Raw genomic sequence first — 72,089 nt, forward strand, 5'->3', positions numbered from 1 at the left:
CATTCTCAACAACAGTACAGGAGGGTCCCCTTCTCTCTCTCTCTCTCTTTTTTTTTTCTTTTTAGGGCCACATCTGCAGCATATGGAAGTTCCCAGGCTAGGGGTCAAATCAGAGCTGCAGCTGCTGGCCTACACCACAGCCACAGCAATGCTAGATCCAAGCCGCATGTGCGACTTACACCACAGTTCACAGCAACACCAGATCCTTAACCCACTAAGCAAGGCCAGGTATTGAACTTGCATCCTTATAGATACTAGTCAGCTTCATTTCTGACAAGCCACAATGGGAACTCTCCCCTTTTCTACTTTTAAGAGAATAAGGCTCAGGAGGTTAAGGACACAGTATAGTCTTTGTGAGGATGTGGATTCGATCCCCCGTCTCACTCAGTGGGTTAAAGATCTCAAATTGCAGCAAGCTGAGGCATAGGTTGCAGATGTGGCTTGGCTCCACTGTTGCTCTGGATGTGGCACAGGCCTCAGCTGCATCTCCAATTCAACCCCTAGCCTGGGAAGTTCCATATACTGCAGGTGGGCCATAAAAAAGAAAGAAAGAGAGAAAGAGAGAGAGAGAAAGAAAGAGAAAAAAAAGAAAGAGAAAGAAAGGAAGGAGAGAGAGAGGGAGGGAGGGAGGGGGAGAGAGAAAGGCAGGCAGGCAGGCAGGAGGGAGGGAAGAAGAGAGGAAAATACAAGGAAAAAAAAGAAAAGAAATGAATTAAAAAAAAAAGATGGTTCTTCTTCTCAGGCGAAATGGATACTCACAAATTGTTTTTCCAGGGAATAATAAAACAAGGTTCTACACTACGAGTAAATGGTCAGGACAGGGCTGCTAGTTCAAAGAAAAGGGAAATGGGAAATAGTACTGACAAGGTAAATATGGCTGAAGGTCAAGGGAATTGAAGACAGGAGTGAGAGTACAGCTAAAATGGTTGATAAAAGGGTTCTCAGAGTTTAGGAAGATAAGAGAAGGTGGGAAATAATGGATAAACTATGAGAACAAAGACTGGAGGACACACTGAGGACAAACTACAGACTCAGTAGGAGTGAGTGAGAGAGGTAGAAGGGTAGGAGGCTGTGGGTAGAGAGAGAAACTCACAATCCAAAATTTTGCAGGTGGAGTAATTTCATCTGATGACTGGCTTCAAGGTGTGGCTCCATCTATGGGTTCCTGATACAGAGTAAAGTTGAAGATGACTGAAAAAGAGAAGGATGAGAAATTGTGAGGTCAGGGTGCTAACTGAGTCATTATCATGGCTGCTGATATCATTAGGTTGATGCAGGCCATGGCTGACAGAGTTCCAGAAACACAACTGGGCACAGGCAAGGAAGTAAATGGCTATCTGGGAGTTCCCGTCCTGGCTCAGTGGTTAACGAATCCGACTAGGAACCACGAGGTTGTGGGTTTGATCCCTGGCCTTGCTCAGTGGGTTAAGGATCCGGTGTTGCTGTGAGCTGTGGTGTGGGTCTCAGACAGCTCAGATCTGGCGTTGCTATGGCTCTGGTGTAGGCCGGCAGCTACAGCTCCAATTAGACCCCTAGCCTGGGAATCTCCACATGCCCACATGCCATGGGAGTGGCCCTAGAAAAGGCAAAAAGACCAAAAAAAAAGTAAATGGCCATCCTGGTCAGGGCCAGATTTATATAAATAGCAAGGCAGGCAAAGTTTGTCTTCAACCTTTATAACCTTTGCTCTGTAGCATTTTCTCCTAGTTTTGTTCATGTACTCTCAAGTAATCTGTATCCTCATGTAGGTCTCTCACTGTACAGGTTCCCTACTCTCTGCTTCTGACATATCTAAAATCCCAAATAAGTATCAAAACACAAACGGAAATTTCCCAATTGATAGTCACTTTTCTTTCTTATCCTTGCATTTTGACAGGGCATTCTAATGATAAATCCTTATCCTGAAAGTGATTGTTTCATGGATCAGTAGTATCTGCAAAGTAAAGTAATTCCAGCCAAAGGGAGACACGCTCTTGCTGTCCTGAAAAAAATCTTTCTCCAACATCGATTCATTCTTTTAGCCTAAGACTCTAACCATCCCCACAAAATGAGAGTTTCTTATGGGTTAGTGTTAGCAAACACAAAGATATTCACAAAAGAACTAACTCAGTCCTTTGCATCCCTCACCAGTGTACAAGGCAGGCTAGTGTGCTGTGAGATATGATCCCCTGTAGCTACTCCCTATGCCAGAGAAGTGCCATCATTTTCAATATATACTGCGATAAAAGAGATTGGGAAAGCATTGACATAGTAGATATTCAATAATGATAACAGCTGTCATTTATTGAGTACCTACTGCTATATGCCAAGCACTTCATGTATTTTAGCTCATTTAATATTTGCAGTAGTCCTGTTAGGTTGGTACCATTATTCTCATTTGATTGATGAAGAATCTTGAGAAGACCTGCCCAAGGTCACAGACATGGGAAGTACCAGTACCAGGATTCAAATCAGGCAGCTTGAAACCAGAAGCTACACTTAACCACATGGCCCCTACATAAATGTCTGCTAGATCTAAATAAAAATTTAATGTATCAACATTTTATAAGAGTTTGTTTTAAAATAAACACCCCCATCAACAGCAGAACTAGAATACAATCCAGTCAGTTCCTGCAGGTTAGGTATAGGATGATAGGGAGCTAAACCAGCTGAACACAATGGAGTGTTCTCTCTCCTGGACTGCCATCCCCAAGCCTGCCTGGGACTCCCTTAGCCCTAGACACATAGCAGGCCCACTTTCCTGTCTTATAAAATTATCTGATCAACTAAGAAATCATAATTCCGTCTATGTTTTACCCTATCTGAATTGTCAGTATAATGAAGAACCTTATAATTGTCTGTTAATTTATGGGTATAATTTGTTCAAGTCCATTAAAACATTATTGTCCTCGTATAGCCTGCCATTCTTCCACAAAAGGCCCTGGCCTTGGGTGTGTTTCTACACACACACACACACACACACACACACACACACACCCGCTTATCTTTGAGGCTTCTCATCTAGTTCTCGAAAAAAAAAATATCAAAGTGAGCCTGAAGGTCCCTTTTCCAGACCGGAGGAGGGGAAGAGGGGGATTGTTAATGGAACTGATTTTTACTCTGTAGTTCTGTAAGAGATTGGGAGGTACAAACCGCAAGAAAAACTAGTTTCTTGGCGTGTCACCAAACCTGGGGTTCACCGATCAATCACATCCAAACTCATTTACTGACTTAGAAATATACATCGTGGAAAGGTTGGTTTACGTAAGGACTTGTACCGAAGCCGCCGCTACTATCTGCGGTAATCTCCTGTGGAGTCATGGCCACCTTCCCTGAGGAGCTCCCACGCCTCCCCGATCCCCAAAGACACCCGGCGGTCCCTCCCGGCTCTGAGTCCCTTGGGGAAGGCCTCGAAGGGAGTCCGAAGGGAAGCCGCGAGAAGGGAGGGCGGCAGGGGCGGGCAGCACCCGGGCTTCAGTTCACGACCCCGTTATTCCACGGAAAAATGGAACATTCCGCTCCTTCCGCCTGCAGAGGGGAGGTGGGGGGAACCCTTCGATCTCGCCTGGGAGAGGCGACGCGGGCGCAGTCACCGGAATCCGGGACGCCGGGAACCGCGTTACGGGAATTGCAGCCTCTCGGAGTGCCGCCCCATCGTCTTCGGGCGGCCGCTGAGCCAATGCCGCGGCGCGCCGGGTCTCGCGGGGGCCAATCAACGTACAGATCCCAAATCCGGGGGCGGGGCGTGACAGAGCGCCGCGGGGCGGGGTCAGGGGGCGCTTAGCCCCGCCACGGGAGGAGGGCCGCGTGCCGCGTCTGCGGGAAGGAGCGGAGATCTAGCAGGCGTCCGGGCAGAGCGCCGACAGGCCCGCGGAGCCGCGCGGGGAACGCCCGGTCGCAGCTGAGCTGGGCCGCGGCTGCTGGCCAAAGGGCCCGGCCGGGCCTGGGGCGGAGGGAACCTACGCTACCGGGGACCTGGAGGAGCGAGGCACCGCGGCCTGAGAGGTGAGGAGAGGCCGTGGCCAGTTGAAGGGCCGTGTAGCGGGAGGGTGAGGGCCGAGTAGGGGCGGACAGGCCAGAGGACTGGCACCCGAGGAGGCCACCCTTTCCCGAGAAAGAGGGGCGCCCCGACAACGAGCTCCCCAAACTTCTTGTTACCCCAGCCTGGAAATCCCCACATTCCTTCCTCTCCCTGTTTCCACACCTCCGAATTTGATCTCCACGACTTTGTCACCTAGATTTTTCATCCCTAAGTACAAAACTCACCTCCGGCGCGTGTGCACGCACACACACCCCACACCCTTCTTAAGCCCCCGCCCCCAAACGGCCTTCTGGACCTTACTCCTTTTTGGTTACCAAATCCTCACTTTTCCCCAGTTGCCTTTCCATCTTCCCTTATTCCACTGGCCCCGCACTTGACTCTTCATTTTCTACTCGGAAGTTAATTTTCTTTCCAAAGCCATCTTTTCATCCTTAAATTGTAATGTTTAAACGTTACTGAAAGTTCCTACCATACTCATAAAAATTCCGAACTAACATCTCTTTTTCTTCTTTTGATCGATTACATGTCCCGACCCTAATGAACCCCACAAACCGCTGTATCCTAAAGGCGCCGAATACGGTCTTTAAAAATTGCACCCTTCCCCCAAGCTTAAAGGTTATTCCAAGCAGGGTTCTGTTTTTAAGTATTTTTTCAAAGTGGAAAAAAACCCACAGTTTAAAAATAAGATCTGCCACCTTTGTTCTTTTTTTTTTTTTTCCTTCAGAAGGAAACCCATTTCGGTTTAATTTGTGTAGTATTTGAGTGATTATACTGCTTTAAAATAATTGTTAGAACGCCAGGATGAATATTCTAAAAGATTGGAGTGTTTGGTTTAGTCAGTGCTGTAAACAAACCCTTTAGACTGTGTGACTGCCAGCTTCAAGTTGGAGCAACTCTTAATTTGAAATTACTGACTCAGAACATCATTTGAGCTGTTCGCCATTATCATGGTTTCTTAAATTCATATTCATTCCTATTTGGAAGTAGTTTAAAACTATAAACTGCAATACTACATTTATAGAACCAACTTGCTATTAAATTATGTTTTCCAAATGTTTCTCTTTGGGGATAATTTTGAACACTTGTTTTTAATTACAAATGGAAGGAAAAAAATTACAGGATGGAGAAAGTGTCAGAAAAGGATAGATTTTGTAGTAGAATTTTTCCTCCATCCCAGTTCGGAATATTGACAATACTATACATTTTTACTTTTCTCATAGGTAATTTAGAATATTACAAATACACAACTAATTAAAAAATTTTTTTTCTTGGTTTTTTATTGCCATATAGTTGATATACAGTGTTGTGTTAATATATTTTCTTATGTAATGAAAAATCTGTTCAGTTTTTTATGAACTGCTGTGTTTTCAGTTTATTTAAAATTTTTCCAAAGGAATTTGCATTTCAGCTAAATGTTAGGGTGGATGTTGACTATCATATACCTGTGAAGTAGGTGTTACAGTAGCTGCCTTATAGAGAACGAAACTGAAGCTCAGGGTTCCTGTGAAAACTAGTTCTGTGTAATTCCAAATCCTGTACTTTCAGTCAGTCATGTAGTCATGCTGACATATTTCTCATAGAGGATCCAGTGCTACAATTTGGTTTGGAAACTTAAGAACGCCCCATAACTTCTGCAGGAAGGGTTTTTTTTTTTTCTCTCAGAAGCTATTTCATAGCAGCTTATTTTAATGGGAGTCAGAATTCCCTGGCGCTAATACATTTGCCGCTTGGCTCTTAGAGAAGGATGGAATGTTCTCACAGTCTTCTCTATTTCTTTGATTGCAAAGACATTTTGATCAGAGCTGAAGTTTCTACTGAACTTTATTTTTCATAACAAATGCTAAGCATTTAGTACTGACTATAGGAACTCACAAAGATATGTGGTTTACAGAAATTGAGTGGACAAGCATTTTGCAAAAAATGACAATGATGTAGGACAGTTTTAATTAAATGTGGTGTGATACAGAAGATGCTATGTATGTTTAAATCAGGGAGTTATTATATAAGGGTTGAATTGATCAAAGTATTTACCAGAGGTCAGCCTTGAAACCTGGGTAAGATTTGGATAAAGGGACAATTGAAGGGAGACCATTCCAAGTGGAAAGGGTCAGAAATGATCAAAATATAGTAACTATAATAGCCAATACATGTGTAATGCTTATTTTGTGTCACTGTTTTGAACACTTTGCTTGTATTTATTTAATCCTTGTAACCTTATGAGTAGAGCTTACCCTCTTTTAATAAAGGACACCAAGGCATAGAGAGGTTAATTAACTTGCCTAGTGCCACATGGCTATTAAGTGGTAGATCCAAAATCTATACCCAGACGACATGGTGTGGAATCTGAGCTCCTAATCATGATAAATACACTGCCTCTTCATATAGTGTACTTGAGTCAACAGTAACTAGAATAATATGGCCATACCATAAGGTCTTTAAAAACCCATTCTTAATTGTCTGCTATGTGCCTCAAAGTACGTTAGAGTCTCAGGCTACCAAGATGTGTAAGCAGCTAATTTACAATATAGTGTTGTATATCCTATTAGGGAACTATATACAAGGGCATTGGGAGCAAAGATGATTGTGGGAGTGGATGGAAATTCCACAGAAGAGATGATGTTTCATCTCAATTACAAATAGTACAAAGCAGAGTCTGGCAGAAGGAAGACATTCTAGAGGAAAGGAATAGCATATAAAGAAGCACAAATCCTGAAATAACAAAGTGTGTTAGAGAAAGTCTAATAGTTTGCTGTACCTTGAGCTTAAAGTCTGTAGGAGTGACTTATTAGTGTGATAAAAGGTAAGATCAAATTGTGTGTGGCATGGTGAAGTCAAGTAAAATGACGAGTTTAAATATTTGCTTTGCATTTGGGAAACTACAAAAATAGTTTCAATATAATCAGTACAAACGAGATTGCTTGCTAGTTTCTCTAGAGCTTGAGGGTAGAATCTGTAAGGGTTGTGATTTGGGGATATTTTTGGTTCTGTTTTGTATTTTTTTTAGAAAAGATTTAAATATTGAAGAAGATAGATTGGACAGGCACACTGAAACCAAATTTATAAGTTCTTAAATAGCCAAAATATTTGGCATTATTATTCACCCTTTAAAAAGCTTTTGAGAACAAGAGTGGCAAATTTGAAGTAGTGTTTAGAGAGACAAGCCAAGTGAGAAAAGACAGGTGGGAAAGATTATGAAGGAGGACCGAATAAGATTTGTAACTGAAAGCTAGAATGTAATGGATAGGTAAGAGGCAATGATGGGACCCTGTTGTAATAGGCAGTTAAAGAACGGCGAATGATTTAGATAGAGAAAGGTAAGTACCGCGATTTTTTTTAGTGTATGCATTTATGTATTTATGTGTGCATGTCATTTTTAAACCTGTTAAATTTGAGAAAGAAGCAGAATATCCAAGATGATATATAATTGACATTAGAAGAAAGAATTCAGTCAGAATATTTGAAATTATTTTGTTTGATGGTAATAGTTGAAGTCATACATTTTCGAAGAAGTTGTTATTTTAAAAGAATAGTAGATGCCAAATACTTTTGGGTACATTCAGAGGGAGGAGATAAAACCTAGCAGAGACTTCGGTAAAGGAGATAGTAAAGTGGGTAAAGGAAAGAATTAAACCTCAGGATATGGTTACATAGAAACCAAGAGATATGAGAAATTCAGGAAGCAGACATGTTCAACAATATGAAATGCTTCAGAAACACTTGTGATTTTGTCACAATGGGTACAGTCTCTTCTATCTAGTGTATCTTGGTGAGATTTAATGAGAACTGTTAGCCAATTGACATGAATCGTGGCTATAGTATAGGTTATTGTTTTATCCATTGTTTTATCCATAGCAGGAGCTTCATTCCTTTCAGCATAATAGATCTGCTTCCCTGTTAAAATTTGAATATTCTGCCTCCAAGTTTTCATTTGTTCTTGACCCAAATTAATCGCTTTCATCCTTTGCACTAAGGTAGATTGGTTTTATCATTGCTTTTGAATAATACATTTCCTATTGATCTTCTGCACAATCTGTTTTTGTTTGGCTATTCTGTATGTGTTTCCCTATCCTTTCCCCTTAAAACAGATGTTTCAGATAGCACAGCTCTGGTTTGTAGACTGGTATGCTCTGGGATTTTGCCACTGGTAATCTACAGTTAGAGGTCATAGATGATGTTTGGTTCATGTGCATGCTACTTTCTTTCTCCAGAAAACCTTTGCTCTTATTTCGTGACAGGCTCTCCTGAGCCCTGTTTGAACTGAGTATTTTCTATGCTCCTGTAGCACTTTGTGCATATTCCACTTCTCTAAACTGAACTTCGTAAGGGCAAGAACCGTTTATTTGGCTTCCACTATATTTTTAATGTTTTGTATCTTTAGCTATGTTGAGAACATGAATGGTCATCAAAGTACTCTGTAAACATTTGCCTGTCTCTAAAACAGTCAATGATAATTTGTTAAAGGCCTCCTCTAGCTCTAGGGTCATAAGCATATTCTGTATTTTCTTCCAGTAGTCCTACAATTTTGCTTCCACATTTAGGTCCTTAATCAATCTGGAGTGTATGTATGTATCTGTGATGAAGTAGGGCTCTTTATTTTTTGCTTGTGGAGCCAGTTGTCTCAATACTATTAATTGAACTGTTCTCTATTTCCTAAGTGATAACAGATGCTTTTTTCCCCCATAAGATATTAAATTCTTAATATACTTGGGTGTGTTTCTAGACTTTGTTTTGTACTTGATTTAATTGTCCCGTCCTATGCCACTGCCGTGTTATAACTTATTATGTCTTAATAGATGGTACATTAAGTATTCTGTTTATTCTTTTTGAAAATTGGCTTTTGGTTATTCTCTAGTATTTTATTTGAAATTTTAAATTGGTTTGTAATGTTTCGTAGTAAACTACTTTGCAATTTGGATTAAAATTATGTTGAATTAATATATTAATTTATGAAGAACCGATGTGTCTATATGTGTATATTTTTTGTCCCATGATATTTAGGTCTGAATCTTTTTATTATTATTATTATTTTTGTTTGTTTTGTCTTTTGCTGCTGTTGTTGTTGCTATTTCTCGGGCCGCTCCCGCGGCATACGGAGGTTCCCAGGCTAGGGGTTGAATCGGAGCTGTAGCCACCGGCCCACGCCAGAGCCACAGCAACGCAGGATCCGAGCCGCGTCTGCAACCTACACCACAGCTCACGGCAACGCTGGATCGTTAACCCACTGAGCAAGTGCAGGGACCGAACCCGCAACCTCATGGTTCCTAGTCGGATTCGTTAACCACTGCGCCACGACGGGAACTCCAGGTCTGAATCTTTTAATAAAGTTTTAATAACTTTATTAACTTAATAGCTTTTAATTCCCTATAAATTTCTTGCATGGTACTGATTTTTTCCCCTAGGTATAATTTAGTTATTGGTGCTATTGTCAATAGGATTTTATTCTATTACATTTTCTTTTTTGTCTTTTGTCTTTTGTTGTTGTTGTTGTTGCTATTTCTTGGGCCGCTCCCTCGGCATATGGAGGTTCCCAGGCTAGGGGTTGAATCGGAGCTGTAGCCACCGGCCCACACCAGAGCCACATCAATGCCGGATCCGAGCCGCGTCTGCAACCTACACCACAGCTCACGGCAACGCCGGATCGTTAACCCACTGAGCAGGGGCAGGGACCGAACCCGCAACCTCATGGTTCCTAGTCGGATTCGTTAACCACTGCACCACGACGGGAACTCCTCTATTACATTTTCTAATTGGTCATTGCTAATGTGTGGGAGAGAGGTTTTTTGGTGATCTTCTTTTCAACTATAATGTTAACATCTCTGTGGTCCTAATAATTTATTGGATTCTCTTTGTTTTCATGTCGTCTACAAGTTTTTCTATTTTTATATCTTAGTTATTTGTTTACTATATTTTTAAGTCCTCTAGAAAAATGTTGAATAAGTGACGACTCCAAGCATCTTGTTTGAATCCTGACTTTAGCAGAAATGCTTCTAATTTTTAATCTTTAAATACGATGTTTACTATAGTTTTCTGATAAGTACGGTGGCAGCAACAGCAAGAGCTGTGCTGATAACAGCTCTTACCATTTATTGGTAATGTAGTATGATGCAGATAGATTTTAAGCACTCTGTGTACTGACTTCATTAATCTTACAGAGGTCCTACATAAGTAGGTGGTAGTGTTATCCTCGTTTTTACAGGTAAGGCAAATGAAAGTTAGGGATTTTAAACAATTTGCCCAAGATGTTTTACAAAAAATTGAGGAGCTGGGATTTGAACATAGTCTGATTACAGAGTCCATTCTTTTTGTTACACTTTATCAAGATAAAGATGGTCCTTTTCAGACTTAGTTTTCCCATACTTTCTTGTTATAAAATTTTAAGTGAACAGTTGTTAAATATTATCAGATGCCTTTCAGACATCTAGTGGAATGATTTTGTAGTTCTCTTTTGTGGTATCTTGTGTTGAACAATACTTGTGTTTTTAGGCAAAATACTTGTTAGTATTTATGGAGGGGATTGTTTTCAAATACAATGTTGGAACAAATTTGCAAATGCTTTAATTAGGCTTTTTCACAATAATTCATAATAGTTTGACTGTAGTTTTATTGTGTAATACTTGTTTGATTTGGTATCCAAATGACAATACAACTTCTGGCCAAAACAGGGTAATAAGGATAAGATTTACCCTCCTATCTAAAATAACCATAAAACAGAAAAAGTACATAAAATAGTGATAATCAAGGCAGTGATCTCAAGAGATGGGAAACACATGAGGTGGACACTGTGACTGAACTAGCCCACTACCTCAAGAGAGTTTCCATGGCACAGGTAGAGGAAATCTAGGCTAAGTCTTGTGGACACTCTGTGTGTTAGAGAGATGATCGGGGACACCAAGATGACTAGAGTTCACAGAAAAGAATACTGGAAAACTCCCAACAAGAGAATTTTGGAAACATCAGAGTCCCCTTCAACTGTTTAGCTGAGTACTGACCAATGCATGAAAGAAACTATTGAAGGCCAGAGAAAGAAGTTCGTGAAGGGATTAGAGGTTACAGTGCTTAGTGAGTCCACAGGGCCAGGAATAATGCCTGGTCTCACCAGCCAGATTGGAAACCATCTCGATTTATGGGATGTTGGGAAGGATACACAGAAGGGTCTTGTGTCAGTAGTAGGGAATAATTAGCCCTAGAATAAGCACTGCTCCAGTCCCACCTAATTTATCTTTTAAAAGCAGGACCTGAAAGGACCAGACTGTGTTCAAGTAACTTAACTGTGTCTTGCAACAAAGTTAAAGAATCATTCTAGGAATACAGAAGTATCCAACACACAAGGTAAAATTCACAAAAAATACCAGATATGCAGAGAAGCGTGAAAACACATATATAATTGTATTATAAAAAATTCAGTTAATCAAAACTAACTCAAAGCAGACACACTTTGATTATCAAAAACAGTAAACAGTTGTTTTAACTGTGTTCTGTATGTTCAAAAAGTTAAGTACAGTTATAGAAGATAAGAAAAAGAATCAAGATAAAAATACAGTGTGGTGAAAAATACACTTGTTAGGATTAATGACATTATTAGACATGGCAGAGGAAAAAGTTAATAAACAACACAATAAACACAGCAGTAGAAATTATCATAAACAAAACTGAAGTTAAAGAAAAAAAGGAACTGATCATCAACAAGCTATGGGACTACTTACAGCATCTTCATATACATGTTATTGGAGTCCCTCAAAGAAAAATGGGAACAGGAAGGGGAAACAAATAGATACAAAGAAATAATGGCTAGAATTTTTCCAGATGTGATTAAAAACAAAAACTATAAACCAGTAGATCCAGGAAGCGCAACAAACTCTTAAGCACAGGAAACATGATAAAAATGACACCACGATGCACAATCAGATTTCTTAAAACTAGTTATTAAAAAATTGTATGTATCCAGAGGAAAAAAACAGACCTTTTGTACAAAAGAAAAAAAAAGGGGGGATAATGTCAGCCTTCTCATTAGGAACAATGCAAGTGAGAAGTTAATGGAGCTACCTTTTTTTGGTCTTCTTAGGACCACTCCTGTGGCATATGTTAGTTCCCAGGCTATGGATGAATTGGAGCTGCAGCTGCCGGCCTATATCACAGCCACAGCAACCTGGGTCAGAGCCACGTTTGTGACCTACACTGCAGCTCATGGTAGCAATGCCAGATCCTTAACCCACTGAACAAGGCCAGGGATTGAACCCATGTCCTCATGGATTCCAGTCAGATTCGTAACTGCTGAGCCACAATGGAACTCCTGGAGCTATGTTTTTAAAGTACTGAGAAAGCAATTAAAAATTTATACCCAGTGAAATATCTATAAAAAATGGTAATGAAAGGAGTCTGCTGTGACAACAGAATCGGTGGTGCCTCTACAGTGCCAGGACACAGGTTCAGTCCCCAGCCCAGCGCAGTAGGTTAAAGGATCTGTGGTTGCTGTAGCTGTGGCATGGGTCGCGACTGTGGCCCACATCTGATCCCTGACCCAGGGACTCCATATGCAATGGGGAAGCCATAAAGAAAAAAAAAAAGATGATGAAATTTTAGATATTCAAAAATTTAAAGAATTTATCACCAGCAGACCCATACTCCAAAAAAGAATGTTTAAAGAAGTCTTCAAGCAGAAAAGGAAAGTATCATATGGAAATATGGAAGTTCCCGTCGTGGCACAGTGGTTAACGAATCCGACTAGGAACCATGAGGTTGCGGGTTCGGTCCCTGCCCCTGCTCAGTGGGTTAACGATCCGGCGTTGCCGTGAGCTGTGGTGTAGGTTGCAGACGCGGCTCGGATCCGGCATTGATGTGGCTCTGGCGTGGGCCGGTGGCTACAGCTCCGATTCAACCCCTAGCCTGGGAACCCTCCGTATGCCGCGGGAGCGGCCCAAGAAATAGCAACAATAACAACAACAACAACAACAAAAAGACAAAAAAAAAACACATTTAAGAGAATGAAAAGACAAGCCACAGATTGGGAGAAAATACTTAAAAATCAATTTTCTAATAAATATGCTATATCCAGAATATATTTTTAAGGCCTTCCCTTGTGGCTCACAACAGAATATGTTTCTAAAACTTTCAAACCACAATGAGAAAACAGTAAACCCAGTTAAAAAGTAAGCAAAATACTTGAACAGACACATCACTGAAGAAGAGTATGGCTAAATATACACCTGCCGTACTCCACTATTTTACTCCTAGGTAATTTCTCAAGAGAAATGAAAGTTTCTGTCCATGCAAAGATTTGGAACTGGTTAAATTATAGTATATGTATTCACTAATACGTTATGCACCTCCTCACAATAAAAGAAGTCACTTTATTCATCCAACAAAGTGTTTACTATACTAGGCATGATTCTAGATACTAGGAATATAGCATGGAGCAAAAACATAAAATTTCCTGCCTCATTTGCTTATATTCTGTTTTGGAGACACAAACATTATATTTGTTTCCTAGGGCTGCTGTAACAAAGTATCACAAGCTTAAAACAAATTTATTCTCTGCAGACCAAAAGTCCTGCGACCTGGCTAGAATTGTTCTTTGTTTCTTCATAACTTCTGATGGTAGCTGATAGTCTTTGACATTCCTTAGCTTATAGCAGCCTCGCTCTAATTTCTGCCTTTGTTATCACATGGCATTCTTCCTGTGTATCTCTGTCTCATAACAGAGACCAGTCATTATATAGTAAGGGCCTACCCTACTCTAGTGTGACATCTTAACTAATTAACATCTGTTAACAGCTTTATTTCCAAACAGGGTCACATTTTGAGGTACTGAGGGTTAAGACTTTGACATCTTTTATGGGAACACAACTCAGCCCATAACAGACTCTGAGCAAAATAAGTTAAATGGTATCTTAGAGCAGGTGTTAGCAAACTATGGTTTGCAGACCAAATCTAACATGAATTCTATTTTTATAAATAAAGTTTCACTAGAACTCAGGTCAGTCATGCCAGTTTTATTACATATTGTCACTGACTGCTTTTGCACTCCAAAAGACATAGTTGAGTAGTTGTCACAGAGACCTGAAGGCCCACAAACCCTAAAATGTTATCTGGTTCTTTATAAGAAATGTTTGCCAACCTAATTTTAGAAGGTTAAGTGCTAGTGGGGGGGAAAAAAAAAAACCAGAAAAGGGAGGAAAAGCAAAACAGGGTAGTCAGAGAAGACTTTGTGAGACGATAACTTTGAGCAAAGCTTACAAGGAATTTACACCATGGGAATACCAAATCCGAGCTGCACCTGCAACCTGTGCTGCAGCTTGCAGTAACACTGGATCCTTTAAATCACTGAGTGAGGCCAGGGATCAAACCTGCATCCTCATGGATACTGGTTGGGTTCTTAACCCATTGAGCCACAACTGGAACTCCTATGTATTTTCTTTGCATTTGAAAATAATATCATAGGAGTTCCCATTGTGGCGTAGCAGAAATAAATCTGACTAGGAACCATGAGGTTGCGGGTTCGATCCCTGGCCTCACTCAGTGGGTTAAGGATCTGGCATTGCCATGAGCTGTGGTGTAGGTCGCAGACGTGGCTTGGATCCTGCATAGCTGTGGCTGTGGTGTAGGTCAGTAGCTGTAGCTCTGATTCAACCCCTAGCCTGGGAACCTCCATATGCTGCAGGTTTGGCCCTAAAAATCAAAATAAATAAATAAAATAATATTATAAGTTTAATCTTTTATGTTATTAAATCATATCAAAGGTTTAATGTGTATGAAGCAGTAATGGAGGATTCAACTCCTTACCTGAGTTTGAAATTATCTTATTACATTTCAAAGAGGAATTACCACTGCTAATGCTAGAATTTAACCTAATATTGAGCCAATTTTAAAATGAATTTTTACATCTGTGTGCATATACTAGTTTGGCAATTGAGTCAGTAGCCTATTGCTAATGGAAGACAAAAGGAATGATTTTGTATAAGATTTTCTCTAACTTCTTTTGTCAGATTCAACTAACTTTACCATTCACATTTCTATGACATTAAATGGATATTAAGGAGGTTTGAATTAGGAAAGAGAGAGCCAATGTTTCCAAGTATGTATCAAAACACATTAGAATATATGAATACTTGTATGCAAGTATTTATGGGATTGTTTTATGCTGAAGCTCAGAAGATAGCTAAAATGAGATACTTTTTCAAAACCTGAAAGTGTAATGGGGGCAGGAATTTAAGAAGTACACATATAATGAATATTATCAAAATCATCCTTCTAAACAAGACTCTCCTCACTCTACAGTGAGACCCAATAAAAAGAGCATGACATTTGGATGAAGACTTAGTTTCAAATCCCCGCTCTTTCACTTACTAATTTTGCAATTTGGGTAAGTAACTGACCCTGTTTGAATTTTTGCTTTTCCTTTTGTAAAGTTCCAATAATTAATCCCTGTCTTTCAAACCCATGGAATGTATAATACCAAGAGTGAACCCTAAACTAAGCTAGAGACTTGGGGTGACCGTAGTGTGTCCTTATAGGTTCATTCTTGGTGAAATGTGCCATTCTGGTGAGTGATGTTAATAAGGTAAGAGGCTCTGCATGTGTGGGGGCAGCAGGTCTGTGGGAAATCTCTTTATCTTCTTCTCAGTTTTGTTGTAAACTTAAAACTACAGTTAAAAAAAATCCACCTTTAAAAAATAAAATAATAATCCCTGCCCTATCCACCTGCTTCCCTAGGATGATAGAAGAATCAAATGAAATAATATACATGAAAACAGTTTGTATATGTGAAATAGCATACAAGTGCTATTATGAGTTCATAATTAGTACTAATAGAATAGAACAGTTTGATAATGTTTTAAATAATTTAATAATCAGTTAATATATGCATAACTGACTTTTTGCACATTTCTTCATAACAACACAGCTGTGTATGACATGATGTAAAAGATGCTATATTGAAATTTTCCCCATCCTGATTCCTACTCAGCTTATGTATTCAATAGATGTTACTTGACCTTCTATTTGGCAGTTGTAGTTCACCTCCTATTCTATAGTTATAGTAGTAATGTTTCTATAGTAACAGTTTATACTGACAGTCTTCCTTACATGCACCGAGAATCTAAATTTATTATTCATGCTTTTTCATTCTATCCTGATTTTTAACAAAGCAAAAAGAAAAAAGAAACTCAAAAATCACAATCCATAAGAATAAAAATAATCTACAAAGGGCTAAAGTATTAAATATTTCTCAATGACTACCCTACTGCCTTTTTTTCTTTTTTTGGGGGGGGGGTCTTTTTAGGGCCGCACCCACCGCATATGGAGGTTCCCAGGCTAGGGGTCTAATCAGAGGTACCGCTGCCGGCCTATGCCAGAGCAACAGCAATGCCAGATCCCCACAGCTCACGGCAACACCGGATCCCCAACCCACATTGAACCTGCAACCTCATGTCTCCTAGTTGGATTCGTTTCCGCTATGCCATAATGGGAACTCCCATCTACTGCCTTTTCTTAAAAAATCCATGGGAATTAAAGTGAATGAGAACAAATAGATTATAAGGATAATCTTAGATTTTTTTCTAATTTTTTAACTAAATTATTCATAAACTTTGTTAATTTAACATTAATAGTTACTTATTATGCATCCTATAGCTCCTTCCAGTATATTACTGTAGCATAGTTGAGGAATTGCTGCAGTAGAACAACCACTTAGTTCTTAGAATAATCCTTTCCTGTATCTGTGATTAGTATCATGTTTTGATTTCATAGGAACTTCCAAGATAATAAAGAGATTCAAGGAAAATCAATATATATGTGCTTGTAGAAAATTCTGCAAGAGATGAGAAAGGATAGTGTTAATAAGAAAATTTTAAATTGAATATTTACTGTCAACAGAATGAAAGGAGGGGAAAAGCAGAGTACTATCAATTCTGTCAATTTTATTTTTTTTTATATTTATTTATTTTGCTTTTTAGGGCTGCACCCTCAGCTTATGGAGATTCCCAGGCTAGGGATCTAATCAGAGGTACATACAGCTTCTGGCCTACACCACAGCCACAGCAATGCCAGATCCGAGCCGTGTCTGCAACCTACACTATAGCTCACGGCAACACCGGATCCTTAACCCACTGAGTGAGGCCAGGGATCGAACCCGCAACCTCATGGTTCCTAGTTGGATTTGTTTCCCCTGCACCATGATGGGAATTCCAATTCTGTCAATTTTAAAACAAGATAAGCTCCCAAATGAAGTGAATTATATTGCATATAATATTTTAGATAGTACCGTTGTAGCTCTATCCCTTAGGTTTGGACTGTGAAATCAGATTCCTTAATATCTGTTCCTTTAGCACATCTATCTCAGTGACAATCCTGTAAAAATTAGGAAACATTACTTTCTGTGAAAATATGAAACCTTCCTTTGCCTATTTTCCTTTTACTTGTGTTTCATGGCACTGCTCAGATAAATCTAATTGCCTTAAAGTAATTGTAAACACTTTCATGGGACCTCTTGTTTCAGAATTTCGTTATAAGACTGTAGTACATAAATAGAAAGATTGCCAATTTTCAGAACTATAAAGAAACCTCTCTGTAGTGTGAACAAGGTACTTGGTCGGGGGAGGTGATCAGGATGACAAGACCACATACTACTCTACCTAGACTTTTGTTGTTGTTTTGATGAACAGTTTAATCATGTAGTGGGTTTTTCTACTCTGGGACTATTAAAAGTGGGAAGTAAGGAAAAATAGGTGGAGGAAAGTGGTACCTGTAACTTAGTTCTTTTAAACCTTTACCTGAGACAGTCTAAACAATTCATCAAGTAATTTTGTTGTAGGGTGACTGTTAGGTAGTTAGGGAGTATAAAAGTGAAGTTAGTATTTCTTTCTTTTTTTCGGGGGGGGCATCCTAATTTATTTATTTTTCGTTTTTGGCTGCCCCATGAAGTTAGTATTTCTATTTAGTAAAATGACACTGTGTTTCAAATGTACTGCTATGAAGCCTTCATCAAGAAATCAGTTTTATCTGGAAAAGATCCACATCGGGTATTTTATTGATTGATTGATTGTCTTTTGTCTTTTTAGGGCTACACCCGCTTATAGAGGTTTCCAGGCTAGGGGTCTAAATGGAGCTACAGCTGCCGGCCTACACCACAGCCACAGCAATGCCAGATATGAGCCGCATTTGCAACGTACACCACAGCTCACAGCAACGCTGGATCCTTAACCCACTGAGCAAGGCCAGGGATTGAACCCGCAACCTCATGGTTCCCAGTCGGACTTGTTTCCACTGTGCCATGACAGGAACTCCCACATCAAGTATTTTAAAATTTATATTTATGACCACATGTATGCTATGTTTGGATATGCCATAATTTACCTAGTCCCCTTTCATGAACATTTAGGTTGCTTCAGCTTTTCACTATTAAAAAGAATCTTAAGTGAATAACCTTGTACATGTATTGTTTTGCTCATATCTATGGGATAACATACTGGAAGTTGAATCATTAAATTTAAACCTGTGTATACTTTAATTTTGATTGGTAATGCAAAACTGGCCATACACCTTTTCTGGGTAGGGTTTTTGTTTTTAACTGACGTATAATTTACAAACAATAAAATTGACAGGTGTACAGTTTTTTGGGAAGGTTATGCCAGTTGACACTGTAACTGGTATTGTACGAAAATGCCTTTATGTCACACTCTCACAACACTTGATAACTTTTTAGTGTTTGTGTTTTTGTCAGTACTCAAAGTGAGAACAGGAGTACAAAGGTTTTAATAGTTTTGTTCGTTTACTATTTGTACTAAATACAACTTACATACAATGAAGTTCACAAATCATAAGTGTGCAACTCATGTTTAATATCCCAGAATGTTCCCCTTCTTTCTTCCCACCACTCTCTCCCCAAAATGATAACCACTGTTCTGACCTATCCTCTAGATTAAGTTAGTTTTTGAACTTAATTTAAAAGGAATCATATAGACTATACTTTTTGTGTGTTTGGTTTCTTCTGTATTATATATGAGATTCAGTCATGTTGTGAGTACCTATAATTTATTATTTTTCATTGCTATGATTCAGTTACTTGAATATATCACAATTTATTCTACATTTATGGATTTTTTTGTTTGTTATTTTGCCATTTCTTGGGCCGCTCTTGCGGCATATGGAGGTTCCCAGGCTAGGGGTCGAATCGGAGCTGTAGCCACCGGCCTATGCCAGAGCCACAGCAATGTGAGATCTGAGCCGCGTCTGCAACCTACGCCACAGCTCACGGCAACGCCGGATCGTTAACCCACTGAGCAAGGGCAGGGACCGAACCTGCAACCTCATGGTTCCTAGTCGGATTCGTTAACCACTGCGCCATGACGGGAACTCCCATTTATGGATTTTTAGTTGCTTTCAACTTTCAGCTTTTATGAATAAAACTTACATGAACATTCTATTACATGTCTTGAAAGAGTTTGGTTCTCATTTGTTTTGGCTGTACACTTTACCTGGGTAGGTTTGGTTTGTTTGTTTTTAATTGATGTCTGATTTATAAACAAATTCCAGCAACTTTTAGTGTAGTTTGTTACAAAAGTTTCCCATGGGTCTCTCAGATTTCTGCATGTCACATGAACAAAAACCCTGCCTTTTTTCCAGACTATCTTTTAAAGGGCATTGGAAGGTAGAAATGGTGGCTTTCCATAGAGCAAAAGGCAGGTTGCTTATAGCTCTGGAAAATAGAAGTATTGTCTTCCTTCCAAAGTAAAGGGCAGGTGTGCTTACTGCTGTTTTAAAAGGTTCAGGTTTCCAATAAACTTAGTCTTCCTCTTCTGTAACACAACCCACTGCATGTACAGGTGTTACATGACTCTTTTTCACAATGCTCTGTGAATTGGGGCTCAGGCAACTGGCACAAGAAAATGCTGATAACTGACTACTGCTCCTGGTATGACTAGTAAAGTTGTTTGTCTCTGACTCAAAAATCTTAGGTCTTCTGCCAATACCCATGAAACTGACAGGCTAACTTGTTAGCTTGGAAGTAGGGTCAAATCTCAAAGCCTTCACAGTTCTTTACACAATTTGGTGAATTTTGACAAATATACAGAATCTTGTCACCACCACAATCAAGTCATAGTAGGTTTCTGTCATCCCAGAAAGTTCCTTTGTACCATTTTACATCTGTTGCCCTTCCCCACCTCAGCCCTAGCCAACTTCTATTCTGCTTTCTGTCACTCTAGTTTTGCCATTTGTTGAATTTCCCATGCATAGAACTTTACATTATTTAGCCTGTTGTGTCTGGCTTCTTTCATTTAGAATGATGCTTTTGACATTCATTCATACTATATTGCATGTATCACTCGTTTATTCCCTTTTTCTGCTGAGTGGTATTCAATTGTATGGATATACCATTGTTTGGATATTTGTCTATCCACTCACCAGTTGATGGACATTTGGTTTATTTCTAGTTTAGGACTACTATGAATAAAACTACTGACTGAGTATATGTCTTCATGTGGACACATTTTTATTTCTCTTGGGTACATTCTTAGGAGTGGAAATGCTGAGTCTTACGATGGGCTTTTAACTTGGTAAAGAACTGCCAAATTGTTTTCTAGAGTGTCTTTATCATCTTGCATTACTCTCTGGATTGTTTTAATTTGTATCTCATTATGGGTGAGGTTGAAAGTATCATTTTATGTGTTTGAGTTACTTATATTTCCTTCTCTATAAAATTGCCTATTCAACTCATCCATGACTTTTAGAAAAAATAGCTAAGATGAAGTGTTGGGATTTTTTTAGTGATTTGTAGGCATTCTTCATATGTCGGGATATTTTTGGTCATGCTTTGAATTATAAGCTTTTTTTCCATTTTGCAAATTATCTTTTGAAGTTGCTAATGGTGGGGTTTGCCATGTAGAGATTTGTCTCTTAAGCTCTCAGTCTCGTACGGTATTTATTAATCATGCAAGTCTTCATTATAGAAACAAGATTGCCCTTTTAATTAACCTTAAAGTATAAATTATATTTCCCAGCAATATTTTCTGTAGCTATAATTTTCATGGGAACAAAGAAAATACTCTGAAGACTTAAACTTGTTTGCTGCATTCTCATAAAAATTTTACCACCTTTTAGAAAACAGCTATTCAGTGGAAAGAAAAGAGCTTTAGAAATTGTGTCCTAATTTATTATATTTGATAAGAGAAGAAATATTTAAAATAATATTACCTGTGTCTTTTACAGAAATATATGCAAGATGTTGACACTGCAAACTTGGGTAGTGCAAGCCTTGTTTATTTTCCTCACCACTAAATGTAAAGGTAAGGTTCATGAAATACCCTACTTCCCAATTTCACAAATTAGATTTGTGTATTGTTACATAATTAAGCTTATGCTTAATAATTATGTAATTGTGCTTGTATATTTATTCTTGTAGGATCATTGTTGGGTGAATGATATTGTCTTAACAATGAATTTAAGAAGTAAAAATACTCTTGGTAAATTATAATTTATATAATTTGAGTTGAAACACTGAATTATTCAGTAATCCTTAGTGCTATTTAGCTATACTAACAGTGACTTTAACGTAGGGAAGGAAAAAAAATTTTTTTTAAATAAAGAAAGTGGAAAAATATCTGTCAATTTTTATTTCTTTGCTTTTAATTTATTTATTCATTTTTGGTCTTTTTAGGGCTACACTCGGGCCATATGGAAGTTCCCAGGCCACAGCAACGTGGGATCTGCAACCTACACCACAGCTCACGGCAACACTGTATCCTTAACCCACTGAGTGAGGCCAGGCATCCAACCCAAGTCCTCATGGATACTATTTGGGTTTGTTACCACTGAGCCACAATGGGAAATCCCCAGATCTGTTAATTTTTAGTGCTTCACTCCTTAATAGCCAAAGATGTCACTAGAATAAAGAGATCACCTAGAGTAATATGGCTCGAACTGGTGCACAGCCTGTCTGAGAACTGATTGTTATTGGTCCATATTAAGTACAGAAATTAATAATAAATGTTAAGAAACTTTTAACAATTTGACATACCATTGACATCCAACCATGTGGGCTTGCCTCATTCAACATAATATAAAACAAAAGTATAAGTGAAAACTTGGGAGGAAAAAAAACCCTAAACTGATCCTTCACCACAGATGGTTTGAGAAGCACTGCTGTAAATCAAACCTTCAAATCCAAGAATGCAGCCTTTTAAACACTTGAAGTGACACAAACCTTATGTTGAATTTTTTCTTATTTAAAAGTCTTTCCTTATTCCTGAACCCAAATTTTCCTCCTTGGTAACTCTTTCTCATTAATCCTAGAAATTCTTCTAGAATAGGACCACTTTGCTTTCCCACTGTTCACATCATCAGGTACTGAAGGACTGCTTTCTTGTGTCTCTAACCTTTCTTCCCCAAGTTAAACTTACTAAGTTATCCTATTATTCTTTATAGGACTTGACGTCCAGCCCATATGTGCCAATTACCCTCCTGACTCTTCTTTTGGTTTTACATATCACATTTAAAATGTAAAATCATCCTACCTCTCCTACTTACCAACTATGGAATTTTAAGGATTCACTTAACTTTTGTCTCAGCATTCCTTAATTTGTGTAAGATGGGGGTAATAGTGGTCCTTAACTCCAGTGTTATTTTGAGAATTAAACGAGTTAATATACAGAAGACATTTGCACAGTGCCTGGCCCAGAGTAAGCATTGTAAATATGTTTATGACTGAGATGAACTAGACATGGTCTGAGTATAGTGATTTTATTACTTACTTTAATCCAAACATCATTTTTATTAAAGCAATGTAGCTTTTTACAGGCTAATATACACCATAGTTTCTTGTTAAGCTACCAGTCAGTAAAGATTCTCAGGTTATTTTCGCATGAATTACTTTTAAGCCATTTCTCCCTCACCCTATATTTATTTCTTATCAACCTAAATCATTTTTTCTCTTAAAAAATCATTTTATTAGTCTTAGCCTATCAGCCTAGTCTTTCAACATAATCTTGATTCCTAACATTATCATCCAGATTGCTGGCAATCTATTATAGTCTTGTCCTTGGCTAATTTGATGTGTTTATATCTGTGTGTGTGTGTCTCTCTCACAATCCTGTTTTCCCCCAGAATTGTTGATAATAGGACTACAGTATTTATTGCTACCTCACAGGTTACTCCAAAACGTCATGCATTAAAATGACAATACTTGGAGTTCCCTTCATGGCTAAGCGGTTAATGAACCCGACTAGGAACCATGAGGATGCAGGTTCAATCCCTGGCCTCGCTGAGTAGGTTAAGGATCCAATGTTGCCACGAGCTGTGGTGTAGGCTGGCAGCTGTAACTATGATTTGACCCCTAACCTGGGAACCTCCATATGTTGTGGGTGCAGCCCTAAAAAGCAAAAAAGCAAAAAAAGAAAAAAAACAAAAAACAAAAAACAATACAATTCTCATGGTTTATGTGGGTCAGGAATACAGACAAGCATAGTCGAACTGATTCTTCTTTGTTCTGTGATAGCTGGGGTCTCAGCTAGTATAATCAAAGATTGTGGTCTGGAATCATCTAAAGACTCATTCATTTAAATGTCTGGTGTTGATGCTGGCTATAGGCTGAGGGCTTTGCTATGGCTGTTGGTCAGAACACCATGCATGGTCTCTCCTGAGGCTTTGGCTTCCTTCCATGTGACTAGACTCCAAGGGCAAATGTTCCAAGACAGAAAGAAAGCTAGTTAGAAGTTGTGTTGCTTTGATGATCTTAGCACTCTTGCTTGGCTGGGTCAGACATACTGCACCCATACAGATCTGTGGACAGGGGTGAATATAGACCTTATTTCCTTGTAGAAGGAGTATCAGTCACTTTGTAAGATGAGCATGTGGGATGGGATACATATATTTTTATGACCTTTGGAAAATACAGTCTGCCCCCAGGACCAGGGGTAGGCACTTCAGCATATATATACTACTCAGGACCTCCCTCTTATTGACTTTTTTCTTAATCAGTGATTTTTATATATGTGTAATTAACTAATTAAAAAGCTATGAAACTTCTGCTTCTATAGATCAAGAATAGCCAAATAATCAGCAGTCTTGTAATGTTCATTCTAACATCTGTTACGGTGTATTCTAACCCACAATTTGTCTTGTCTGCATGGGTGTCCCAACTAACTTTATCAAATAACTTTTTAAAAATTAAAATACTCTCTAAAATTTGATCTCAGATATCCTGATAGCCCTATAAAGCTTCAAATCCCATTGGAAAAATGGATTCACTAAAGGAAGCTGCCTTAAATTTCTAGAGAGTGAAAATAGAGAAAGAGAATAGAATCAAGCCAAACAGTTGGGAATTTTACCTTTATGTAATAGGTAGCCATTAAATAATTTAAGAAAATGGCTTAATCATTTTTAAACAGTAACTCTGGCAGCTCTATGTAGTATAAATTAGAAGGAGGTCAGATTGTGGTATAATATGGCCTGAACACCAGCAGCCAAAATAGGGTTGATGAGAAGAAGCTGATTGACACATTAAGAATAGAGAACCAACAAGACTCAGGGAGTATTGGAAGAGGCTAATTAGAGTGGGATGTTGAAGGACTACCAGGTTATCTGGCCTGGATGCCTGGATGGGAGTGGCAGTGTTAGCAGAGGTATAGAAATAAGAGTAAGAAAGAAAAAGTTTGGAAAGGACTGTGATGCATATAGTTTTAGACATGTACTTATGGAATATTGCAGCTGGATATCTTATAAGCCATTAAAAACAAAGGAATTTAGAACCAGAGAACAGGGGTTTAGACATTATCAAAATGAAGTAGGTGATAGTTAAAGCATATGGTTATGTCTTTTTTTTAATATACATTTTGATTCCTTGTTTTTTAATATGGGGTTTTATCCCTTGTGCTTTTTGTTAAAACCAGTATATGGGGACCTACTGTATAACACAGGCAACTCAATCCAGTAGTCTGTGATGGTCTATATGAGGAAAGAATCTGAAAGAGAATGGATATGTATACATGTATAACTGAATCACTTTGTTGTAAACACATTGTAAATCAGTTGTACTTCAAAAAAAAAAAACCTTAAAAATGAAAAAAAAACCCAGTATATTTGGCCATCTTATTCTATCCCTTCAGTTTTTTGTTGCTTCCTTTCTCTTTCCTTTGTCTGATTTTGCTATATGAACAATGTATGCTACCTTTCCGTGCCTTCGTCTGCACCTCCAAAGGCATTCAGGATTGGCCAGGAACAGAGATCACTGACTGACTTCTGGAGGGTCTGAATCAAGGAACAGGATTGGTGGAGGAGCAAATAAGAATCATGCTGCAGGCAAACCATTTCCTAAAGCAAAGTTAAAATGTTATAAAAAAGGGCTGAAGCTTGCTTAGGGCTTTTTTTTTTTTTTTTTTTAATCTAGCTCTTATCTGCCATATAATTAGTATATTTCTTTATAAATTAGACATTAAATTCTGAAATTAACTTTTACTGTTTTTTTTCTTCTGTGTCTTTATAGATATTTTAGTGAAGAATGAGGAACTGCATTGATAAGGAATATTATTTTGTACCAGAAAAATTCAGTCCATTTTTATATTTTCTGTTATTGTTCTTTTCAGGTGAACTTCTAGATCCATGTGGTCATATCAACCCTGAATCTCCAGTTATACAACTTGGATCTAATTTTACAGCAGTTTGTGTTCTAAAGGAAAAATGTATGGATCATTATCATGTAAATGCTAGTTACATTTTCTGGAAAACAAATCATGTTACTGTTCCTTATGAGCAATATAATGTCATAAACAGAACAGCATCTAGTGTCACATTTAGAGATATATCTTTATTAAATATTCAACTCACTTGTAACATCCGTACCTTTGGACAGATTGATCAGAATGTTTATGGAATCCGAATCATTTCAGGCTGTAAGTTTTGTTTTACTTTTTTCTTTTTCAGACTTTGTCATGACTGTTTAAACTTTTAAGTCTGTTGTCTATTGCTCTTTATGAAATGCAGTAACTCAGCTCAATGAGTTTTGGACTAATTTATTTAAAAAAAAAATAAGCTTAGAACCAAAAGCCTAAAGTGTAACACAAGTTTTATAGTTTTGCTAAACGTCAGACATCTGTCAGTTTCCTAGAAAATATATTTTGACATGAGACAACCCCAAAAATATTGAATTGAAATATGTGACTGGGAATTCCTGTTGTGGCTCAGTGGTTAACAAACCCCACTAGTATCCATGAGGACGCATATTCAATCTCTGCCTCCATTAGTGAGTTAAGGATCTGTGTGGCAGTGAGCCGTGGTATAGGTCGCAGACACAGCTCAGATCCCACGTAGATGTGGCCATGGCATGGGTTTTCAGCTATAGCTCCCCTTTGACCCCTTGCTTGGGAACCTCCACATGCCACGGATGCAGTCCTGAATACTAGAGAGAGACCTTCATCTGTGTTGAAGTAAATAAGTAAACTTAGTATGATCCAAGAATGGCTTACCAAATTTATAGGTCACTTAAAACTAATTTTGGCATTTGCTTCTTTTTTGCAGCAAAATTTGGGAAGGCAATAGGGAGAGAAATATAAATGAATTATTTTGCTTCTCTTTAATTGACTCCTGCTAACATGCAGATACTACGTTTTAAAATACACTTGATGAAGTTAGTTGATAATACTATCCAGCTATAAAGTCGATTTTGTGTAGAAAATTAATATGAAACTTACTAGTTACTGACAATTGTGATAGAAAATGTATATTACTGTGTTTGAGTTTAAATAGAAAAGAAATGAATTTTTCTTTTATTTATGCCTGGTCTTTTATTATGTTCTTTTTTTCTTGAGTTTTTTTTTTTTTTTTCCTGTCGAGTTTAGTTTGTTTTAAATGTCTTGGGTAGTATACAAATTGTGTGTTATATGTGAATATAAAGCATTTTGAAAATTGCTGTTTTTCCTCCTTTAGTGCCTCCAGAAAAACCTAAAAATTTGAGTTGTATTGTGAATGAAGGAAAGAAAATGATGTGTCAGTGGGATCCTGGAAGGGAAACACACCTGGAAACAAACTTCACTTTAAAATCTGAATGGCAAGTTTTAAACTTGTTATGCATTGAATTTATTAAGTTGCCGTTTTGTGCTAGAATTCTTATTTTGTCAAGTATTAATATTAAATGCAAGTTTTTAAACATTTTATTTTAGAATATCTGAAACATGAAAGTAGAAGGAATAGTATAAGAAATCCTCATGTGCTTATATCCAGCTTCAATAATGATCAGCTCTTGACCAGTCTTACTTTATATATACCCCACCCCAGTTTGTCCTAAAGAAACTCTAGACATCATGTTCTCTCATCCATGAATACTTTAATACATGTCTCCAAAACGTAAGGGCCGTCTCATTCATACGTATTTTAGTACGTATCTCTAAAACATAGGGACACTTTAAAAAAAATCACGACTGCTTACCATTATTATTTTGCCTTTTTTTTTAGGGCTGTACCAGTGCCACATGGATGTACCCAGGCTACGGGTCAAATCAGAGCTACAGTTGTTGGCCTACTCCACGGCCACAGTAGCTCAGGATCTGAAACGTATCTGCAATCTACGCCACAGCTCACGGCAGTGCCAGATCCTTAGCCCCCTGATCAAGGCCAGGGATTGAACCTGTGTCCTCATGTATAGAATTCTCATTCCTTTCTGAGACACAACAGGAACTCCGACTACATACCATTATTACACCCAGATATAATTGAAACAATTTTCATATTGTCACATTTTTAATTAGTGTTCAAATTTCCCTAGTTGTCTTATAAATAAATATGTATATTTTTGCCTTTGTTCAAATCAGTATTTAAATAATCACCATGTGTTACCAATTAATAGGTCTTGTCTCTCTTAACTATAGGTTTCACCTTTCTTCTTTCTTTCCCTTTACAATTCAGTTGTTAAAATAGTGGCATACATTGTAACATATTCCTATGTCTTTTTATTTCCTAATACTTGCCATTAGATCTAGATACTTAATCAGGTTTGAGTTTGATTTCTTACTTTTCCGAAATAATTCATAGGAGTGATAGGTACTTTCATTGGGAACTACCATATAATGCTTGTTTTTCTTATACTGAGATTGAGCAATGGTTTCAGGTATTATAAAATTCCCCATTTTTTTTTTTTTTTTTTAAGTAAAAAAAGGTTGGGAGTTCCCATCGTGGTGCAGTGGTTAATGAATCCTACTAGGAACCATGAGATTGCGGGTTCGGTCCCTGCCCTTGCTCAGTGGGTTAACAATCCGGTTTTGCCGTGAGCTGTGGTGTAGGTGTCAGACGCGGCTTGGATCCCGAGTTGCTGTGGCTCTGACGTAGGCTGGCGGCTACAGCTCCGATTAGACCCCTAGCCTGGGAACCTCCATATGCCGCGAGAGCAGCCCAAAGAAATAGCAAAAAGATAAATAAATAAATAAATAAATAAATAAATAAATAAAAATTTAAAAAATTTTAAAAAGTTAAAAGAATTTCACAGTGAATATTTATACATATTTATTACCTGGATTCTACAAGTAACATTTTATTATATTCGTTTTATCACATACCTATTTATCTGTGCATCCTATCAATCTATCTCTCTCTCTTTTTTTTCTAGTACATTTCAAAGTGAGTTAGACATTCATATACTTCACCCTTAATCATGTCAACAGTGGCTTTTCTGCTGTGGTGCAATGGGCTATGTGTCTGGTGTTGCCGCAGCTGAGGCACAGATTTGATCCCTGGACTGGGAACTTTCATATGCCTCGAATGCAGCCCAAAAAATGACTTCAGCATTTACATCAACTACACTAATTAACTAGACATTTCCAAAAATAGATATGTTTTTGTTTTTAGGTAAAATTTATCACTTATGATATACTTACATATCCTCAGTGAGTTTTGGCTGGTGCACATATATGCACCTGTGTAACTCACCTCTGTCAAGTATAGGACATTACTAACATGCTCATACCCCTTGCCAGTCCATCCCAACCATCACTCTGTTTTGCCCCATTCCACAAGGCAACTGCTTGTCTCATTTTCTTCACTATAGATTTTTGCCTATTCCAGAGTGTCATATAAATGGAATAATAAGGTATGTGCTCTTTTGTGAAACGATCATGACTCAGCAGAGTTGTTTTGGAATTTAACTGTGTTGCTTCCATTTGTTTTTCACTTAAAGGTTTAAATAGTCATCAGTGATCATTATTTGTATATGAGGTTCAAAATAGTGGTATTCTATTTTTTCCTTTTTTTTTTTCACCTGAAATACTTAAAGAAAACTTCTGCATCAACTGTTTGTTACCCTAAGGTATAGTTCATATTAGAGTAACAAAATGGTGTTAATGTTAGTTATTCAGTAACCCTTTATTAATCAGTTTTATGATAACTTGATTCCCTAGCATCCGCCAAAGGTAGATAATAAGGGGAATTTCCCCTCATTCTGAATTGTTTCTTAAACATATTTACTGTGTTTTAGTCCATTATAGTTCTTCTTCTTAATACTACAATTGTCCCATCTTGGATTAGTGGGAACTTTTCTGATTGGCTCATCCTTTTGACACAACTTCATTAATCTTTGATAACTTCCCGATCTGTGATATGACATGATGTTCCAGGTTCATCTTAATATATTTTCTGCCCCAGACCCAGAATCACCCATTTCCCAAGTAGTCATGGTTTCATTTAATGTGAGATACGATTTAGAGACTATTGTCTGAGTGCTGGGAGCTCATTGCTGCTGAGTTTTTGTTTCTAGGCTTTTTCAGTAGAAAGAACTAAGAATTTTTTAAGGTAAAATACATAATGAATTAATACTGATATTTCCAATTTAAAATCCAGACTATGGGTTTTTGCTTAATTCATCTGACATCTGTATCTCCTTTCTTCTATGCTGAAAACCTTAGTCCCCAGCAACATCAACGTAATTATTCATTTGCTTTATTCCATAGTAAACGCAGCAGCTGTAGAATAACAATATGATTAGCACCAACAATATGATCACTAAAAAGAATTTTAAGATTGTTTCTCTTTCATGAGGGTATAATTAAATTACTATTTCAAAGTCACTTAAAATAGTTCCTTTCTGTGTGTTATAACACCAACTCAGTACAAGAATTCACGTGTTTTATTTGGCTTTTGGTTTTTAAGAATTTTCTTAATTGTGTAAAACAATAAATTAATGCAAATAATCAGATTTCATAAGTAAGATTATTCACAAAAGTCTCAGTTCCCTGTCTCTGGAGGTTACTTGTTTTGGTTTGATGGGGTGGCTGTTTTTTGTTTTGGCCACACCCCAGCCATGCGAAGGCTCTAGGGCCAAGGGACTCATGGCACAGCTGTAACCAGAGCCACAGCAATGACAGTGCTAGATTCTTAACCCACTGAGCTACAAGGGACCTCCTCTTTTGGTTTAGTTTTGATTTATCTTTCTATTTTAAAAATAGTGTGTATATATAAATATTTTTAATTGATCCATAATTTAAACATAAGTTTGTAAATGTAGTAATATCACTTGAAACTTTCTGTAGTGGTAGAAATCAGAAAGTGGTTGCCTGGGTTTCGTTGGAAAAGGGGCTGAGGGAATTTTCTGGGGTTATAGAAATTCTTATACCTCTCCTCCCACATCCTGTCATAATGTACTTTGAAAAAGCACACTGTGTTTAAAGACATTTCAGGTAAAGATTCTATTTCAGGAAAGCAAAGAAACAGTACTAACATTACAGGAAATGGATAACTTTTAGAGAAGGGTCAATGGGGATAGAGCATAACATTCTAAATATGTGATATTCTTGAAAATTTAAGATATAGATCAAACTTAGTTTTAAAGAGAAACAAGCGAGTTTTTAAGAAATTTGCCTTTTTTTTTTTTTTTTTGTCTTTTCTAGGCCCACTCCCAGGGCATATGGAGGTTCCCAGGCTAGGGGTCTAATTGGAGCTGTAGCTGCCAGCCTATGCCATGGCCACAGCAATGTGGGATCTGAGCCGCGTTTGCAACCTACACCACAGCCCATGGCGACACCGGATCCTTAACCCACTGAGCAAGGCCAGGGATCGAACCTGCAACCTCGTGGTTCATAGTCAGATTCGTTAACCACTGAGCCATGATGGGAACTCCAATAAATTTTACTTGCTTTAAGTGATCAACAGTTTATTCCAAACTTACTGGAACTAATTTATTTTCTCTAAGCTATAATAATCTGAGTCTCATCAAACTCTTTTTAAGTAACTTTTTTCATTCCAGTTTTTCAAATCTATATTTTTAATGACTGATTCTACTATTTTTGCATTTAGGGCAACAGAGAAGTTTGACGATTGTAAAGCAAAACGTGATATCCCCACATCATGCACCGTTGATTATTCTCCTGTGTATTTTGTCAACATCGAAGTCTGGGTAGAAGCAGAGAATGCCCTTGGGAAGGTTACCTCAGATCATATCAATTTTGATCCAGTAGATAAAGGTAGTTATAAACCTAAATTTGAGAATTTATTAAAATGCACAGTGGTTTATAAATTTGTTTTAAGTTTATTGTGGAGGCAAGCATTTATTATCTAAGTGACTTTTATAGATTCACTTTATCAGCATTAAAAATAATCTGAAAAAAAATCCATAATCTAATCACACAGCTGTTTTAGCTTTGAATGTTACCTTCTGCTGTTTGTCCAAATATCAAACATTTTATAACACTGTAATCATAGTATACATGCCCCATTTTTATTTTTTTATTTTCATAAATCATAAATATTTGTCTTTGGTATCTGAATGTGAGAAGTTTAACAGATGTAATAAACTAACAAGAAAAAACTAAAGTTTCTTTAGAAACTTTCCATTATAATTGTATGGCATAGCATTGTTTTAGAGAAAATCGTTCATTTGGTGAGAATACATGAGTACTGTGAAATAAAATACAAAGAGTATATTTAAGTTTGTGTAAGAAGTTGTAAAATACGATAAACATTAGCATCTATTTTATTCCTCAGTGAAGCCCAATCCACCACATAATTTATCAGTCAGCAACTCAGAGGAACTATCTAGTATTTTAAAATTGACATGGATCAACTCAAGTATTAGGAATTTTATAAGACTGAAATACAACATTCAGTATAGGACCAAAGCTGCCTCAACTTGGAACCAGGTAAATTGAAAGTTACTGTTTATTCAAATAGTCTTTCTTGCAAGCCACTAACCTAAAAGTCTCAATTATTTTTTGAAGGTCTTAAGTTTCTGGTTATGTGAAATATTTTGCTTGACACCTCTTCTAGATGTGTATTTCAAGCAAGGACCAACAGGAAGATATCCAGATAGAAAATACAGCAGAAATATAGGGTTTTTGTTTTTTTTTTTTTTTTGGTCTTTTCTAGGGCCACACTCATGGCATGTGAAGGGTACCAGGCTAGGTGGAGCTGTAGACGCTGGCCTGTGCCACAGCAATGCGGCATCCGAGCCATGTGTGGGACCTATACCACAGCTCACGGCAATCCTGGATCCTTAGCCCACTGAGCGAGGCCAGGGATCAAACCTGCAGCCTCATGGTTCCTAGTCAGATTCATTAACCACTGAGCCACAATGGGAACTCCAGCAAAACTGTAGATTCTAAGTGGAATGTGGAAGTGCAGCATGATAAGAAATAGCATTTTCTATTGGACCATAAATAACAAGAAGCAGATAAAGTGGAAGAGTAGAAGTGAAGCAATTAGATGTATAAGGTAGAGCAGGAGTTAGCAAACTACATCTGCAGGCCAAATTCAGCCTGTCACCTGTTTTTGTAAATAAAGTTTTATTGGAACACAGCCACACACATTTATTTTTACAGTCTCTAGCTACTTTTTGTGCTGCATAGAAAGAGCTGAGTAGTTGGCAATAGAGACTGTCTGGCCTACAGCCTAAAATATTTACAATCTAGCCCTTTATAGAAAGTTTGCCAGCCCATGAGGTAGAAGAAGGGATTGGTAGAGAATTTGTAAGACTGAAAAAGAAAAGGACAGTGTACCCCAAAATTATGCTACCAGCAAAAGAAATACTTAGAGCTTTTAAAAAGGCCATCACCATAGCATCAAACTCCATATACTAGTCTTTGTTATAACCCCATGTATCATCATCAGATGCTTTTGCTTTGTTTCTGTGGTTAAAGTAATGAGCTCAGAAGGAAATTGAGCCTGTGACCTTCCTACTTCTGTCCTTCCTTCCACTTATCTAAAGGGTTCAGAATACAGTCAGAAAAAGAAAAAAACAAAAAAAATTAATACTTCATGTGATACATAAGGATTTTACAGAAAGGATACATGCCAGAAATTCTTCAAAATATTTTTTAACACTATAAAATCTTAATGCATTGGACAAAAAAGACTAACTATTTTGCATTCAATATTGAAATTCAGTATTTTGTATTCAGTATTGAAATTTCAGAGTGGTTAGGAAGAATATGGTTTTTATTTACATTTAGTCTCCTCTATCTTTTAAAGATAGAAAACCAGGGTTTCTATCTTTGTAGAAAACCAAGTTTATCTACAAAGATGGCATTTGTTTTTCTTAATTGGGCTGGATATCTTCCTTTTGCCTATTTAGATATACACTCTACCTTTCTCCATCCTACTCTTTGTCTTGTCTGACCTGTATGAATTTTATCTGATGGTTTCCTCTAGTTCCTAATTGATGGGAAAAGGGGTGCTGACAAAAGACGGAAGAGATGGAAGTAAAGTCAGCATATTTTCCCTACTTCCTCCTGTCTGTCAACCTAAGGTCACAGGTGTGGCCTTGTTTTTCCAGGTGTTGGTACCACCCCCTCATCCCTTTGGGTCTAAAGGTGGTAATACATACAAGCCCCAGAGTACTATCCTTACTATCCAAGGTTTCCCTACACACTGCCCATATTTCCTTTGGTAAACCCTCCTTGCATTATGTTCTAATCTTTTTCCAGCTGAGACCTTGAGTGTTATAGTCACGTGGAATAAAGGATTAATAATACATGTTTTCATGTTTCCCAAACTCACTAACTATAGTGATTTCGACTGCTTTTTGACTTTATTTCCAGAGCTTGAGTCGAATTAGCCTTCTTTCATTAGTTAAATCTTGTTTCATTAATTAGTTTCCAAAATCATTGACAGTTCATTAGGTTTTTTGTTGGTCAATCTGCTTTGTTTTCAGATTCCTCCTGAAGATACAGCATCTACCCGATCTTCATTCACTGTCCAGGACCTTAAACCTTTTACAGAGTATGTGTTTCGGATTCGTTGCATGAAGGAAGATGGTAAAGGATTTTGGAGTGACTGGAGTGAAGAAGCAAGTGGGGTCACATATGAAGATAGTAAGTAAATAAGTATATAAAGAAATTAAGCTGTTGAAATTCTGGCTGTAAATTATGTCTGACTTTAATAATACTGCTTCTTATTTTGTGATGTTTTTCTTTAAACTAGTAATTTTAGTCTTAAAAGGATATCAAGGTATAAAATTTAATATGCATTATTAAGTTCTGTTTGATACCTAATTAAAGAAAATTATGGGGTAACATCCTAGAACCATGAGAAAACCATTAACAGTTAAGTCTGGAACTTTTTTTTTTTGTCTTTTTGCCTTTTCTAGGGCTGCTCCCATGGCATATGGAGGTTCCCAGGGTCGAATCGGAGCTGTAGCTGCCAGCCTACTCCAGAGCCACAGCAATGTGAGATCTGAGCCACGTCTGCAACCTACACTACAGCTCTCTGCAATGACAGATCCTTAACCCACTGAGCAAGGCCAGGGATCAAACACGCAACCTCATGGTTCCTAGTCGGATTCATTAACCACTGCGCCACAATGGGAACTCCCAGTCCAGAACATTTTATTCAAGGAAGGTAGTCCAGAAATATGTCTAGAAAATCACATCCTGAATCATTAAAACCACACTATCTAGCAAAATATGCCTTAGACGCTAACTTCAAAAAGATAGTTGTACTATATTTTTTACTCTTTTTTTTTCTTTTTAGGGCTGTGCCTGCGGCATATATGGAAGTTCCCAGGCTAGGGGTCAAATCAGAGCTGCCGCTGCCAGGCTACGCCACAGCAAAGTGGGATCCAAGCCATATCTGCAACCTATACCACAGCTTGCAGCAGCACTGGATCTTAAAGCCACTGAGTAAGTCCAGGGATTGAACCTGCATCCTCATGGAAATACTAGTCAGGTTTGTTACTGCTGAGCCACAATGGGAACCCCCTAATTTTTTTTTTTTTAATTATCAGTACTATTTAATAAGCTCCTGGAAAAGCATTCTGGCATTTTGGTTTGATGGTTTATTTTCATTTCCCCCCTTTTTTTTTTCTTACAATGATACAATGCATAGAGTGTAGAATCCAAAAGGCATAAAAGGATATATGATGTACAGTAAGTTCCCTTCTGCAAAGCAGCTAGTGTTACTTAGGTAGTCGTCAAGAAATAGCCCCATGGCATGTAAGTTTTTTGGTTTTATTGAACATTTTCCTATCACAAGCACACTTCAGGTGTCAGTGGCAGCAGGCACAGCTAAAAAACCTCCCCTATCACCTATACCCTTCCACTTCATGTAGCTCTACCAGAGGTTCAGATAGAATGTCAAAAGCAGAAAAGTAGCCTTGTCCACTAAGAATTTTCTCTCATTCATATAAATGCCAGGAAAGAAAGTAATCATACTATTGCTGTAGGTATGGGAATCATCAACCAGATTCCTTTGTCATGGCCAAGAATTCTGAAACTGATACTCTCGGGACTTTTGAAAGTACTTGGGTCAGTTTTGGATAGTTGCTGAACTATTTTAAAATGTAGACAAAATATTGTGGGTTCAACTTAGTGAATGAAGCTTCTAGGTTCTTTTTATGTTAGGAAGTATTTCCAGCCCATAAAATTTCCTTTGTCACTTCATGTTCTTTATTCTGGGGTGCTGCACTGTATATCTGTTTGAACCCCCTGTACCAGCAGCTTTTTCCCTAGCCTTCCCGGTCTTCCTTTCCTCTTCTAGGTTTTGTCACCTGTAATTACTCTTCATGATCAGCTGGTCATTGCTTAGATTTTATTCAGATCCTTTTTTTTCTGTTGAATACAATATTTTGCAATGTATAAAAATTTTGCATTTTTAAAAGCTACTTACTAGCATCTCATACTTTGTTTTATAAAATGCTTTTTCACATAATTAATGATTATCACAATAATCCTGTGAATTTATTTTTGTTATATCTTATTAGACTGATTTATCCCAACATAAGATAATAAATTTATACTACATTTACTCCATTTATTTTGCTTAAATTCTGAAATGTCTGCATTTAGGGGTTTAAGCATTTATTTAAATATGATTTTTTCAATTTGTTTTGCAGTAAGAAATGTTAAATCTTTGGTTATTGATTAGGATATATTTGTACCTTTACAATTACAAAAGAAATTCAGTCTAATCTAAATCATCAAGCTGTCACCCTCACCAAAGGGATACCCAAGTATATCATGCTGGGATAGGAAAACGTCGGTTTAAAGAGAGATACCATGTGACTGGAGGGCAATAATATTAAGAATAAAGTGAAAATAATTTCAAGGATTTTTATTGTTATAAAAATTTTTATTTTAAAATGTTTATGTCATCTCATTAGGACCATCCAAGGCACCAAGTTTCTGGTATAAGATAGAGCCGTCTCATACTCATGGCTATAGATCTGTACAACTCATGTGGAAGGTAAAAAAAAAAAAATCACCTATTTATTGTCTCTTATCTCACATTAATGTATTTTATATGATATTATGAGTTGAGTTTAATTTTTGATATCAAGTAGTATTTAGTAACTATTTTTAGTAAGTAGAAACAAAGCCTTATACTATGAAAAAGTCAGTCACAAACTGCAGGTGATACCTCAGATATTTCATTATAGTTCTATGGAAACTCTAAGAAGAAGGGCCTTCTTTTTTACTGAACTTTCCTCATGGAAAATAATAAATGTTTTGGGTGATCAAAATATATGCAGATAATAGGAAATTGTACAGTCCATAAATGCTCATGAGTAGATGATGCTAAGGTAGAAAAGTACTCAGACATAAAATAATTTAGGCCCACATAGCTGCCGTACATAATTATATAGAGAACTAAAAGCTACCAGAATGGTGCTACTTTCCCTCTTAGTTGAAGAACATGTTTTTACTCTTAATTCAGTGTGTAGTCATTTCACTTGAATAGTACGTTCAAAGTAATTTTGCTAGTCCCTTCCAGTTATGTAGTGATTTGATATAATAGCAGAATTTGTGAACATGGAGAAAAACTGATTCATTTTACTCAAGATATATGAAATATATTTTTAATATAAATCATTTTATTTCAGACATTGCCTCCTTTTGAAGCAAATGGAAAAATATTGGATTATGAAGTGACTCTCACAAGATGGAAATCACGTTTACAAAATTACACAGTTAATGACACAAAACTGACAGTAAACCTCACAAATGATCGCTATATAGCAACTCTGACAGCAAGAAATATGGTTGGCAAATCAGATGCATCTGTTTTAACTATTCCTGCCTGTGATTTTCAAGGTTTGTATCCATGAGATGGACCTGACTTATGGATGGGAAGAGTAGTTAGGTATGAACAGGGCTCCTATTAAAAAAAGTAAGTATTCTAAGCAGTCATCATATTTTTAGAATTAGTCAGCAGCGAAATCAGTTCCATCATTATGTGGCTCACTTAAACTTTGCAGTGAGGTACTTAAGCATTTTTTGATTATCTTTTTAAAAAATATTTTTAGGGTTTTAAGAACTGTTTATGCACGTGACTTAAATATATTGTTTCTCTGTAGCTTTATCTGCAGCTTTCAAAGAAGAAAAAAATTATAGTTGCCTGGTGGCCTAGCAGTTAAGGATCCAGCATTATCACTGCTGTGGCTTGGGTTCATTCCCTGGCCTGGGAACTTCCTTATGTCGCAGGAGCAGCCAAACAAAGAAAAAGAAAAAATTTGCAGCTTACATACACAAAACACTTGAAGAATTTAGTGAAAAGGAAGAATTTAATTTCCCAAATATTTTGACTATTTACATGTAAATTATAATATGCTTTTATTCATATAAATACGTGTTAATGTTATGCTACAAAAATCAGATAGCAAGATCACATGGTTATGAATGAATAAAATACTGGAATTTCAAATTTTTAAATATTAATTTATCATATGTGTATTCAATTTTTGTTTTAAAGCTACTCACCCCATAAAGGATCTTAAAGCATTTCCCAAAGATAACATGCTTTGGGTAGAATGGACTGCTCCAAATGAATCTGTAAACAGATACGTACTTGAGTGGTGTGTGTTATCAGATAAATCTCCCTGTATACCAGACTGGCAACAAGAAGATGGCACTGTACATCGCACCTATTTAAGAGGTATACCTGGCTAGAAACATTTAAGTTGTCCTTTTTTAGCTCTTTAGACAGATTTTTCTTGTCCAAATTCTTTTCTGCTTTTATAGGTTTTGTGATCTATTGAAAAGACTTCCAGTTTACCACGGTTCCTGGTTACATCTGGTTTATTAGATTGTAACTCTTAGGAAGTTACACTTAACTTCTGTAAACTGCAAGGTCTGTTTATGGATTAAGTGGGGTGAATACTCCATTGTTGTTTTAATCATCAAAAGAATGCTCATGAAATTGTAAAGTAAGAGAAATAAAACCCAGCTTCTACTACTAACTAGTATGTTCTCTGGATCTGATTTAACTCTGGCATCCTTTAATGAGAAAATACTTTCCCTGAGCATCTGGATGGCTTCTTCTTGTAGCTGTTGAACAAGAGAAGCAGAACTAGAACTTAGATTTCCTTGTATTTTAAACTGGAGCCAGGTCCTAATGCAGGGCAGAAAGTAATGATGTTAAAGCTCTCCAAAATGGGTTGCTCTTGTGGTAAGGTACAACATTTTTTTTTTTTTTTTAAGTATAGGTGATTTACAACGGTGTGCCAATTTTAAGGTACTGTTTATCAAGTTACTTTAAAGTGACATAACAACTTTAAAGAGAAAACAAAGCACTCTGTGTTTTTTTAAAAATAATCATTAGAATTCAGCTACAAGTAATATCAGATATACCTGTCATAAAGTTTATGAGCTTTATTCATAACGTAGGCTGTTTGGCCCTCATTAATCTATTAATATATAATTTTAGTAACCTGATTGTCTAGTTTAGCAACCTTAGCCAATTAAAAGCAAGGTGGAGCTAGAGAAGAAATAGATTGGTAATAATTGAATAAGAGGATCTTTTCATATAGCATAGTGTTGGCTCTGGAGACCTTCGGAGCACAGGTATTCCCATATAGCTCAGTAAGCCTCATAAAACATCACTGTACTACAGCAGAATTTAAAATTTATTCATCTTCTTCATAATACTGAACTATCAAAAAAATTACTCTCCTTAAGAAGACAAAGAGGGAAGTTCCCATTGTGGTTCAGCAGTAATGAACCCAGCTAGTATCCATGAGGATGCAGGTTTGATTCTTGGTCCCATTCAGTGGGTTAAAGACGCAACATTGCTGTGAGCTGTGGTGTAGGTCACAGATAGGCTTGGATCTAGTGTTCCCATGGCAGTGGTGTAGGCTGTCAGTTGCAGTTTCAATTTGACCACTAACCTGGGAACCTCTATATGCCATGCTGCAGCCCTTAAAAAAAAAAAAAGGCAAAAAGGTATATATAATTTCATGAACAATTGTTAAAGAAATATAACTTGTTGAATGTATAAACTTCAGAATACCAAAAAGAAAATTTTTGCTGTTGTGTTCTAAGGGATAAATTACTTTTTTAATTTGGAGAGATTTTCAATAAAAGGAGTATTTAAGATAATTATTTCTTTTAAAATTATGTTACTCTCTGAGGAAAAAACACTGATTCTTTTTTTCCCAGTCACCTGACACACCATTAGTGTTTTCCCTAGCTCTGATTTTGTGGATCTTGCTCATGAGCAGCTCTTAGAATTAGGTAAAATATATTAAAATTGTCAAACTATAAGTAAGACCCAGGATAATTTGAGGTCAGTGTTTTATAAATCCTGAATATAAATGCAATTTATTACTTTTATTGGCAATATAAACATTTTTATCCACTGTATTGGCAATAAAAGTAACCTTTTATTTTCATGAGCAGTTTACTCTGTTAAGCTTGAATCCAGTGCACAAAAGGCAATGCTGTTGGCAAAAGATTGTAATCAACTATACTCTAGTAATTTTTTAAAGGCAATACCTACTTAAAAAGTTGCAGTTTTAAAAGAAAGTTCAGTGGTGATCATTTCATAATGTATGCAAATGTCAAATCATTATTACACATGAAACATAATATTGTACATTACCAATATTTCAATTTTCAAAAATAAATGAAAAACTAAAGGCAAGCTCAGTGGTCATGAAATCGTAATGTAAAAATAAATAGTGGAATTAATTAGTTTTTTTCATTATAGGAAAAAACATGCTTAATATTACTATTCTTACTTTAGGAAATCTAGCCGAGAGCAAATGTTATTTGATAACAGTTACTCCAATATATGCTGATGGACCAGGGAGTCCCGAATCAATAAAGGCATACCTTAAACAAGCTCGTAAGTCCAGACCTACTTTCTTTGAAAAATGTTGAATTTTGTGCTAACAAAGACATTTTATCCCTTTTAAAGATAGGATATGTCTCATCATGTTCAGATAATTTCATGATAATGAAATTTTACCAAATTTTAATTATTTACTAAAGTCTAATGATTTTCAGTTAACAGGTATCTTATTCCATTTCAGCACCTTCCAAAGGACCTACTGTCCGGACAAAAAAAGTGGGGAAAAATGAAGCTGTCTTAGAGTGGGACCAACTTCCTGTTGATGTTCAGAATGGATTTATCCGAAATTATACTATATTTTATAGAACCGTCATTGGAAATGAAACTGGTATTAAAACTATATCAATTATTAAGAATCATGTGTTTTTTCTTTAGCTCCTAAATACTAATTTAAGTTTCACTTTCTTGTGTTATACGTCTTAGTACATTATCCTCAGGAAAGAAATACCTGGCAATTTGCTTTATGAAAGCTTTCATGGTCCTATTAAAGAAACATTGTTTTCTAGTAAAATGTATTGATTCCTTTTTAATATTAACAATGTCAAACTAAGGCAAACTAAGCAAGCGTAGTTGAATAAAGCCCACTTACTGATTTCTTCCAGCTGTGAATGTGGATTCTTCCCACACGGAATATACACTGTCCTCTTTGACTAGTGACACTTTGTACATGGTACGAATGGCAGCGTACACAGATGAAGGTGGAAAGGATGGTCCAGAATTCACTTTTACTACACCAAAGTTTGGTAAGAAATAATGACGTTTGATTTTTCTTTTTTTTCTGTTTTAAAATTTAATCAGACTAAAAATAGGCTTAATTTATATGCTTAGATTTTGTTTACAGTGCATCTTTGGAGTCATATAAATGAAGTGTTCATAAATTACGATTTTTATATTGCTGTATATCTGGTTTTGGTCATTTCTTTATAGAAAACATTTTTTCCTTACCTTGTTTTTGTTCACACTCTTTCTAATTTCACTTATATTCTATGAATCCCAAAGGGTTTGTATATCTTTCTAAATGGGTTCATTTTTTTTCACTGGCAAAGCTTAGACGCAGTTTCTTACTTCTCTTGTTCTTCCTTTTATAGGCAGGTTGCCAGAAAGACTAGTTTCCCCTTGCAGTCTCATTTCCAGACCTCCAGCTCAGTCTTTAAGCTGCTGAAACCAGGCTTTCCACTCATAACTCCACTAAAACCTCTCTAGTGTCACTCAGGGAAGACCTCTTAGTTGTCCTATTCAATGAATGCATGCTTTTTAGTTATCTTTTTTTCTGTTTCCCAGCATTTGACTCTTTGGTATATTCATTCTGTTCATCCTTGAAATTGTCTCTTCCCTTTGTTTGTTTTTTTAATAGCACTCTCCTGAGTCTTCTCCCTCTCTGGTACTTTCTTCTTGGTCTCCTTTTCTACTCTTTTAAATGTTTTATATTCCAGAGCTCTGTTCTTGGCCCTATTTTCTTACCTGCCTGTACAGATTCCTGTCTGTGACTTCGGCCATCCTCTCTTTCCTTCCCAAGTACATTTCTCTTTCTTTGTTACATAGCACAACCATCCAGCTCTTTGCCAAACTAGAGATTTAGATGCAGTTGTAGTAAATTTCTTCATATCTTTTTCACTTACACGAATCAAGTATCAAGTCCAGTTAATCATACCTTCTAATTTCTGCTTGAACATGCCCTTTCAATAATCTCTTTCTGTGACCATAAACTTCTTATCATTTTCCCCACCTTTGTGTCTTTTCCCACTACACTGCCCTAAACCTTTTCTTGTTTTAGCTACTCCTGTAGCCTCCTTAAAGCAGACCTAAATAAACTGTATTCTTGGTTATTACTACTACATTTTGAATCACTATAGATAGAAATTACCTTATTTTATTGTATTTGTAACCCCACACCCAAGTACCAGCACAGTGAATGATAAATAGTAAGTTCCACATTTCTTGTTGGTTGAATGATTGCCAAATGAACAAGTAATAAGTGACTATATAAGGTAGATATTAAAAGGTCCTGAGCTTTGCTGTGATGGCCAGTAATGGATATAGCCTGTGAGATAAGATTTGTGATGTCTGTTTGTAGAATATAAATGTAACAAATACAGGTTTCAGCCCCTATCCCCAAGTAGAGCATTCCTATGAAACTTTACATAAGCCAAAATTGTATAGAGCAAAGAGTATCCCCTGCTTTTGGAAAGTTTGTATTAAATCAGTTTGCTTTCACAAAAGAAGTACATTAGGACAATAACAAGCCTTTTTTCTTAAATTTATTTCCTTTAGTAAAAACAGGTACTAATATAAGGCTTTTGTGGAAGCAAAATGGCTTAATGCAAACTTCCCTAAAATGGAGGGAATACCTTTCAATTATTTAAGTAATTGAAATAAAACTATGTCATAATCTTTAGAAAAATAAAAATAATAAACTAATAAACTTTTAAAATATCCTGACTATAAAAGTGATGTTCATGATAAGGAATTTAGGCTATACAGTAAAATATGAAGAGGAAGAAAATCACCCTAATCCCTCATCCAAAATAATCTCTTAGCATATTTTGTATATCCTTCTAATCTTTTCTATCATACTTAATTAGTGTTAATTCATCATCTACATTTTCATCTGACTTGTCTATTGTTTTATGGATCCATTATGGCTTCTTCACATGGCATGGGCATTGCTCCCAAGGACCTTAAAGCCTGGTTGGAGAAATAGAACATAAGTAAATTAAACAAAGGAAAGCCATGTACATTGTAAATAGAGCAGAAGTTTACAGGTACCAGTAACAGGAGGGTTTCACCTTCAGAGATTTTGGGAAGGAGACAGTACTTGAGCCTGTAAGTTTAGATATAGGCAGATAGGAAGAAGGCATCTTAGAGCAGCCTGAGCAAAGGCTCAAGGCATGTAAATGTATGTAGTAAGCACAAGTTCAGCACCAATGAAGGAAAAGTTCTGCATGAATTTGATTTGACATGTATAAGAGAACCTTGGCATTCAAAAATTAATACTTTCAAACCTATAGTTTATTCCCCAGCATTGGTCTGATTTCTTGGTTCCTATTAGGTTTTGTAGGATGTAAAGTTACTTAGAAAGGGATATGTATGGTGGAAAGAGAAGACTAAGTGAATAGTGCATGAGTGCAGCACTACTTTCATACATTTTTACTATAAAAGACTAATAAAGGGGGTGGAGGAGTTCCTCTTGTAGCTCAGAGGGTTAAGGACCTGACATAGTGTCCATGAGAAAGTGGGTTCGATCCCTTGCCTTGCTCAGTGGGTTAAGGAACCAGTGTTGCTGCAAGCTGTTGTGTAGATTGCAGATGTGGCTCAGATCCAGCATTGCTGTGGCTGTGGCATAGGCTGGAAGCTGCAGCTCCAATTCATCCCCTAACCCAGGAACTTCCATATGCTGGAGGTGTGGCCATTAAAAAAAGGGGGTGTATGTGTGGAAGAGTTAACTGGAAACAACCATAAGATAAATCATTAGAAATATCTCTGATATAGGGAGTTCCCGTCGTGGTGCAGTGGTTAACGAATCCGACTAGGAACCATGAGGTTGTGGGTTCGGTCCCTGCCCTTGCTCAGTGGGTTAACGATCCGGCGTTGCCGTGAGCTGTGGTGTAGGTTGCAGACGCGGCTCGGATCCCGCGTTGCTGTGGCTCTGGCGTGGGCCGGTGGCTACAGCTCCAATTCGACCCCTAGCCTGGGAACCTCCATATGCCGCGCGGGAGCGGCCCAAGAAATAGCAACAACAACAACAATAACAACAACAAAAGACAAAAAAAAAAGAAATATCTCTGATATAAATTGTCCCAATTAATGATTCACTTAATAAGCCCTATTTTAAATGAAGATAGGGATTCATGTGGTATTTAGGAATCTTAGGCTTGTTGCTTTTTAAAAATATTCCTACTTCTGCAGCTACTGTGACTGTTAAGATTCTCCTAAAATTCTTAGCCCTATATCAAATATATCTTTTTGAAAATAGTTAATAACTATTAAAAATTTAGCCTGAATTTTCCTTTTTTAAAGGTTTTTTGTTTTTTTTTTTTTTTTTGGCCGCACCTGCAGAAGTTCGAGGGATTAGGGTTCAAACTTGAGCTGCTGCTGCTGCAGTGACAACACTGGATCCTTAACCCACTGAGCCACCAGGGAACTTCCCTAATTCATTTTTTAAAGTTTTGTTTGTTTGTTTGTTTGTTTTTTGTCTTTTTGCCATTTCTTGGGCCGCTCTCATGGCATATGGAGGTTCCCAGGCTAGGGGTCTAATCAGAGCTATAGCCACAGGCCTACACCACAGCCACAGCAACGCGGGATCTGAGCCACATCTGCAATTACACCACAGGTCACGGCAATGCCAGATCCTTAACCCATTGAGTAAGGCCAGGGATCGAACCCGCAACCTCATGGTTCCTAGTCAGATTCGTTAACCACTGCGCCACACTGATGGGAACTCCCATTTTTTAAAGTTTTATTGAAGTATAGTTGATTTACAGTGTGATAATTTCTGCTGAACAGCAAAGTGATTCAGTTATACATACACACACATCCTTTCTTTTTCAGATTCTTTTCCTGTAGAAATTATCAACAGGATATAAGGTAGAGGTCCTTGTGCTATACGTATGGAGGTCCCCATTGGCCAGTTATTCCATATACCACAGTGTGCATTTGCCAATCCCAAATCTCCAGTCTGAATTTTCTATTTTTAATATTTGTAGAAGGTTACACTTAGCAGTTCAGTTATGATTCTTTAAAGTTTTTCAAGTTCTACCCAATACTCGTAGAACTCAGAGATAAGCTTTTGCTAAGATTCTACTGAGTACAGATCATAAATGTAATAAATAGGTTTGAAAGTTTTTAGCCAGGTAGAGTATCTATTCAGTGAACTGAAATAATCAGTTTATTGCCGTAGTCAACATATATCTTATTGCATACTATGTGGTCAGATTACTAAGTTAGGCATAAATAGCTATGATACAATTTACCAAGGGGGAGAGAGTCGGGGAGAGAAACACCTTTAAGTTTGAAAAGGTTGTAAAAACAAATTAGGATAGTATTTCATCTTTTTAACAGTAATATGGTTGGAAAGTTGCATTATTTCTCTTTAGCATGTGTGTCAACAATTTTCCTTTTTACCCATTTCTGGTTTTTAGCTCAAGGAGAAATTGAAGCTATAGTCGTGCCTGTGTGTTTAGCATTCCTATTGACAACCCTTTTGGGAGTATTGTTCTGCTTTAATAAGCGAGACCTGTAAGTACCCTTACTCATATTTTTGCATTTCCCTTGCTTTTATTGATCTATAATTTACATATAATAACATTTATCCATTTTAAGTGTACAGTTGAATTGTCATAACTGTATACAGATGTATAGCTACCACCACACTCAAGATAAAGAACATTTCTATCACCCTAAAAAGTTGCTTCATTCTGTTTTGTAGTTTCTCCTCTCCCTCTGGTCCCAGCAATCACTAATCTACTTTCCGAGGTTATAGTTTTGTCTTTTCTAGATTTCACATATATAGAATCAAACAGCATGTAATCTTATGGATGTCTTTTGCTTGACATATTTTTTAGATTCACGTTGCATATACTACTGTTTTCACCTTTTCATTGCTGAATAGTATTCTATATTATAGAAATTTCAAAATTTGTTTACCCATATATCTCTTATGAAAGTTAAAGTTGTTTCTTTGATTTTTGGCTATTATGAATAATGTTGCTGTGAACATTCGCATTCACATCTTTGTGTGGGCATGTATTTTCATTTATGTTGAGTAAATACCTAGTATTGAGATTGCTGGATCATATGGTAAGTACATATTTATAGGAAACTGTCAAACTGTTTTTCAAAGTGGCTGTACCATTATCTTGTATTCCCATTGGCAATATGAGAGTTCTCTTTTGTTCCATATTATCCCCAGTACTTGGTATTGTCAGTGTTTTTAATTTTTGCTCTTCTTTTTCATGAGTTTGTATGCTGTTTTGGTGTGGTTGTAACTGTTTCCCTGATAGCTAGTAATAGATCTTTTCATGTGCTACTTATATATCTCCTTTTGTGATGTGTCTTTTGAAATCTTTGGCCCATTTTTAAAATTAGGTAGTTTGACTTAATTTTGATCAGGTCCATTTTATTAGTGTGTTTTTTTTAATGGTTCTTGATTTTTATGTCCTGTAATGAAATCTTTGCATAACCCAGTGTCACAAATATGTTCTCCTGTATTTTCTTCTAGAAGTTTAATCATTATCCAATAATTCTGTTCTGTGATCTCTTTAGGAAAAGTTTCTTTGCATGGTATAAGATCAGGATAAAAGTTTTTTCCCATAGATTATCTAGTCTTTCCAGCATCATTTATTGAAAAGACTATCTTTCCTATTGAATTCGCTTGTACCTTTGCCAAAATCAGCCATATAAGCCTGGACCTGTTTGTGGATGCTAATCCTGTTCCATTGATGTATATGTTTATTCCTGCTGAACCACATTGTCTTGATTACTATAGCTCTACACTAAGTTTTAAGACTAGGTAGTAGAATTTATCCAGTATGTTTTTTAATTATGAAAAAACATACTGTCCAGATTTTACAGTGGTTTCCTGCAGGAGAGTCAGTCTGTTAGGATCTTATTACTCATCTTTACTTTTTTATTTGAACTGATTCTCGAGATGACTCACTTCCTGTATACTTAAGTACACTTTTGACCTCTAACGTTGAGCTAGGAACTATATTAAGGTAAACATATGTAAATAGGTTTTCGATGATGGGGTATATCCTGAATTTGGTATCTTTAATATTGTTAGCCTTTTTTTCCTTGTGAAAAAAATCAAATCTGGTACCAGTGTTGAAATTGATTCATTATCTGGATTCTTCTAGTTGGAAATTGAACATTTGGGGGGGGTTTTGTTTGGGGGAGGTAATGTTCCACAATGTTTTGTGACCTGGCCAACAGTTTTCAGTAGTTTTTATTGCAGAATTTGATTTTAGCGATTTTTAAAAAATTGAATACTGATTACCAGCTTTAGTCTTGTAAACAGTTTTTCCTTAAGGATAAGGGGTAAGTTTTTCTGTTGGTTATAAGAAAAATAATGTTTTTGTTAGCTTTGGGGTATAGTATGTATTTTTTGTTTGGTTTGATTCTTAAGATTTTTTAAACAATCATGTTTAGAAATAGGGACTATTCATTGTTTCTTACATGTGATTCTGCATATGCCATATTTCTTTTCCCTCCAGAATTAAAAAACACATCTGGCCTAATGTACCAGATCCTTCAAAGAGTCATATAGCTCAGTGGTCCCCTCACACACCACCAAGGGTAAGATAAAATGTTTCTCACTTCCTTATAATACAGAAGCTTATTTGGGTATATTTGTGAGGACTTCCACTGTGGCCTACAGCATAGGATATATTTGTCGAGTTCAAGCACAAAGATAATCAGACTGGATGAAAATAAAATAGTACCTAAATGAGAATTGTTTGGTCAATTTAAAATAATACTTATGCATCTGGAAGTTTATTTTCAGGAGTTTATTATCACCATAGCCTATTTGTTCTTATATTCCTAATTCTATATAGTATACATTTAAACTATTTGATTGAATTTTTATGTTGTAATCTTAGTGTTTTTAATAGTTTTGTGATAATTCTGTTGTAAGGCAAGCATTTTAGATTGTACATTAAAATCAGATTTAAGGTAACCATTTTAACACTAGTAACTTCTGGAAACTTGCACTAAATTCCTTGAATTTTATATTTACAGGTTGAAGTATGTTGCGTACTATATATCCTGTGAAACTTGAGTCATTTGAGTTTGGTTGTTCTTAATGTTTCCTCATTTTTCTATCCAGTTAATCCTAGGGTGCCTAGTCTAGGCATGAAACACATTTTAATAAACTGAAGGTCTAGAAACAGTAACACCAACAATACTGACTTGGAATTCTGAGGAAATACAGCCTAATTTTTTATTTTTGGAATCATTTCATGATATCCATGCTTCAGATAGTTGGCAGTGATTTATTTAGTCAGAGATTATCTGTGCACCATTACTGAGAAATTACGCATTATTAGCTCTGTGGCTTTAATTAATATATAATATTATATATATAATAATTATTCTAGCTTTTGTAAATGAACATGCACTGTAGGTAAATAATCTGTTTTCTCTCTTTTAAGCATTTTAATTCAAAAGATCAAATGTATCCAGATGGAAATTTCACTGATGTAAGTGTTGTGGAAATAGAAGCAAATGACAAAAAACCTTTTCCAGAAGATTTGAAATCATTGGACATATTCAAGAAGGAAAAAATTAATACTGAAGGACACAGTAGTGGTATTGGAGGGTCTTCGTGCATGTCATCTTCTAGGCCAAGCATTTCCAGCAGTGATGAAAATGAATCTGCACAGAACACTTCAAGCACTGTCCAGTATTCCACTGTGGTACACAGTGGCTACAGACACCAGGTACCATCGGTCCAAGTCTTCTCACGGTCCGAGTCCACCCAGCCCTTGTTAGATTCTGAAGAGCGGCCAGAAGAGCTACAGCTAGTAGATAATGTAGATGGAAGTGATGGCATTTTACCCAGACAACAGTATTTCAAACAAAACTGTAGTCAACACGAAACCAGTCCAGATATTTCACATTTTGAAAGGTCAAAGCAAGTTTCATCAGTCAATGAAGATTTTGTTAGACTTAAACAGCAGCAGATTTCAGATTGTATTTCACAGCCCTATGGATCTGGGCAAATGAAAATGTTTCAGGAAGTTTCTGCAACAGATGCTTTTGGTCCAGGCACTGAGGGACAAGTAGAGAGATTTGAAACAGTTGGGATGGAGGCTGCAATTGATGAAGGAATGCCTAAAAGTTACTTACCACAGACTGTAAGACGAGGTGGCTACATGCCTCAGTGAAAGACTAGCTCCTGTTAACAACTTCAGAAGTACCTGTAAAGTAAAGCTAAAAATATTTTATCTGTGATTTGAGACAAAATAATCTTCACTCACTGAAGATGATCATTAGCCCTTAAGGACAAAAATGTACTGTCCTCTCACATGGGCTATTTCCATTCCAGAATATCTGGGATTCTACTTTAAGCACTACATAAACTGACTTCATCCTCTGAATAGCTGAATGACTTTGTGCTGTTTCAGGATGTTTGCACTGAAGAAAAGCTTGTCTGAAATTTATAAAATGAAACTTTTGGTTTTACTATCTAGAAAACAGAGGGTATTTAAATTAAAAGCAGTGATAAACCTCGTGAGCACAGCTATACTGATTTTAATGAGAATAGTCATCAAATAGAGTGACTTAGGGAAAATTAATATAAAAATTAAAAGGAGCAAGACCCTCTACTTAAGCTGATATAATTTACAGTATAGATGGTACAACTAATGTGAGGCCGGCTTTTGTTGTCTGGGGGCTCATTTATAATCATACCAACATAAAAAATATTAGTTCTTTTCCATTGGTAAGGATACCATTACTGGAGAAAAGGAATTCTGGAGTTTTAACTTGGCAAACTAAAAATATTAGTTTTTGAATATTAGAAAATAAGTAAGTTTTTTAAAGTTTTGGTTTCTATCATTGACAACTTCTAAAGATCCATTTTATGAACTCCTTCCAGGTAAGAGCTAGGAATGAAAGTGACAAACTCTTAAACAATTAAACAATTTAGAGTCTTAAATTGTTAAAACACTTTTTTGTAAATGTATATAAACATCATTGACCCTTCTTGTTAAGACTTCAGAGAACTTGGTTGATGCACTTTATATAGTATGTCTTCAGCTTAAAATGTGTTTTAATTTAATACGCTTTGTTTTTAAGATCGCATTCTTTTTTCGAGTTGGTGTTTGAAGGAGATGAGTAAGTTAGAGGACATGAGCAGTACTCACCAAAACAAACAAAAGCACCACCCCAAAAGTGTACATATTGATCTCAGTAAATATCACAGCAGATAGCCTTAGTGTAGAGGCACTTAATGTCTCCAGTTTTAAGACAGGTGGAACTTTGTTATGTATGGGGATTTAGGGATATTTTAAACCTCTTCCCATGTGTTCTGTTCTTCAAGGGAGAAAGTGAGTCTGGCCTCCAGAGTTTAGTGCTAAATTCATTTTCACATTATGTTACCCTCTATCCCCGATGTCTGACAAGGAGGCAGGGGCTAAAGCTAGGAGCTGAGTAAGAAGAAATAATCCTTAGTCATGTAGTTGACTACTGCTGTCAAGTGAGTTTATTTTTCTATCATATTTAAGTTATATACCAGGCCAACTTAAATTAGTTTGTAGCAGTTACTGAAGAACAAAAGACTGAGAAAATTGGTTGAGATTTAATTGAAATGTAATTAAAATATAATTGAAATTTAGTTGAAATATATATTCTACTCATTAATGTTGTTCACATTAGGCTTCTGATTATACTTTATCTTGTATTCTAGCCTAATACCGTTCAGAATTCTTTTACATTGTGGTCTTTGTAAGACAGAACAGATGCTTTATTCTGATATATCCAGTTCTACTTTAGGCAAAACTAACATGAGATTGGTAGAATATCAGAATTAGAACTAGATGAGGAAAATCAGCACAGAGAGGTCAAGTACGACAGAGAGACCCCAAACTCTCTCCTACTACAAAGTCATCAAAGGCTGGTCCAAATAAGAAAAAGATTCATTTTGCTATATGTCAACAAATTTATATCCATTATGTGTTTCATTTCTTCAAAATAAGTAGTCATGTTACTCTAACCATGTTTAGATGTAACCTTCCCAAACAGCAGTGTTATGAAGAACATTTTAGTTTGAAGATTGTACCTGTGAGAGGTGGACAGTTCTGAAATGTGAGCTCATGATCTAAGGGGATGAGAACAAATAGTCATTTAAGAAAGGACATCACATAAGCAGATTTGTATGTTGGAACTTGTATAGAACATGGTGCAGTGAGTGAATGCCCCCAGCCAGGGTATATAGTTACTGGGCAGAAATTCATTCAGGAGAGAAATATATTTATGTAGTATACATCTTTACCCCAAAAGAGAAGTCATTCTGAAGCTTGTTCTAAGTACAAAATTACTTTCCTAAGGCATGTCTTAGAATAATCTGTTTTGACAATGTGCAACTTGTATATTAGGTAGGCAAAGAAACAAATCCAGTTATCTAATAAATTAGTCTGTTTAAGATAGTGGGTTTATTACTCATTAAATATTTAGTATCCAAAAATTTGATGCAGTTGCCCTTTTTTGAAAGAATATAGTCAAGCATATGTTACATGTATTGTAATTTATTTGCCACTGATGTCTTTGGTATCCTACCCTCATCCCTCATAAAAGCATGATGTTGAATAACTGTTGGAAAACTTCAAACCCATTAAAATCTAAAAGTTTAATTCTTTTTTAACATGGATCATTCAGCACTGGGAAATAGACCCAACATGTGAGTAGGAGCAAGGGAAAAAGTAGAATCATTCACATGTTTTGTGTTCACATCTGTTCTCTACCTACCTGTTCATTTATTTGATAAGAGATCTTTTTTTAATATGTGAAGTCATCTAACGACCTTTGTTGTGAAGAGTTATTAATGAAGTTGAAATATATTTTCAAAGTCCAAATTTAAATTGCAGCATCTAAAAATAGCTGTGTAAGTGGAAATCAAAATTTAAAAGATGTCTTTTTTCTACACGTAGTTAAGTAGTTAAAATCATGACATAAATTTAGAAACTACTCAGAATAATTATATAGAATTTCCTCAAATATTTGTTAACTGGCACGTGTTGACCAAGTAAATCCAACTTGAAAGTTCTTCCTGGAGTTCCCGTCGTGGCGCAGTGGTTAACGAATCCGACTAGGAACCATGAGGTTGCGGGTTCGGTCCCTGCCCTTGCTCAGTGGGTTAAGGGTCCGGCGTTGCCGTGAGCTGTGGTGTAGGTCGCAGACGTGGCTCGGATCCCGCGTTGCTGTGGCTCTGGCGTAGGCCGGTGGCTACAGCTCCGATTCGACCCCTAGCCTGGGAACCTCCATATGCCGCGGGAGCGGCCCAAGAAATAGCAAAAAGACAAAAAAAAAAGAAAGTTCTTCCTCTGTTCCATTGTATCCCACGGCAGTCTCCTCTGGTATTCAGAACAAATTTCTAAACCATACACTTCTCTTTCAGTGGTTTTATTTTTTTGAAATGGCTAAAATGTCAGAATAATAAGCTACATAAAATGTTAAAAATTTTTGGGATAGCTTTCCTGCTGTACGTTGTGTTGGATCCTGTTGCCCAGGTAAGATTACTTAAAAAAATTTTTTTGCTCTTTTTTTTGTAAATTATAAGACTATGAAGCCATAAAATGACAAGATGTTTAGGTTTAAAAAGTTTTAAACTAGTAGACTTACAGCCTAATTCTTTAGACTGGTCCTTGATAGCAGTTCCTTTTCATACTATTTATAAACAGAATTTCGATGTAAGACAAAACAAAACTTGCCAAAGCCAAATGTAGTATCTTTTGGTTTTAATCGCCTTTTCCATCATATATGCTACTTCTATGTGTTTTCACATGATATTCTAATATATATTGCACTAAAAATAAAAAGCTCTGAGTGAGCTCTTTTGTTACCCATTTATTCCTAAATTTTTGAAAGCTTTTTGTAGTCAGTTCTTTAAAATAAGTTAGTTTAACTTCATTACTCGGTTGTTTAAAGTTGATAAATGATGATGAAAGTTCCTTTAAGGCAAAGGTGATAGATGTTACAGATCTTTTATCCCTTAAACATAAGCTTTGAAAATGTTAACTACATATTTTAAATACTGTTACATGAATATCAAAATGTGATGTGTCAGAAATAAAGGGATGTTTTAAAGGTGGATATTTGAAAATTTTTTAGTCTTAGTGTTTGTGTATTGAATAGTATATTGTAAAACTAAGTGTGTAATATGCTAGTACAATACAGTGATTAGCGTTAGGTATGTCTCCTCTCTGTATCCTAGCTATGTTCCATTTACTTGTAAGTGCAGTCCTTTCACGTTCACTTGCTACTTTACCCCCACCCAATCTAACTTAATATAGAAAGCTTGTCTAGAGAGTATTATATGTATTTTTATTTTTGCAGTGACTTGCATGTGCTAATCCTAACCATAGCTATTGTTTTTATGTTGACATAACTCTAAATGTTCTCTTATGTATCAGCTCTAATCCTTTAAGTAAATTTAATAAATTCATATTCAAATTTTTCCTGGCTGTGGTCACTGTCATTTGATATTGGTCTGCATAATGTTTAAAGTAACAGTATTTATCATTACTAGCTTGTGTAAACTAGATGCTTTATAAGGATTCTGTGGCCTTTTATTTTATTTATTTTTTGTCTTTTTGCCTTTTCTAGGGCTGCTCCCGCGCCACATGGAGGTTCCCAGGCTAGGGGTCGAATAGGAGCTGTAGCCTCTGGCCTACACCGGAGCCACAGCAACACCAGATCCGAGCTGCGTCTGCGACCTAACGCCACAGGTCACGGCAACGTCGGATCCTTAACCCACTGAGCGAACCTGCAACCTCATGGTTCCTAGTCGGATTCGTTAACCACTGAGCCATGACGGGAACTCCCTGTGGCCTTTTAAATGCTCATTTAGCACAATGGATTAGGATTTAGAAGAAAATCAATGCACTATCTTGACCTTATTTTATGAGTGGAGAGATGGCAAATTCATTTATCAGTTTTCTAGACTTAGTAAGATTTCTAGAATACTGGCATCTTACCTCCCAGTGGATTTTTTTCAACTGGGTTGCCAAGGAACCAGCCAAGCACAGAGGTTCTGTGCCATCTTGTGGCCGGTCTGTGCCCACAGTCTGCTGGAGTCTTGTCACAGGGAGTGAGTCATGAAGCCGATTGAACCATAGCGTCTCACTGCTGCCCTCTGAGGTTGTGGATTTCTAGTGTATGAAACTAATGATTTCACCTGGAAAAAAATCTTGAACAACTAGATTTGTGTGTCTTCACAGTGTGATTTTTGTCTAAAATATGCAGGCAGTCAAAAATCCACAAACATGCAACAAGTTCACTTCATCCCTTCACATACATACTAAAGGTTGTTGAAATAGTATCTTGACTTTGGGCTGTTTCTTTAAAATCTTAGAGGTTCAGCCTGACTTCTTTGTCATACCTTTTGTCTTACCGTACTTTTTATTATGGATCCAGCTCCCTCACATTGCCAGAAAGATAACAGACTTCGTCAGAGCATTTAGTTTCCCAAGCCCAGAGACAGAAAGAAGCAATTTTAACTTTTGTTTTAAACTTAAAATATAGAGCATTCCTTCCATGCTTTCAAAATATAAACATGAAACAGTACAACAAACTGCTCTTTCATACGTGTTTAATTCTAGTTAAATATGCTCTGGCTCATTAATAAACAAGAGTAGGAGAAAAGGAGACAGAAGTATAGAGAAACAGGGAAGCAAATAGTGACTCAGGATCATCAGTTTATGCCCCTTTCACAGCTCATTTAGGTTGGCTGTCCTAGAAAGACTTTAGAAAGGCAACTTCATTTTTCAACAGCCTAAAACAGTTCTATCTCCATGGAAGGATAAAAGCCCACCTCTAAATTCAAAGTGAACAATTATTTTTAGATTGTAGTTATTTTCTCCCAACTGCTAAAGGTTTTACACAGATGGGAAGGCATAGCTTAATATTAGAATTCAGTGGACATTCAAAACCCAATTCTTAAACATTTATTCCTTGTGATGATGGTTTTATCATTTTACGTGTCAGGAAAGTATGACTAGAATTGTCTTTTATTATTCTTGAACATTTTTTAGTGAGAATTATCCCCCACTTACATGACTTATTTATACATTTATGCATTTGTTAAAATTAGAATCCTTACAGAATGATGTGGAGAGATATGTAGTGGGAATTCTCACACACAAAAATAAAAGTCAAGCTGAAAGTAAAACAAACAGATTAAGTGTTTCTCACTCCAGCCACCTCATCAGCTAAGACTGTGCACAGTCTTTTTGAAACAATAGCCTGAATAACTAAGCAACCAGAAGTGGTTTATCCCCCAGAGCATTTGTTTAAACACTGAATGAGACCTACCCTTTGACTCAGTCCAGACTCCCTTTGCTATAAGAATCTTAACTGTTAAACTAGTAAGTACATACCTGGATCCTTTCCCTATAGGAAATTGTTTTCCCTGAAGTTTAGATTAACACCAGAAAAAGCCTGTTGACTAGTGATGGCTTTTTTATGAATTAATATAAATTTCTCTGGAGTTGGTTCTGTATGCTTCCAGAAAGGAGACCATAGTTTTAAATGAATGACCCCAAGAGAATATTTAAATAAAGATACTCAAGGGTACTGAGATTCTGACAACAGAAAACAATTCTACATGAGCATTTAAAGAACAAAAAGGCAGCCACTCTTCTCTATAGGTCAAAGTCAGCATGGATTTTGCCTGATGTTTAATACAGACTTACAAACACCCGAATTACCCAGCTGGCATCAAATCCCAGGGAAGGACCTCTAAGTTCCACATCTAGAATTGTGACTAGAAATCACTGGCTGCCCATGTTGCTGGGGCGAGGCCCTTCTCTGCATGCCCAAGAGGTTTCTCTTCACCACTAGGGGCCATGCTGATGCAGGGTGTACAAAGGATAACAAATGCATCCCATCTATGGAATATTCACTTTGGGTCCTTAGATCCTTATAAAACTCTTTAAGAAATAAACATCACAACCATATACAGACTCACAGCTCAGAGACGTCAAACAATGCACTCAGGATCTTAAGGCTGACCAAACAGATGGTGCTCCAAGTCTAGCCTTGGACTCCAAAGCCCATATTCTCTGCAGTGTGTACTGATCACCAACTATAGCCAACTGCTCTTAGGAAAACCTGGATGACAGGCTTCCTAGAGGCCAGCTTGTACAGCAATGCACTTCGGTTTTCTAGACCTTGCTAACTTCAGAGTTTTTCCTCCCCCTCCTCATCATTGCCTCCCTACTCCAGCACCTCAAGCTTCCCCCTCCCTAAATGCCCACTTAAAAGATCCCTGGACCTTGAACTCAGAGTACTGCTTCTTAATCAGTTTCTCTCCCCTTATGCCCTCATCTGAGTTAGCTTTGAAGCCTGCCCTTCTCTCCCCACAGCACATGCATTTGCTCTAACCATGTAGAGAAACACCTAAAAAAGGTAAACATGTCCCTCTTTCCTGAGCAGAATGCATGTTAACACAACTTAACACAAACCAAAAAACCCTCTGGAATCTGGCAACTCAGCCCATGACAGAAGAATCTGTGGGCAGGGCATCCTTCCTGTGCTCACATCACACTCCTATCCCAGTGGTTGTGCCACAGACTTCCTGGGTCTGCTGCTGGCACCCACCTCCCAGTCTGTCCACCTGTGTGGGACCTTTCTTTCAACTTGGTTTCCAGCTGCCCCCGCCCATCTCCTGCTAAGCCACTAGGGGGCAACATTGGCAGCAAGAAGGGCCTGCTGGGGTCCTGCTATTATGACCATACTGCCCACATTTGCTTTTCAGGCTCCATCTTTTCATGATTCTGCTGTGTCTCTCTTTCCAGCCTCACACAGCATCTTCTCCAGGTGTAATGCCCTAATTTCTGGAACATACTGTGTTTCTTCTTACCTTCCAGCTCACGCATAATTTCCTCCCCTAAAATATTCTGGCCACAGTTCCTAGCTCAGCTGGGAAATTCTTAGCTCTTCCCCAATAATAGCCTCAAATAGACCCTTTGGGGTAAGGTTTTCCATTCTGCTCCTCTATCATTCCCCACAGAGTTAAGAGTCTTCTTTGTCCTGAGACCAGACCAATGGCCAGTGTTTGTCTCTCTTTGACTTAGGAGCTGAACCTTCTGGGGGGGCATGGTCCCTGTCTTATTCATCTTTGAGTTCCAGGCACCTAGCATAGTGTTTGGTGTTTTGGGTGCTTAGTAAATCTTGTTTATAGGAAGAGCTGGATGGATGAATAGACAGAACAGACTTTTTGTTAGTGGAATTTTTTTAAAAAAAGAGTTCCCATCATGGCACAGTGGTTAATGAATCTGACTAGGAACCATGAGGTTGCGGGTTCAATCCCCAGCCTCGCTCAGTGGGTTAAGGAGCCAGTGTTGCTGTGAGATGTGGTGTAGGTCGCAGACAAGGCTCGGATCCCACGTTGCTGTGGCTGTGGTGTAGGCCAGCGGCTACGGCTCCAATTCGACCCCTAGCCTGGGAACCTCCATATGGCGCAGGAGTGGCCCTAGAAAAGGCAGAAAGACAAAAAAAAAAAGTCAACATGTGTCTCAGGTTTTGTTTTACCCAGAGTTGCACAGTGCCATGGGAAGTCAGGAACATACTCTCTTCTCTCCCTCTAAGAGGAAAGCATCTCCTGATTCCCATTCTTCCCCCACTTCCACCCCCCACTAAGGGCCAGAAAAATTTTTTAAAGCAACACATACACTTGACAAGTCAAAGCACAAAAATTCAAGAACAAAATTGAAGCCAGTATGGATCCTTATAGATCACCGTCTTTAATCTTAACATCCTGAAAACAAGGAAAATGAGAATACGAATGAATAAACTTTTCAGCACCTTAGGAAGACAAAACTCAATCAGGAGGGTTCTAATGGAAAACAAGACTGCCCTGCCCTCAGAAGTCATTATCTGGAAAGAAAGATGAAATGAACAGGCTTAGGATCAGACTTAGCCATAAAAAAGAACACGTTAGAAAAGGCAAATAAGTGCAAGTCGGGCACCAGGCTCATGAGTTACTTCGGGCTTAATAGTGAGACAGCCCCAAGTACAGAGTCATCCCCACTTTCTCAATGAGAAGATCCTAAAGAAAAGGTGTGGATAACGTGAATGTTTAAACTTCAAGAGATGAAGACTTAGAGGTGTGCCTATAGTCTAATATTTTAAGTCAGACCATATAGAATACAGGGATATAGACTATGGATCATTTCACTCATAGCTTAGGAGACAATTCTACCCATTCCATCCAATTCTTCACATGCCCTTGGATAGCAAGGTCTTTCCTTGGCATCACCACCTCCCCTTTTTAAATTATCTGTGCAGTGTTTCAGAGCTTTCCCTGTCACTTCCATCTAGTTGTTTGAAACACAGCGTGAGGAAGCTGTCACAGGAAACAGCATTCCAAACCCTAGGTATCCACTTGTTTAATAGTAACACGGATCCCCCCCAATTATCTCGGAAGTGCCTACATCTCTAATGTAACTTCTTGTTCTCTTTTTTTCTAAAGAGATCTTTAAAAAATTTTTTAACAGTGAAATTAACACATTACAAATTAAGATGATAACCACAGAGGTTATTAGTAAATCTTTAGTATTTTGCCTTTAGCTCCTTTTATAGAAATTCTTCTGGTGATCTCCACAAACTTCCCAATCAACATCTGCTTCATTGTCCTTGTTGATTCCAGCATCAACGGCCTAAAGGCCCCAAGACACTGCCCTGTGACTGCAGGCCTCATCTAAGCTTCGGTTTGTGAAGAGCATGAGGAAAATGACACGGATGGGGGTAGGAATATGTGGGACTCCTGCCCCAGGCCCTCTCCAGATTATCAGGAAAGCCCAGTTTATACCCTGCCCAAGTTCAGCTAATCCCAATTACACAGAGAGACCCACACAGATGAATAGACAATGTAAGATTACCCATTAGAAAACACATGACCTTTAGAGGTAGACAAACCTGGCACAATTTCTCTGGCTCTCATTTACCTCACCTATAATAACAGTAACAATAAACATTATACCAACAAATTGGACAACCTAGAAGAAACCGATTAATTCCTGGAAACATACAAACTATCAAGACTGAATCATGATCAAACAGAAAATCTGAACCGATTACTAGTAAGGTGATTAACTCAATAATCAAAAATTTCCAAACAAACAAAAGCCCAGGACCAGAGAGCTTTGCTAGTGAACTCTCTTAAACATTCAAAGAGGAATTAATATGAATCCTTCTGAAACTCTACCAAAAATTAGATGAGAGAAGGGGACACTTCCAAACTCATTTTACAAGGCCAGAATTACCCTGATACCAAAATCAATTTGATACACTACATTAATGAAGTGAAGGATAAAAAATCATGACTACGTCAGTAGATGCAGGAAAAGCATTTGATAAAAGTCAACATCCATTTATGTTAAAAAATAAAACCTCTCAATTAAGTGAGTTGAGGGAAGGTACCTCCACAATGAAAAGGTCACACATGGTAAATCCACAGCTAACACCATACCCAGCAGTGAAAACTGAAAGCTACTTCTCCAAGATCAGGGACAAGACAAGGATGCCCACTCTTGACACTTTGATTCAACATAGTTTTGGATCTCTTAACCAGAGCAGTTAGGCAAGAAAAAAAATTAAGTTATCCAGGAGTTCCCGTCGTGGCGCAGTGGTTAATGAATCCGACTAGGAACCATGAGGTTGTGGGTTCGGTCCCTGCCCTTGCTCAGTGGGTTAACGATCCGGCGGTGCCGTGAGCTGTGGTGTAGGTTGCAGACGCGGCTCGGATCCCGCGTTTCTGTGGCTCTGGCGTAGGCCAGTGGCTACAGCTCCGATTCAACCCCTAGCCTGGGAACCTCCATATGCCGTGGGAGCGGCCCAAGAAACAAGAAATAGCAACAACAACAACAACAAAAAAGAAAAAAAAAAATTAAGTTATCCAGACAAGGAAGACAAGATGGCAGAGTAGGAGGACATGGAGCTCACCTCTTCCCACAGACACATCAAGAACGTATCTACAAATGGAGCAACCCTTAAGGACACCTACAACACTGGCAGAAGAACTCAAACACCTGAAAGGACAAGAGGGATTTCCACATAACTGGTAGGATAAAGAGAAAAAAGAAGGGAGAAGGAAAAAAAAGAGAGAGAGAAGTGGAAGCAGGTCAAGATCTGTGTCAGGGAGGGAGCTGAAGAGGGGGAGAGGTTCCCACACAGAGGGAGCTCCCTCATTAGCTGGGAGATCACCTGGGGCAGGAAGAGCTCTCTCAGGAGCAGGGCGATCAGCTGGGGCAGGAAAGTAGCATTGGCGGTTTGGAGGACAACATAGCGGCTGGTCTGTAGCAGGCAGGACAGAATGAGATCTACACAGATGGTCCATGCCACTGCCCTGCATGCCCTAGCCTGAGACATGTGCCCACTGATATGGGAGCTGGAACGTGGGCTTAGAGAACAGACCCAGGGGAAGAACTGCAGCCAGCTGTGCAGAGGCAGCCTGGAGAAACTGAATGACAGAGCCCTGCAAACTGGAATGGTCAGGGAGGAGACCCAGGCTGCCACAGAGGCTAAGTGCCATTTACAAATTTAAGTGGTGTGCAAGAGGCAGGGCTGCCATTGCAGCTTTCCCCCCACAGACACCTCTGCTTTTGTAGACCCTAGGAGGGGCACCTGTCTGGGTGGGCTCTCTTGCCCCAGCCCCAGTCTGGCTCCCTCCTACAGGAATGAGCCCTGTGCACCTGATGGCCCCACCTCCCACCTCCCTTCTGAATAGACTTCTGTGCTCCTGCTACCTCTGGAGTCGCCTCCAGCGGGTTGCACACATGCCATGGTGGGGCTGAAACTATAGCTAAGACCCAGGGTCCCTGCAACCAAGGAAGAAGAGCTGAAATCTCTGCCTGGCTGCAGGATCCACAGATTTATACCTCCACCGCTGGCTTTGTAAATCTAGTGCCTGTAGAATATCCCAAGAGACAATAAGGGCTCCCATAGCTCAGATGGGTCTGGCTTTAGCATCTGTGGGCTTTATGGACACGTACAAATGGAGATTGGTCCAAGCTAGAGTCTGAGCTGCCTCCATAGCTCCCACAGCAGGCAGGCCCAGGGGCACAATTATTGCTGTCCTGGGACCTACCTCAGTGGATCTACACTGATGACCTCGTGAAAACAATGCCTGAGAGACACCAGAGCAAATTTCCAGCATAACAGTGGCAACAGTATACTTTGTGAACTCACGCAATGGGTGAAAGGTGACACAACAGAGCACACTCACAGGCGAACAGCTCCAGTGGAGGAATTTCCGGGGATTATTTTCCTACTGGGAGTGCTTCAATCCCTCCTACATCTCACCACAGGGCAGAAACACAGTTCAGAAACAGATTTGGGGGCTCCTAGCCCAATAACTAGGGAACTAGACCCTGCCCCTGACAGGGCAGTGACAACCACAGAGCAAAGAGGAGGCTCCACTCAATACCCAGTTCAGGTTCTGGTCACCACAACATTAGTCACATTTCCTATCAAGGAGATAACAGCAGCATACACTGAGGAAAGAGGCATGATGCATCTACATTAAAAACAGCCCTCAGGAGTTCCCACTGTGGCTCAGCAGTAATGAACCCAACTAGTATCCATGAGGATGGGGGTTAGAATCCTGGCCCTACTCAGTGGGTTACAGACCTGGCATTGTCATGAGCTGTGGTGTAGGTCGCAGATGTGGCTCAGATCTGGCATTACTGTGGCTATTGCATAGGCAGGCAGCTGCAGCTCCAATATGACCCCTAACATGGGAACCTCCATATGCCATGGGTACGGCCCTAAAAAAAAAATAAAAACAGCCCTCACACCAAAAAATATTAAACCCAGACAGTCTATCTAAAGTCCTAAGCTCACAGCCACTTCTAAACACATTCCTTGCACAGCCTTGACCATCAGAGGGACAAGATCCAGCTCCAACCACCAGTGAGCAGGCACTAGTCCCTCCTACCAGGAAGGAAGGCTGCACAAGTCCCGGGGCCAACTTCACTAACCAAGGGGCAGAAACAAGCAGCAAGAGAAACTACTGTCCTGCAGCCTGTGGAATGGAGACTGCAAACACAGGAAGTTCAACAAAATGAGATGACAGAAAAATATATTTCAGATGAAGGAAAAAGATTAAAAACCCACAAAAACAACTAAATGAAGAAGAGATAGGCAATCTACCTGAAAAAGCATTTAGAGTAATAATAGGATGATCCAAGCTCTTGGAAAAAGAGACACAGATTGAGAAGACACAAGAAATATTTACCAAAGAGCTAGGAGATTCAAAGAACACAGATGAACATTACAATAACTGAAATGAAAAATATTCCAGAAGGAATCATAGTAGAATAACTTAAGTGGAAGAATGAGTAAGTGAACTGGAAGACAGAGTGGTGGAAGTCACTTCCATGAAAAAGAATAAAGAGGAAAGAATGAAAAGAAATAAGGACAGTCTAAGAGATTTTGGGACAACAGCAAATGTACCAACGTTCACATCATTGGGTCCCAAAGAAGAATAGAGAGAGAAAGGGCCTGAGAAAATATTTAAAGAGATTATAGCCAAAAACTTCCCTACCATAGAAAAGAAAACACTCACTCAAGTCCAAGAAGCATAGAGAATCCAACACAGGATAAATCCAAAGAGCAACACACTAAGCTACATAGTCATCAAAATGACAAAAATTAAAGACAAAGAAAGGATATTAAAAGCAACAAAAGAAAGTCAACAAATAACATATAAGGGAACCCCCTCCCCCAGTAAGGTTATCAGAAGATTTTTCAGCAGAAACTCTGCAGGCGCAAAGGGAGTGGCAACATATATTTAAAGTGATGAAAGGAAAAAACCTAGAACCAAGAATACTCTACCCGGCAAGGCTCTCATTCAGATATGACAGAGAAATCAAATCTTTTCCTTTAGTAAAAGCTAAAGGAATTCAGCACCACCAAATCAGCTTTATAACAACCATTGAAAGAACTTCTCTAGGTGGGGGGTGGTGGGGGAGGGAAGGCCGTAGTTAGAAACAAGAAAATTTACAAATGGGAAAGCTTACCAGTAAAGACAAAAAAACAAAGGAAGGAAATAACCCACAGACAAATACATCAAAACTAGCAATCATGAAAAGAGGACAGTACAAATGTAAAATATTGAAAATGTATTTGAAAGTAACAGACCAGCAACCTAAAAGAATTCTGTACATATATATAGACTGCTGTGAGAAAATCTAATGGGAACCACAAACCAAAAAACTACAATAGATACACGGACACACACACAAAATCAAACCAAATACAACACTAAAGATAAGTCATTAAATCACAAGAGAACAAAAAAGGAAGAAAAAAGACCTAAAATACTAAATCCCAAACAATTAAGATAATGGCGATAAGTACATGCATATTGATAATGACATCGAATGTGAATGGATTAAACACTTCAACCAAAAGATTTAGACTGGCTGAACAGATGCAAAAATAAGACCCATGTATATGCTGTCTACAAGAGACCCACTTCAGAACTAAGCACACATACAGAAAGTGAGGGGATAGAAGAAGGTACCCATGTAGATGGAAATCAAAATAAAGCTCGAGTAGCAATACTCATATCAGACAATATAGACTTTAAAATAAGGATGGTTACAAGAGACAAAGAAGGACACCATATAATGATCAAAGGATCAATACAAGATAAAACAACTGTAAATATATATGTAGCCATAATAGGAGCACCACAATATAAAGACAAATGGTGACAGCCATAAAAGGAGAAATTCATAGTAACATAACAATAGTGGGGGACTTTAACACCCCACTTATATCAATAGATCATCCAGACAGAAAATCAATAAGGAAAAAAAGGCCTTAAATGACACACTAGGCCAGATAGACTTAATTGATATTTATAGAACATGCCATCCAAAAGCATCAAATATACATTCTTCTTAAGTGCACTTGGGATATGTTCCAGGATAGATCATATCTTGGGTCACAAATCAAGCCTCAATAAATTTAAGAAAATTGAAATCATATCAAGTACCTTTCCTGACCATAACACCATGGGACTAAAAATCAACTACAAGACAAAAACAGCAAAACACACAAACACCAGGAGGCTAAAAAAAAAAATATGCCACTAAACAGCCAATGGATTAATGAAGAAATAAAATAGGAAAATAAAAAAATACCTGGAGATAGGAGTTCCCACTGTGGCTCAGCAGTAATGAAACTGACTAGTATCCATCAGGATGTGGGTTCAATTCCTGGCCTTGCTCAATGGGTTAAGGATTTGGCATTGCCATGAGCTGTGGTGTAGGCTGGCAGCTGGAGCTCTGATTCGACCCCTAGCCTGGGAACTTCCATATGCCAAAGGGGACAGCCCTACAAAGACAAAAACAAAAAACCTAGAGATAAATGACAATGAAAATATGATGATCCAAAACCTGTGGGACAGAACAAAAGCAGTTCTCAGAGGTTATTTATAGAAATATGAGGTTACTTCAGGAAAAACAAAAACAAAAACAAAACCACTCAAATAAACAACATAACCTTATACTAAAGCAACTAGAGAAAGAATAAACAAACCCCAAGGTTAGTAGAAGGAAATAAGTCATAAAGATCAGAGCAGCAATAAATGAAACTAAAACCTGGTTCTTTGAAAAGGTAACAAAATTGATAAACCTTTTAGCCAGACTGATCAAGAAAAAAAAGGAAAGGGCTCAAATCAATAAATTAGAAATGAAAAAGAAGTTACAACTGACACCACAGAAATACAAAGGATTATAAGAGACTACTACAAGCAACTATATGCCAATATAATAGACCACCTAGAAGAAATGGACAAATTCTTATACAGGTATAGTCTTCCAAGACTGAATCAGGAAGAAATGGAAAATATGAACAGATGAATCCAAGTACTGAAATTGAAACTGTGATGAAAAACTTCCAAAACACAAAAGTCCAGAACCAGATGGCTTCACAGGTGAATTCTATCAATTTTTTCTTTTTCTTTCTTTCTTTCTTTCTTTCTTTCTTTCTTTCTTTCTTTCTTTCTTTTTTTTTTTTTTTTTGGTCTTTTTAAGGCTGCACCCACAGCATATGGAGATCCCCAGGCTGGGGGTCGAACTAGAGCTTCAGTCACTGGCCTACACCACAGCAATGCCAGATCTGAGCCACATCTGCCACCTACACCACAGCTCATGGCAAAGCTGAATCCTTAACCCACTGAGCGAGATCAGGGATCAAACCTGCATCCTCATGGATACTGGGTGGTTCATTAACCACTGAGCCATGATGGGAACTCCTCTATCAAACATTTAGAAAAGAGTTAGTACTCATCCTTCTGAAAATCTTCCAAAAAATTTTCAGAGGAAGGAAAAATCTCAAGCTTATTCTATGAGGCCACCATCACCCTAATACCAAAACCACAGATACCACACAAAAAAGAAAATTACAGGCCAGTATCACTGATGAACATGGAAGCAAAAATCCTCAGCAAAATACTACGAAACCAAATCCAACAATACATCAGAAGGATCATACACCATGGTCAAGCAGGATCTATCCCAGGGATACAAGGATTCTTCAATATCCACAAATCAGTCAGTGTGATACACCACATTAACAAACTGAAGAATAAAAAACTATATAATCATCTCAATAGATACAGAAAAAGCTTTTGAGAAAATTAAATACCAATTTACGATAAAAACCCTCCAGAAAGCAGCATAGAGGGAACCTACCTCAACATAACAAAAGCCGTATATGACAAACTCACAGCTAACATAATTTTCAATGGTGAAAAACCGAAAGCATTTCTACTAAGATCAGAACAAGACAAGGAGGTCAACTCTCACCACTGTTTTTCAACATAGTTTTGGAAGTCTTAGCCACAGCAATCAGAAGAAAAAGAAATAAAAGGAATCCAAATTGGAAAAGAAGAAATAAAATTGTCACTGTTTGCAGATGACACGATACTATACATAGAAAATCCTGGAGTTCCCGTCATGGCTCAGTGGTGAACGAATCCAACTAGGAACCATGAGATTGTGGGTTCAATCCCTGGCCTTGCTCAGTGGGTTAAGGATCTGGTGTTGCCATGATCTGTGGTGTAGGTTGCAGATGCAGCTTAGATTCCACATTGCTGTGGCTCTGGCACAGGCCAGTGGCTACAGCTCTGACTGGACCCCTAGCCTGGGAACCTCCACATGCCATGAGCGAGGCCCTAGAAAAGACAAAAAAAAAAAAAGCAAATCCTAAAGATGCTATCAGAAAAATACTAGGTAATGTATTACCTAGTAATTTGGTAATGTTACAAGATATAAAATTAATATACAGAAATCTCTAGCATTCCTACTAACAATGAAAGATAAGGAAAAAAATCCCATTTATTATCACATCAAAAAGAATAAAACACCAGGAGATCCCATTGTGGTGCAGCTGAAATGAATCCCACTAATATCTATTAGGATGTGGGTTAAACCCCTGCCCTCACTCAGTGGGTCAGGGATCCAGTGTTGATGTGAGCTGTGGTGTAGGTTGCAGCCATGGCTCAGATTCCATGTGGCTGTGGCTGTAGCTGTAGCATAGGCTAGCAGCTATAGTTCGGATTCAATCCCCAGCCTGGGTATTTCCATATGCCATGGGTGAGGCCCAAAAAAGAAAACTAATAATAATAAAATACCTAGCAAGAAATCTACCTAAGGAGGCAAAAGACATGTATTCTGAAATCTATAAGACATTAATCAAAGAAATCAAACATGATACAGATGGAAATATCTATCATGCTCTTGGGTTGGAAGAATCAATATTGTGTATAGTAGAATGGCTATACTACCCAAGGCAATCTACAGATTCAGCGCAACTCCTATCAAATTATCGATGGCATTTTTCACAGAATTACAACAATAAAAAAGTTTTAAATGTATACACAAACACAAAAGACCCTGAATAGCCAAAATAATCTTGAGAAAGAAAAATGGAGCTGGAGGAATCAGGCTCCCTGACTTCAGATTATACTACAAAGCTACAGTCATCAAAACAGTATGATACTGGCACAAAACCAGAAATATAGATCAGTGTAACAGGATAGAAAGCCCAGAAATAAACCCACACACTTGTGGTCAACTAAACTATGACTAAGGAGGCAAGACTACACAATGGAGGAAAAACAGTGTCTTCAATAAATGCTACCAGGAAAACTGGACAGTTACATGTAAAGGAAAGATATTAGAACATTTTCTAACACCACACACAAAAATAAATAGATTAAAGACCTAAATGTAAGACCAGATACTATAAAACTCCTAAAGGGAGACGTAGGCAGAATACTCTCTGACATTAATTGCAGCTTTAGGGCAATTGCATCCAGTACAGCAAATCACTAGAATGAAGATTTGGGGTGGATTTCCTGCCAAGCTTGTTTATAGCACACATCAATACACACTGGCCATGGAGTACAATGTTCAGAAGGTAGCCAGAGACATACATATGTAGTTATATAGCTTCAGTATCTCCAAGCAAAGTCAACCTCTCCCTCAAATAAAGTGAACAAATAGATAATTTACCAGGACTGGAGATGCAATAGATAATGTGTCTGACTACAGGTAAACCCATTATTCACTACACTTGTTTTTGCTTTTTTTTTCTTCTTCCTAATCAGTGATGTCTCTGGGAACTTTTTTTTTTTTTTTTTAAGTTATATTACTTTCGTCAACTAACCTGAGCTGGGAGGCAGTGAAAATAGCATCATTTTACCAGGATGGGGGAAATACCTGTTTTTAAAATAAATATGTTGAAACCATATTTCTAATATTTGAAACATATCACCATATGCACCTTCTAATGTTTCTCTGAAGTATTAAATTGAGGAGAGGATAAAACTCTGAGATCAAGAGAACCTGGTCTGAATCCTGCCTCCATCCGTTAGCTCCGAGTTGTAAGATTCAGAGCAAGTACTTTTTGGCTCCAAATCTTGGTTTTCCTGTTTTGTAAAATGGAGGAGGTGATACTCCCTCACTAGTGTGTTGTGAAGATTGAACAGGATAAATTAAGACATCAGCACAGGTGTTTAACACACATCATGGGTTCCTTCTCACCCTCTCCTCTTTCTTCACCAAGTCACTGTAGAGTTGCTGTGCAGTTGCTGTTGTGCAGCCTCCACTTGCATACTCACGACTACTTGAAGGTGGCCACAGCAACTTTAACAATCTCAAGTCATTCTGCTTGTTCATAGCTACAGTGAATAACCAATACATACAATTTGTTTTCATGCCAGAGAGCTTTTGCATTGGAAAAATCACACCAGCAGCTTTGCATAACAAACGGTTTAAATATGAACCTCAAAAGAAATAAATAATGCTTGTTCACTCAGCTCAAAGAAAGAAAGGGCATCCATACTGGAAAAGAAGTAAAACTGTCACTATCTACAGAAGACATTGTATTATGACATTACGCCCTAAAGACTCCCCAAAACCTGTTAAAGCAAATTCAGTAAAGTTCCAGGATACAAAATCCATATGCAAAAAATTGGATGTGTTTCTACACATCAGTAATACACTATCAGAAAGAGAAATGAAGAACACAATCCCACTTACAATTGCATCAAAAAGGATAAAACACCTAGAAATAAATTTAACTGAGGAAGTCAAAAAGCTAGACACTGAAAACTGTAAGAGACTGATGAAAGAAACTAAAGATGATAGAAGCAAATATATTTTAGATATTTGAAAGATAAATATAAAAAGATATTCTGGGCTTATGGATTGGCAGAATATTGTTTAAATGTCCAGACTACAAAAAGCTATCTAAGATTCAATGAAATCTCTATCAAAATTCCAACTGCATTTTTCACAGAATTAGAATAATCCTAAAATTCTAAAATTTCAGTGTGGAATCATAAAAGATCCCAAATAGCCAAAGCAATCTTAAGAAAGAACTGGAGGCAAAACTGGAGACATTTCAATCCCTAATTTAGAATTAAATCTCTAAGTTATAGTAGTCAACCCAGCATGGTACTGGCATAAAAGAAGACACAGAGATCAGCAGAACAGAGTGCCCAGAAATAAACCCGTGCCTTTGTGGTCCATTAATTTGTGATAAAGGAGCCAAGAATATATAATGGGAAAAGGACTGTCTCTTTTATAAATGGTGTTGGGAAAACTGGACAGTCACATGTAAAAGAATGAAACTAGACCACTACCTTAAAGCATACACAAACATTAACCCAAAATGGCTTAAAGACTTCAGTGTAAGACCTGAAACCACAAACTCTTAAACTAAATTCACATCAAGTTACCAATGCACCCCGCAAAACTTTCTGATGACAGTGGCATTAAGTGTATTAATACAACTTTCTTGGAGTTCCCGTTGTGGCGCAGTGGTTAACGAATCCGACTAGGAACCATGAGGTTGCGGGTTCGATCCCTGGCCTTGCTCAGTGGGTTGAGGACCCGGTGTTGCTGTGAGCTGTGGTGAAGTTTGCAGATGCAGCTCGGATCTCACGTTGCTGTGGCTCTGGCGTAGGCCGGTGGCTACAGCTCCGATTCAACCCCTAGCTTGGGAACCTCCATATGCCATGGGAGCGGCCCTAGAAAAGCAAAAAGACAAAACAAACAAACGAAAAAACCCCACAACTTTCTCAAGCAGACCTGAATTTTATTGAACCCAGTGTTCTGACCTTGGGCAATGGCATCTCATTAGTGTTTTTTTTTTGTTTGTTTGGTTTTTTTTTGGTCTTTTTGTCTTTTTATGGCCGAGTGGTGGTGGTTCCCATCTGCAAAACAACAGGGGGACACTTGCTTCAGATACTGTTATCTAGGCACTTTCGGGAGGAGCTAAAGCAGAGGATATGGGGGAAGGGCTTGTCTGAGAGTCCCTGCAGGGGCCTGTGCAGTTACAGTTATGAGGCTTAAAGAAGACACTTAAAACTTTTGAATACCGACTGGTCCATAGTACATACTAAATAAACGGCATTTAGTGTTATTAAAATGAAATGGAAGTGTAACCAAGCAGGGCCCTGTGGGGCTCCGGGCACAAAAGCCTTTCTGTGTCCCCCACTTTTTGCTTTTAAGAAATGGGCCTCATTCAGCCAGTATGGCCTTCCCTGAGTTCCAAGGGACAGGTTCAGACAGTTGCTGATCAGGGAAGGAAGGGGATGCAAAGACAAGGGAGGAAGAGTCAAGAGACAATAGCACAGCCTTGGGGCAGGATCCTGGGTCCCTCTCAAGGGAGGGAACATATTAATATAGGCATCTTATGTACCTAAGAGAAACGTTATATTCCTTATACTTCTTTTAGAAAGGAATAGTTTAAAATTGAACAGCTTTGGGAGTTCCTATAGCGGCTCAGTGGAAACAAATCCTACTAGTATCCATGAGGATGCAGGTTCCATCCTTGGCCTCGCTCAGTGGTTTGGGAATCTGGCATTGCCATGAGCTGTGGTATAGGTCACAGACACAACTTGGATCCCACCTTGCTGTGGCTATGTCATAGGCTGACAGCTATAGCTCAGATTCCACCCCTAGCCTGGGAGCTTCCATATGCCATGGGTGTGGCCCTAGGAAGCAAAAAATAAAAATACAAAATAAAACTGAACAGCTTAGAGTCCTTCCTTGTCCTCCCTGGCTTAATTGCACCCTAAACACAATCATCCTTAAAGATTAAGCACCCTGAGCACAGTTTCCTGTGGGTTGAAGATTATTAGCACATGGTGATTTGCAGGAACTTTCCTAGTTTGTTTTACTCTCTCATCAATATGCCCTTTTCACAAATACTGTTATTCTAGGCAATAACCCAGAAGACCACATCATGATCACGCCGAGATCTCCTGGCTTTGATGACTAAGATTCCACCAAAGAAAGAAAAATGCCCGTTTGTTCCAATCCTGATTCCTATGTAAAAAAACTCTTTTTCTCCTTTTTAATATAAAGCTCCTCCCAATTCTTTCCACTGGAGGACACAGTCTTCAAAGGATTAGACTGCTATGACCCTCCTTTGCCTGGCAAAGCAATAAAAGCTGTCTTTTTCTCTTTTGCCCAAAACTCTGTCTCTGCATTTCAATTTGGCACTAGTAGACAGAGGCCAAATTTCATCAACAGAAGGTAAGAAAAAAGAACACAAAACCTGGATTTCTACATTTTCTTTTCCTTCCCAATATACCTTAGGAAGACTGGGCATCAGTTACAGGACACAGTGGGTGGGGGGTTTAATTTCTCAGGAGGTTAGGAAACGTTCCACCACTGTTGTCATGAATTAATCTTTAAAGGGGTTCACCAGGCTGAGATGGAAAGGGAGCACCTTCCCTGCAGGAAGGCAACTGCTCGATGTGCATTAGAGCTGACCTCAGCCTGGTGCAGGAGAGGTAGGGGCAGGGGATGGAGAAGCTGGCTGCAAAGTCAGTGCCACTTAACCCCACTATACAGGAATATAACTTAGAGTTAAAAGACCACTTTGTCTTCAGCAGGGAGATATGCTTGGGTACATGGTAGGATATGAAAACAGAGGCAAGGAGAGCAGTGGGGAGGCTATTCTCATTCTCAGACAGTAAAAGCTGAACTGTGACTGGGTCGGGAAGACAAAGCAGAAGGAATGGATAGCTAAAGGTATTAATAGGGTAGGACCATTGGTATGTGATCATTTGATTAGATCTGGTAGCTAAGGGAGAGGGCGTTCCAGCTGCTTTACCAAATGTTGGGGGAGAGGCTGTCAAATGGGAAGAGAATGCATTGGGAAGATTCACATTGGCTTCAGAAATGCATGTAACAGGTAAGAAGAGGAGTCTGGGGCTGAAGAGGTACCTGGGCAAGAGGCAAAGCCTTGAGAGTCAAGAGCAAAGGTTTGTGCACTGAGAACATCACCTGCC

General features: G+C 37.9%; 1 protein-coding gene across 5 annotated transcripts; it reads left to right on the forward strand.

Annotated features, from left to right (window-relative positions):
* Positions 1–3,762: 3,762 nt before the first annotated feature.
* On the forward strand, positions 3,763–51,897 carry IL6ST (interleukin 6 cytokine family signal transducer). 5 transcript variants are annotated; one of them, XM_047758651.1, is made up of 17 exons: positions 3,763–3,984; positions 15,296–15,380; positions 21,224–21,300; positions 25,594–25,899; positions 26,933–27,053; positions 31,283–31,449; positions 31,970–32,124; positions 34,134–34,293; positions 36,579–36,661; positions 37,299–37,509; positions 38,168–38,350; positions 40,439–40,540; positions 40,728–40,874; positions 41,149–41,289; positions 45,685–45,781; positions 47,758–47,839; positions 48,697–51,897. In XM_047758651.1, the coding sequence occupies exons 3-17, from the start codon at positions 21,237–21,239 to the stop codon at positions 49,429–49,431; spliced, it is 2,754 nt and encodes a 917-aa protein (XP_047614607.1). In that variant the 5' UTR covers positions 3,763–3,984; positions 15,296–15,380; positions 21,224–21,236; the 3' UTR covers positions 49,432–51,897. The 5 variants fall into 5 exon arrangements, with proteins under 5 accessions (XP_047614607.1, XP_047614529.1, XP_047614764.1 ...); XM_047758573.1 differs by lacking the exon at positions 15,296–15,380; XM_047758808.1 differs by lacking the exons at positions 15,296–15,380; positions 40,728–40,874; positions 41,149–41,289; ... (1 more) ...; positions 47,758–47,839; positions 48,697–51,897 and adding an exon at positions 38,901–38,929 and having other exon boundaries at positions 40,439–40,531.
* The last annotated feature ends 20,192 nt before the right edge of the window (positions 51,898–72,089 follow it).

The sequence above is a fragment of the Phacochoerus africanus genome, chromosome 1, assembly GCF_016906955.1.
Source record: "Phacochoerus africanus isolate WHEZ1 chromosome 1, ROS_Pafr_v1, whole genome shotgun sequence".
NCBI lineage: Eukaryota > Metazoa > Chordata > Mammalia > Artiodactyla > Suidae > Phacochoerus > Phacochoerus africanus.

Bases quoted from the DNA above. Each gene is read 5' to 3' on its own strand.
- IL6ST (XM_047758651.1), top strand. From the start codon at position 21,237: ATGTTGACACTGCAAACTTGGGTAGTGCAAGCCTTGTTTATTTTCCTC. The intron at 40,541-40,727 runs GTAAGTCCAGAC...ATTCCATTTCAG, and splicing joins GGCATACCTTAAACAAGCTC to CACCTTCCAAAGGACCTACT. The intron at 45,782-47,757 runs GTAAGTACCCTT...TTTTCCCTCCAG, and splicing joins TGCTTTAATAAGCGAGACCT to AATTAAAAAACACATCTGGC.